Below are 60,193 nucleotides of genomic sequence, written 5' to 3'. Positions count from 1 at the left end.
TTCCCTGTGCCAATGCGCTTGGGCATGCTTGGCCCGGGCACTTGTCAGCTCTCATTAAGGTATTAATGGGTCTGTCTGGTGAGGTGGGGGACCTGAGAGCCTATACACATCCCTGCAGGACCAGCAGCCCATGGCTGGAGGCTGTACATCCCTGCCATGGCAGTGCAGGGCTGGAGGGTGGAGACACAGCCACCAGCTCTGAGCCCATGTCCCTCCATTTCACTGCAGTGAGTGGCCCCAGGCAAGGTTTATTGACAGCCTGTACAGTAAAAGCAGGGCAACCCTGATGATGGGGAGAAAGTGATGCATCTGACTCCACTGATATCAGAAGGCTAATTAATTACTTTATTATACTATATTATTCTATATTACATTTATCTAAACTGAATCTGCACAAAGCACTCAACTGCCCAGAATGTTGTGACTGTCAGCTGACAGTCTGACACACACACGGATTCAATGGATCAGTGAATCAAAACACTCACCCCAGAATCTAATTACCAATTCTCTTCAAGTAAACAATCTTCCACAATGCATTCCACTTGTGAACAACAAGAGGCGCAGCAATTGAGGTAAGATTTGTTTTTTCTCTCTCTGAGGTTCAGAGAATGTGAATCCCAGAAAATATCCGTGGGCAGTTGTGCCTTGCTTTTCTCTGTGAAGCAAAATGTGGCTACAAGCTTGGGGCTGGCAGTGGTGGCAGGGGGGCTGTAGGACATGTCCCACTCTTCCATGTGTGCTGCTCCTCATGGAGGCAGGTCCCTCAGAACTGGGAGCTACTGATGGTTTCAGGCAGAGCATGCATTATCCCCCCTGCCACCGTGACCTTTCTGCTCTGGTGGTGCCTGCAATGGCATGGCATGGCATGGCATGAGGCTGGAGCAGCCCCAGAGTCATTCCCCCACTGAGGAACCATCTAGGGAGGAGACCAGTGGGCATTGTGATGGTGGGACAGGGCCATCACCTGTAATTGTAGTCAGGGAAGCCAAAGTGCTTTCAGGGTGGATAGAGGAAGAGCGTGGGCTGCACTGGGTGGTCAGACAGGTCCAGTTTGCACTTATGGCTGATGATCACACTGACCCCACGCAGCAGCAGAGACCATTAGCCCTCCATGCTATGGGCACAGCATCCCAAAGGGCATGCGCTCACCACAGCCATGGCATCTCAATGGGCACAGGACCACTGCAGCCATGGGATCCTTGTGGGCATGACACCAGGAGCTTTTGGGCATCTCAATACAAGAAGATATAAATCTCTTAGAGAGCATCCAATGAGGGCTGTGAGGATGGTGGAGTGTCTAGATGTGAAGTCATACTTCACAGCTGAGGGCACTTGGTTTATTCAGACCTCACCAGGGGGGCTGCAGCTCCTCTTGAGAGGCAGGCACTGATCTCTGCTCCGGGAGCAGGGATAGAGCTCCAGAAGTGTTTGGACAACAAGCACACACAGGGTGGGATTGTTGGGCTGTCTGGGCAAGGCCAGAAGTAGGACTTGATGAATCTTGTGAGTTCTTTCCCACTCAGGATATTCCATGCTTCTATGAAAAGAGGTGACCAGGTGCCGAGGAATAGCTCTGGAGCCCTTGGAGGATCCCAAAAAGGGGAAGAGCTTTGGGCTGGGCAGACCTGGAGCAGCACTGTGGTTGCACTGGGGTCGGTTCTCACTCCTGATGCGAGGCAGGCAGGGGGATGCTTTGCGGGACGCTCTGCTCCTCTGTCCCCTCCCGTCACCCGGCTCACCCTGGAGGCCGTCCCGGGGTGCCACCACCGTGCTCCTGCTGCGCCTGATGTCCGCATCCCCCGCAGCCGCTCACTCCTCTGGCTCCCGGGGCCCTCGGCGGGGCAGCGAGCGAGGGGCCTGAGCGGGGCCGGGGCCTGCAGGAGCCGCCCCGCCCGCAGGGGGCGCTGCACGACCGGCTGGAGCCGGGCGGCCCGGCTGGGTTCGGCCGGGCTGGGCCGGGCCGGGTTCGGCTGGGCTGGGCTGGGCCGGGCCGGGTTCGGCTGGGCCGGAGCCGGGCGGCCCGGCTGGGTTCGGCCGGGCCGGGCTGGGCTGGGCCGGACCGGGTTCGGCTGGGCTGGGCTGGGTTGGGTTCGGCCGGGCTGGGCCGGGTTGGGTTCGGCCGGGCTGGGCCGGGCCGGGTTCGGCTGGGCTGGGTTCGGCTGGGCCGGGCTGGGCTGGCCAGAGTTCGAATAGATTTTTGCTTCTACTTATTAAAGCCCTGATGTCCTGGGTACTGCAAGGAAGCAACTGGAGATGTTTTATCTCTTCTGGAGGGAACTATCCTGGATGACCCCAAGACTCCTCCCAGTCACCTGGCGCTTTTGGATCTGTAATTTCGAGACCTGATATCCCGGGTAGCAGACTCAGACTACTCCAGGGAAGCTGCCTGAGATGTTTTGCTCTTTGGTAGAAGCTCTCTGTTCGAGGATCCAGCTGAGACTCCTCCCAAGCATCTCATAGAATCTTTTCACTAATTACCGATAAATCCTGACATCCTGAGTAGTAGTCCAAGACTCCCACAAGTAAACAACCTGAGATGACTTTTCTGGTTTTGAACAAAAGTGTATCTGCTGGAATCTCCCTGCAGCTCCTCCCAGGTATCTCCCAATCTTTTCATCTCTACTATAGGCATTTGATATCCCAGGCACCAGCCCCAGACTCCTCCAGGGAAGCTGCCCAAGATGATTTTTCTCTTTGTGGAAATTGCATCTTCTAGGTTCCACATTAGGCACCTGCCATGCATCTTCTGGAGTCTTTCTGTCTTTTATTTCAGCATCTGAAATCCTGTGAAAAACACCAATCCACTTATTTAAAAAGTTTAAAAGTTTAATAGTAATAAAATGGCTATAAAATAGTAATACAAATTAGAACAATAAGAATTTGGAATCAGAGCTAGGACAATAAAGCACAATAAAAGCAAAGAACACAAAAGTTCAGATGCTTTCCTTAAAAAAAGCATGGCTTGCTAACAAAGGAATAACTCTTAAAAGTAATAGCCTTTTGCATATTCATATATCTCATACACGATGCAGAAATTCTTTTCAAACAAAGGATGTTCTCTGGTTATTGTCAAGTTCTCCTCCTTAATCCTGTTGGCACCTCAAAGATGAAAAGGAGGTGGAAGAAAGTTTGTCTTTTCTGATAACAAGGCAATATTTCTTTTCTTAGAGCTTGTTGCTGTTATCTCTGTGCGAAGAATTTCTTGATTATCTCATCTCTTTTTTGAGCTAGTTAAAGAGTATCTTACGTAGCATAGTTTCTGTTTTAACATTATGTTATAACCTAAAACTGTATTTTAACACACTACATAAAAGAATTAGTACAGCATAATTTTCTAACATAACACATATAATATTAATTTTAATATTTGCGGAAAGCCAAGCATTTTTCACAATCCCAAATAGCAGCCCCAGATTTCTCCAGGGAAGGGATCCAAGACGATTCTTTTCTGTTCATGGGACCTACATCCTCAAGGACCCACCCCAGACTCCTCCCAGGCATCTCCTGAAGGCTTCACACAGCTGCTTCAGTCTCCTCAGAACCCAGGAGCAGCTCAAGGCTCCTCCAAGAAAAGCAGCCTGGGATCCACCTGAGATTCCTCCCACTCCTTGCAGTGCCCTGTGGTCATGGGTAGCAGCCCCAGACTCCTTCCAGGGAGACCTCCAAGATGATCTTTCTCTTCTGGAGGACTCTGCATCAGACAGATGCAAAATACAGCACCATGGATCATTGCAGAACTGTGGATTGCGCACAGGTCGAAGGCCCCAGAAATTAGTCTGGGAGCATTTCAAGGATCTTGGATAGTTTATGACTTCTTCTAAGACATCAAAGCCTCCTCTCCCATCAGAAGGGATGAACACTCTCAGGCTGTGGTGTGAATGTCCTGCTGTTTTTCCAGGGCTGGGGGGTTTTACTGGATAAAAAGCAATATCCCACCTCCCTTCCCTGGCTCAAATCCCACCTTGCACCCCTCCCCCCTGGGCTGTTCCAAAGGAAGGAGTTCACTAGATCCCCCTTTTCATCCTTTCTGCAGAAGGATGAAAATGGAATTCAGACATCACATTTGCCAGCCCCCTGGTGAGCCAGGACTGCTGATAGATGATAAAAAAGACCACTTACTTAAAGGACAAGATGCTTTCTTAAAGTTAAAAGAATACCTGTGCCAGTTAAAATATATTTTTCTTTAGATTTAATTACATAATTTTACTTTATCCCCTAAAATTATTTTCCACAATGGATGCTCAACTTGCAAGTGTTGCCCATAATTCTGTAAAGGCATTTTCCAGACTGAGAAATCCAAATATCTGGTGTGCATGCTGTGGCTTCAGCCAGCACAGTCCTTCTCCTCTGCTGCCCTCACAATGACACCATCACACAGCCACTGCCTGCAGGTCTCTCTTAATGATTCATCAGTCACTTTTCCTCTTTTCCCACCTGTCTCATTGCGGCCAGATTTCCTCTGCTGATTCTTATCTATAATTCAACTCATCTGCCTGTCCATTCTCCCATGTTCACGTATCCCCATTTTTGCTTGTATCTCTTGATTGCACGTCCATCTGTGTCAGGCTGATTTACAGGTACTTTAGGGTTGGATGAAAACATTGAATTGTGATGGCTTTTTTAAACATGGCATAGCTTTTGATACTTTTTGATTTCTCCTGATGCTGCGTCATGGTTTAGAAATGGTATTCTCCAAGGCAGTACTCCCACTAAAACCATGTGCCCCTCCCCTCTCCAACTGGAGGTACAAAAGGTAAAGATATGAGGTTGAGATAAGAACAATTCACTGGAAACAGCAAGGAGATAAGAAAACGAACTATAGCAGCAACACTGCTAATAACGAAATGTATAAGAAATTAAATTATTACTGGGGAAAATTCCCCACTAATAGATACAACAGATGTTTTCTCAACTGGAAGCAAGCCCTTCTCAGAAGACAGTGCCTTTCTCCTGCACCCAGCAATGACATGAGGTGGTATAAAATAACATCAGGGTCCTGGACATGTCTGCTCCTTGCTACTGCAAAAATGGCCCCTGTCCTGGCCAGAACCAGGGCACCTTGCATGCAGGTGAGCTTACAGGAAAGGCACTGGACAGAACTAAACCCCTCACGGGACCTTCCCAGGCTGCATTCTGTTGTGCTCTGGCAGGGGTCAGACAGAGGAGATGTCACCAGATATAGCTTAGTCCTTGTTGCCTGAGCAGGAAAACAAGTGGCTCCAGGCTGCCCAGAAGCTGCTTTGCCTCGGGGACTGTTGTGCCCCCCCATGTGGGACAGTGTCGGATTCCCCTGCGGAGGCAGAGATGGATCACACTCATTTGATGCAGAACAATTTAACTTCTCAGGCCTAAACTGACAAAGAAATTAAACAGTTTCCCCTTGTGCTCATTAAAGCCATGGATCCTGGAGCCCTTCCCGGAGGACAGCCTCACCTACCATCCGGGCTCTGGCTCTATGGAGAATTTCAGGCAAGAATGAGCTCACCACAGTTTCTGGAGCTCTTGGGGGTAAATCATACACCATGTAGAGGAAGAGGTGGTGTAACAATATTTTAACAACGTCTGCGGAGAGCTGATGGTGATAAAGCTGTTCCAGGATACCAAGGTGTCTCTGCAGACAGGTTAGAATAGAAAATCAGAGGCCCAGACTTCTGGATGATAGAATGGAGGCAGACAGGGTCAGGCCAGGGACAGGTGCCAGTCCCACCCCAAAGGGTGACTCTTTCTGCCACTCGTCAACTGGAGGGTCCCTCTGGTTGGCAGGTCGTGGTGGGCACATGGAGGGCACTGACCCACCAAAGGAGAGCAGTACTAAGGCTGTGACACATGGAAGCAGCCCTTCCTCTGGAGGTGCCAGCAGCAGAAGCTCTTGGGGCTGTGAACAGGTCAGGCCTCCTCATGTGTTGCACGCCAACAGCGTCCTCTCTTAGGACAGCACTCCCAGAAACTGCTGCTCTACCTGTGCTGCATGCAGAGTTATAGGGATGCAGTAGGACCTAGAGACCATGACAACCCTCAGAGGGCCCCTTCACTGACTCACAGGATAAAACAGTATCTCTCAGTCCTAAGGGCATCACCTTGCAGGTTACCAGAAGTCTGGCCCAAAGAGAAGGTTCCCACCTACTTTGTGTGAAAACTAATCCAGACCCAGAGCAATTCCCCACTCACCAGATTGCACAACTGGTGGGGTGCTGCTCAACTGAAAATCCCTGACACTGGACCCTTGGATCCTGAACCTTTCCTCACCAGAGGCTTTCCTGGCCAGCAAACACCTTTTCTCCAGCTTCTGTCTCCCCTGTAAGTTTTCCAGAAATGGAACAGTGTTTTCAAGCCATGGAAACCACCATGTTGCTGTAAGATCAGTCAGCATCAGGTTTTGATGGCTAAATCTTCAGCCTGTCTCATGCCTGAGGTCTGTGTAACAGCCTTCCATCAAGCTGTTTCCACACTGAAATCTACCCAAAATCATGACAAAATCAACACTGAAAATCAACCCTGAAAACGAATAGTTTCAAGCTTTGGTGACTGCCTAGAAACAAACACTTAAACAAATAAGCCAAAATCTCTTTTCTTGATCACCGGGATGGTGCTTCTTTATTTGCATTGCTTGCTTCTCGTAGGGTTGAAGGAATCATCATGTACAGCTGTGGAAAGATCAGGAGAAACAAAAAGCAGAATACTTCCAAAAGCAGCACATGCTGATGTTAGCCAGATGAGCAGCCCAGCAGAAGTTCCCTGCATGTCAAATGCAGCTTCTCAGTATACCCAGATAACAGAACAGGGAAGGATGGGGGTGGGGAATAAACAGTCTGGTCTCAGACTGGAAGAAATCCTCAAGCCATTAAGTGTTGCGGTTGGGAAGGTGAAGAACTGGGCAGGAATTGTAACACACCCAGACAAGAAGGGGAAGCCAGTCTGTCTCAGAGACGGGAGGCAAGAACCTCTGGGAGAGGTGCCTCTACCTGAGAGGCGCCAGAAAGGAGACTCAAAACCTGAACATGACTGCCAGCCTAGGAAGAGCCCAGGAAGTGTGGTAGTGATGGAAAGCCTGGCATTCCTCACCTTGGGTGTCATCACATTGCAGAAACATAACTATACATCTATAAAACTTCTCTTAACATACCTATAATGTTCACCCCTTAGTTGTGAGAGCCAACTATCTCATTACTCATCCATAACAGAACGGCCTGGGTATTCCAAACATTTGGGAGGGTGGGCTTGTTACTGTGGTAACACCTGACCTCCAATCAGAATGTAGGAAAGTGATCTCCACCCCTGGACAGCAAGGAAGGAGTTGACTGACAAGGCTCTAGGAGAGGCTAGAGGTATAAAAGGCAGAGCATCCATTCTGAAGATGAGCCACGTGGCTGGTAGTCATGGTGGAGCTCCCGCCACTGTAATTTTTCCTTATTTGCTCCTTTTGTTGTATTTTTTTACTAATCTTTAAAATTTTAGGAAGTGAGCTGTTGTTTCTCACAGTACAGGCAAGTAGGTATGCAGTAGTTTTTGTTGTTATCTACAGTAATCTGACAAGAGTAGGAAGATCTCATACCCAAAGGCCTCAAGACAGACTTGGTCTTTTCAGATCAGAGATTGGCCATTACACATCCAAAAGCTCTCCTCCTCCATTTTAACAAAGCACCCTAGCATCTCCACAAATGGAAGAATATTTTGAGTCATCATCCCTTCACAGTTCAGTCTCTCACAAGGGGCCTCCTGGTATCTGGGATGCAGGATGACAGAGGAACGTTCTGCTCAATCCTGGACTTGTCTGTACTCCCAAAGCCCTTTCAAACCACAGTGCTTTTGATTAGTCCCCAGACCACCTGATGCTGCCTCCCTCCCCACCAACGCTTACCCTGGGGCTCTGAGCATTATCTGCAGAGGAGAAACCCCCACTAGCAGTCCAGAAGGAGCCCCAAGCCTGTGGCCATCCCAGCACCCACCTGGGACACAGCAGGAAGCTGGGCATGCTTACAAGGTAGATTTTCCACCTCTGACAGCAATGCTAATTAGTTTCTGGAATGTCCCTTGTTCTTTGTATCTGAACTAGCCACCTTTGGAGTCCTGCTTGTGTCAAAAAGGCAGGGCAAGACAGAAGAGCAAGATGGAAGAGGTGGCACCAGCTCTCTGACCAAAGGGCAGGTGGCCCATCTCCAAGGCAGTTCAGCACATGTTACAGTGAACTTGGGGCAAAGGGACACTCTGGCTTCCAAGCAAACAGTCACATCCAGTGCTGGCACATTCTCTGGCACAACTTCCTTAGCAGGGATGGAACTGGAGGTGGCTATAGGCGAGCTTAGGCTCTCCTGGGGGCTTGGTGGGCAGGAGAGTGGTGCCCAGGGTGGGGTGGCAGTCCTGCATATCCATGTCCTTCCAGCAGGTAGAGGGCTGCCACTGGTTTGGGGGTGACCCCCAGGCAGGCGTATTTGTGCCTCAAGCTGATCAAGAGTAGGGCCAGCACGGGACCCAGTCCCTGCTGTGGGCCCTGGTACGTGGTCAGGGAATAGTCTCTGCAGGCTCCATGAGGAGAGCTGCCCCATGGCGCTGCCAGGGCTCTCCTGGCCCAGCCAGAGCTGCATCTGGGAGAATGCCCGTGGAGGGGATGCCCAGCCAGCTGGCATCCCCACAGGCATGGGATATGATCCCACATCAGGCAGGGATGTGACTGTGTCAGGATCGTCCTAATCAGAGACTCTGCGTCAGAGCCCCTGGCTCTGCTCCTGCTCAGCAGCACAGGGCCACAGAACTCGCACTGCTGAACCCAGGACCTGCTCCTGGGGCACTGGGGACTCGTCCAGCTCCAGGTGGGGAAGGAGGATGAGTTGGGCTGGGGTGAGACATGGCACAGAGCACCCTGGGTGTCCCAGGTCTGCCGTCCTTTTTTCCTGAGGGGCAGCATTTCCTGGTGGATGCTGGAGGCCAGGATTGTGCTGCAGAGATGGCATCACAGGTGTGAAGGAGACCTCAAACCTGCCAAAGGAAGGCTGGGGCTCGATCTTGACAGGAAATACGGGTGCTAATGTCTTGAAAACGACTTGATGGGTGAGGGTCTTTTAAAGAGAAATAGCGTTAATGTCTCTACATCAAGCTGCAAGTCTGTTGCAGAACTCAGACATTTGAACTTCCAAACTTTGGGGGAAAATGTCAATACATACTCAAGGAGGGATATGTGGTAGGCAGCTCAGGAAGGCTGTACCTTCTTAGTTCCTCAGCCAATGGGGAAGGGAAGAGGGTTACATGCGGCCAAGAGTTTAGAATAAAAGGAGGCAGCATCCTCCTAAACCAGGAAACTGCACAGGGTTATGTCCCAGTGGACTCTCTCCCTTTACTCGAATAAAGTTGCAGGACTCCTTTACGGACAATGGCTTTTCATAGAGTGGCTTATCTGCACAATCCTCAGCTGCCAGAGCACCTCCTTCTTTTCTCTTTCTGCCCCACACAGCTCCCTGCTCCACCTGTGTTCTGGGCCAGCTGGGGCTGCCTCCCTCTGCGCCAGCTCCCCACAGACACCTGCACTGGCTGCTGCTGCTGCTGCTCCTCCCTTTCGGGTTCTAAAACACTTTGGGTTCCAGTGGGAGCCCAGAGCTTCAGAGAAGCTGGCCTTTAACTTGTGACAAGTCTTGCCACAGCATACAAAGCATCTCAAGTCGACGCTAACTTTGGTGCCTAATGACAGTCCCCTGACGGTGGCCCTGGTAGCTCATCCTTTCCTCTCCCAAACTGCAGTGGTGCCAGCTTTCCTGTTCTTGGTTCAGTTATCCTTCTTTCAAAGATTCCCAGAGATTTTTTTCATTCGTCCGCTATGCACACAGTGATTCCTGGAGAGCTGCAGAAATGCAACAGCAGCAGCAGTAGTCTCCTCTGGGGTTTTTAGAGGGAACAGCCTCTCAGACAGCTGTTCTGAGCCTTCCTGCAGCCAGGTTTTACTCCTAAAAATGACACAACTGAAAAGCTCCAATGATCAGTGACCTAGCTGAGCAGTGATCAAAAAAAGCAACACTCTTTATCCCACTGAAGCCTAATAGTGATGTTTGTTGGAAAAATAGCATCCCAGTAAGTTCTCTTGTGCCAAACACAAAATTTCTGGTACTGAAAAAGAAGCTTCTGATAAACCAAATAAAAATGTAAACAAGCAATGAGAGCAGACACTGCTCTGCCTTCTTGGGGCAGGAATCCAGAATGTCCCTCTGCTCTGTAAAGGACATCCTTCTCACTAAAATGAAGAGCTCTGGAATGCACCACAAGGCAGTCAGTGCTCACCAGGCTCTGACAGCAGTTCAGCCTGGGCAGCTCAGCTCAAATGAGTGCTTGCACTACTTCAGTGCTCCCAAGAAGCATCTGGACCCCATTTGCCCCTCAGGAAATGTCTATAGATCCCAAATAGCATCCTTATTTCGGGGAAAAAAATATGTTGAGCTTCAGGCAATGGGAGGCAATGGGATACAGGCAATGGGAAGTTGTTAAGCCTCTGGGAAAACAACTTGCATTTTATTATCCAAAAGCACTCTAGAGTGCAAGCAGAGACAGGAGGCAAAGTGAATGTCGAGTTCCATAAACCCTGCTCCATCCTGAGGGAACTTCTGTGGTGCTATGTCCAGGCTGGCACTCCAGGTAAACACATAAAGAACATCACTGACACACAGAAGTAAATCAAGTGCAGGCAACCAGGATTGCTGGGGCTGGAAGTAAGGGATGCATGAGGGGAGGAGGAATTCGGTTTGTTCATTCTGGAGTATCAAAGGCGTTGAGGATCCTAGTTGCTACATTCAGAAGCATCCGCCTAATGAGAAGATGCCAAGGGGACAGTGCTGGGTCCTTAGAGGTGCATGGGAATAGGACAAGTGTTGATGGGCACACAATAGAACATAGGGAATTCCAGCTGGGTACACAAGAGAAAAAAACTACCATTAGATGGTTCAGGTGCTGGAACAGGGCCCAGAGAGTCTGTGGGATCTCCATCCCTGGAGAAACTAGAAGCTCGACTAGAGGAGAACCTGGGCAACCACTCCTAATGGAATCTGTTTGGAGTGGGAGGCTGCTCTGGAGACCTCTGAAGGTCCTTTGCCATCTACATTATTCTGTGATACACCGAGTAGCAGTGATAGCACAGATTTGGCAAGAAAACTTGCAATAGACACCAGTAAAACCAAGTGGGTGACCACAGCCCTGCCCACAGCTGATACCAGGTGAAACACCCCATAAGAAAGGGAGAGGAGGACAGAGGGTTGGTGTGCTAGAAGGCAACTGACAAACCCAGCCCACTCTCCAGATTTTTTATTGTACTCCATACCTTTGTGTGGGAGAAGAGGTTTATTTAGGTGTGCTTGGAAGATAACTTGTAGGAGTCTACTAAGTGCACAGAGCAGATGTCTTCACTCCAACTCACCCCGAGCAGTTCTGGCAAAGTGCAGACAGTCTGTCCATTGTCCCCAGGCTGCTGGGGGCAGGCTGTGGAGTCCCCTCACGGCCTCCTTCCACAGTCCATCCAGCTTTTCCAACTGCTGGGCCTTATCCGGCAGGATAAGGCACTTGGTGAGGCAATTGGAGAACAAAGGACAAGCAGGAAGTGTATTGCTGGAAGGTTCAAAGCAGTGGCAGCGAAAAACTGTCCAGCTTGCAGAGATTTTAGTGCACATAGGCACAGATTTGCTCATCTCTCTGCAACTCTGACAATCCACCAGGTAGGGTCTGTGTTTCCAAACAGCTTCTTCACAAAGTAAGTGGATTAGCTTGGAAGGGACCTCTGGAGGTCTTTGCTCCAAGCCCCGTTTCTCAAAGCAGGGCCTTCAGCTCTGACGCGACAGCACGGCTGGGTGCCATTCCCTGGCAGAACGCAGAGCTGTGGGCTCCCGCCCAGCGGACAGGCCGTGCCGCCAGGAGCTCCCGCACCCCGCAGGGACAGGGAGCCAGCTCCGCCCGGGCCGCGCTTCAGTCCGCACCCCGCAGGGACAAGGAGCCAGCTCCGCCCGGGCCGCGCTTCACTCCGCACCCCGCAGGGACAGGGAGCCAGCTCCGCCCGGGCCGCGCTTCACTCCGCACCCCGCAGGGACAAGGAGCCAGCTCCGCCCGGGCCGCGCTTCAGTCCGCACCCCGCAGGGACAGGGAGCCAGCTCCGCCCGGGCCGCGCTTCACTCCGCACCCCGCAGGGACAGGGAGCCAGCTCCGCCCGGGCCGCGCTTCACTCCGCACCCCGCAGGGACAGGGAGCCAGCTCCGCCCGTGCCGCGCTTCACTCCGCACCCCGCAGGGACAGGGAGCCAGCTCCGCCCGGGCCGCGCTTCACTCCGCACCCCGCAGGGACAGGGAGCCAGCTCCGCCCGGGCCGCGCTTCACTCCGCACCCCGCAGGGACAGGGAGCCAGCTCCGCCCGGGCCGCGCTTCACTCCGCACCCCGCAGGGACAGGGAGCCAGCTCCGCCCGAGCCGCGCTTCACTCCGCACCCCGCAGGGACAAGGAGCCAGCTCCGCCCGGGCCGCGCTTCACTCCGCACCCCGCAGGGACAAGGAGCCAGCTCCGCCCCGGCCGCGCTCCCCTCCCGCTCCCTCAGCAGCGCCGGCGGCTGCAGGAGCCTCCCGGCCCGCAGGGGGCGCTGCACGACGGCATCGAGCGGCTCCAGCGGCTCGGCCGGGCCCAGCTCGGGCAGTGGCTCATCGCCATTTCGTGGTCAGGAGGGAGCCTTGTCTCGGCGGGGAGGGAGTGCTGTCCCCTGGACAGACTGGCACAGGTGCCCGGGGGCTTTTCGCTTCTCCCGCAGCTCTGTGCACGACCGCGCGACAGCGGGCCTTGGAGCCACTTTGGCGGTGGAATCCCCGCTGTGGCAGGGCCGGGAATCTAGCTGTGGCTTCCATCCCTCCGTCTCTCCTCCCTGTGCCAGGCTGGCCAGTGAACTCCAGTTCCGAGAATCTCCATGTATGAGGTCACCTGGGGGATTTTTGCCCTGTGCAGAATGTGGCTGACTTGGTCCCGTCTGGAGGGACGCTCTGCCAGGAAGGAGTCACCACTTTCTGCCAGGACATGCCTGCAATGAAAGCGGAGCACTCTCTGCCAGAGCTTGTGGTTTGTGCCTCAGTCACCACCTTGGGTACCTGATAGGTTACATCATCGCAAACTGGAATGTGAGTGGAATCAAATCTGCTTACAGCTTCTCCTGTGTTCCTGCAACAGAACTCAGAAAGCCTATGTCCCTGCATAACCCTGAAGTACATCTTTGCAGGTGGAGGTGCATGGCAATGCTTGAGGGATTCTTCCTGTGTTTTAATTTGTGCTTTCCAAGAAAAACGGCCAGTTCTGCTTTGACCATGATGTGAATCCAAAAGAAATTGATGAAAATCTGCCCTTTTCCTTTCCTGGAGAACCTCTGGCCACAGGGCACAGGAAAGGTGACTATCAGCCTCAAGAATACATCATGAGGTAACTGTGCATGTGGTGTGGCCAAAAGGTTAGAGGCAGTCTGAAGCTTGAGAGCCTGTGAAGCTGTTCTGGCGCTCCAAAATGACTGACATGGACACAAGGATGAATTAAAGCAAAGTTGTAGGTGCTATGAGTATCCAAAACCAAAAACATGTAGCCTCCTGACCAGCGCTGCTCCTTCTTCAGGGATGCTCCAGGGACAGCTTTCTGGAAGAGCAGCTGGATTTGCTAATTAACTTTGTGGTTTTCTAGACCAGATCCACTGCCCAGTCTGCTGGGCTCCCTGGGCTCCTGCTGCTCACAAAACTTTGGTGCTTCTGCAGAGTCACCATTCTTGATGGCTGTACTGGACCAGGCATAGGCATGTTTTGTCTCAATCATTCTGATTTACAACAGGAAAGATCTGACTGTAGGAGAGAGTCCCATGGAGGTTGGGCAGTGCATTCTTAGCCAGTTTCCTGCTCCCCCCTGGGTTTCATGCTCAGTTCCCTCCTCCAACGCACTTCCTGCAGGAGGGCTCAAATGGCTGGCTGTGCATGCATGAACAAAACAGCACAAAGAGTCAAGTTTACAAAAAGCCTTCTACCAGGTTAACTAGAAAATAAAGTGTATTGGGCCTACTCATTCTCTTTCCCTCCTTTTCTTTTTCACTTTCTTTGTCTCACAACCCCAGCTCTGGACCACCCATGCAGCAAGACCAAGATGGGATCTACATACTGATAATAATCTTTGTTCTCTTTCTCCCTCTTCTGTGTTTATTCCTCTCCTGGGCAAAGCACACTTACCATATTCCACCCCATACTCTGCACTGGACTTTGTTGTGCAAGTGGGAAGTTTATGGAAACGTGTTGTGTGACTTGTTAGGCAGCACCCTGTGGGAGTGTGTTATAAGAATTTATAGGCTTGTTGGCCAACACCTTTTGAGTCTAAGCAGTGGGCTGGTTGCCAGAGTTACAGTGACTGTACAATGAAACATAGAAGCTCCTGACATGTGACCAGTGGCTTTGTTCAACCTGGTGAGAATTTGTGCTGAACATCATTCCCCTGACCAGTGGGTCACGACAACAGCAGCACAGGCCCAGGCTACCATCTTTGGCCAGGGGACAAGGAAGTTCCCAAGTCCCAGTTGCCTTTGCAGAATCCCTTGTGTCAGCAGCATGCCATGTCTCCAGGACTCACTCCATGAATTGCTGCTCTGTGTAACTACCTTCTTTGTTCAATGTTGTACTACTGACAACCTTTAACAACCTGGGACACAGCTGGCCTCATCCTGCTGCTGGCTGACATCTGCAGAGGCTCTGTGGTGTAACTGTTCCTGAGGCTGGCCCTCCATAGAAATTGCTGTAATTCTTGCCTTATGTCTAGGCTGTTTACAAATGACAGCCAGGACAGCAATTTCATTGAACTAAGCCAGGAGGAGCCCAGACTCAGTTGCACCAGACTCAGCTCCAGTGGGAAGGAGAAATTCACTGGGCCCCAAGGCCATCTGACATTGGCTGCTTCCTTTACCAAAACCAGGGAAACTGGCTTTACTGGGAGATGTGGGGAGTTCAAGGAGGAATCATCAAGCTTTTAAGCTTGACCTGCACTCATACCCCTTTGCTGAGCCATGCAGTGATGTGGGCATGGTGTGGAGGCTGCAGGCCAAGGGGCACAGGCTGCAGCCCTGCCAGCCCCCATGGGGTGCTGGGGTGGAGCTGGCTGTGTGCAGGGCCCTGCTCTGCCACCTGGGAGTAACAACACACACGAGTGTGGCTTGTTCACCTGACTTTGCAGTAAATGATTCACCCAGTGCCGTACACACTTCCGCTGCAGGCACCCAAACCTTCCCAGCATTTGTCACAGGCAGAGCTCAGTCACATCTGTTGCACACCATGGGAAGGAAATCGGAAGCATGTGGGAATTTTTTCTCTTGTCAAACTGCTTTGGTCCCTTCATCTCATTTCCAAAGAGATGATAATACCAGCCCACAGTTTTCCTTGGACATTGAAAGAAAAGTTACTGGGCTTTCCAGAAATGCCTCAACCCCATGAACTTTCCTCTCCCCAGCGTGCTAGCCCCCAGCTCCTGCCAAGCCCCCACGCATGCTGGGAAGGGGGTCCCTGCTCTGAGTTGCTGCTCCTCCTGCTCTTGGTAAGCCCAGCTCCTGCTGATTCATCACGTACGTGACCTTCACCTGGAGTGCACTGATATGCACCAGTCAGGTACTACTCCTTGCAGAGCTGCTTCCTCCTGGGTAGTTCCCATAATTTAAAGGGACATGTTCACCAGGGCAGTAAAACCAGGTGCACTGATCACAATGGCATGGGGAAATGCCTAGGGACTAAGGGAAAACAGAAAAGGGTAGGAATTTCCTCCTGCCATCAGTAGGAGGAAAGTACCATCCTCTCATAAGGAACCTCTGTGCCTTGTGGTAGTTTTGGGGTGGTTTTCTTTGTGTTCCTTAAGTCTTGGAGAAAATACTCTCCTTGTATTTTCCTATAGGACAAGGCTAGTTATTTCCTGCTGGAAGGAAGGTGCAACTCCTTGCTGAGGGTGGAGGTTTTCTAGTCCCAGGCTCAGTCAGGGTCACCCAGACAAGGCTGCCCAGGGCCTTCAGAATGCTCTATGACTCTTGGAAAAAACCTTGAGGAGGCTGCAGCTGTGGCTGAGGACCCAGAGCAGGAGATGGCTCCTGTGAGCTGCAGGACCCACAGATGTGCAGAGCCTGACCACCTCCATTGTCCCTACAGCCCAGCCTCATACTGAAAATAGCTGATGGAGCCAGCTCTGCTTCTGCAGTGAGAATCTGGCAAGAGAGAAGAACAGTCTCCCCCTGTAGTCCCTTCCCCCTATAAAATTAGACAATATATCCTAGAGGGATGTCTCTTTCCTTGAAGAAATCTGGGCAGATGCTACATGATGACAACCAGCACAGCCTTCACAGAGGCTGGGGCCAGGCACACGGGCTGTCTTTGCCCAGGGTGGCCTGTGCACCCATGGGCACCAGTGCCACCCGAGCCTGAACCGGTGCTCTCCCTAGAGCCAGGACTGCTGGGTGCAGGTGAGTTAAGCCCACCACCCTGGCCTCTGGCCCCACAGGGCAGCCAGGGAGCAGGCAAATGCCACAAAAGCAGCAAAAGTGCCTTACTCCCACCACATCCCAGTGTTGCCATCTCCATCAGGCTGATGGAAAGCCTGAGTAGCCTGATGCAGCAGGCTGGGGCACCTCTGGCTGCTGTGTGATGAGGGTCCCAAGTAACACAAGTGGGAGAGGGTAGCACTCGTGTGGTGTCTTGGTGCCACAAGGGGATGGGATCCAGATGGGACCAAGATGTCACATGGGACCACAGCTTGACCCAGGCTCTCCTAGGCAGACAGGTGGTGGCTGTGTTGGCTGCCAGCCTGGGGTGTGCCCACCAACCAGCATGGTGTGGAGGGACATGGGGATGCATGCCAGAGTCCCCAGGAGCCCTCAAGGGTCTCCCTGGGTCTGCAAAATACTTGAACTGATAATCTCAAGTCAGGCGTGGAATAACTCCTTTGCTCATTCCAACTTGAATTTTGTCTTCCAACCTTCACAAGACATTTTTTCTCATGAAGTTGTTTCCCTGTCCTGCCTTTCATGTTCAGAGCCATGGATGCCCTGGATGCTCTATTGCTCCCTTCCACAAAGCTGTAAGTTCCAGCTTAGATCAGTAAAAAGCAGACAGGCTTGTATCCAGTGCTGCAGCAATTCCTTTTCCAGAAGGCAGAGCTGTGTATCTCCTCCAAGGGTGCCTGTCCCCAGGTGACACGAGCAGGCCAGCAGCGTGCATGATACACACACAATGGGGAGCCAGTGCTGCTGCTGGCTGGGGTGAAGGGCAAGGCTGGACATGGGTACATCTGGGGGTGTGTCAGCACTGAGATACGGATGAGGCTCCAGGTCTGGCAGCCACTCACACAGTCTGTTCATCCAGCCCCTGCCTGCAGGATGTCTCTATAGGAGGCATCACCCCAATGCCCATGCTGGCCTGAGGAGTGCAAAAGGAGAAGAAATTAGTCCAGCCATGACTCAGCGTTCAGGGCAGATGAAGCCTGATGCCTCCTCTTCTTCTGCCCAAGTAAGCCTAGCTCCAGTCCTGACCAGCTCAGCAGCCTTTACCAGCCTCACTCCAGCATGGGATCTTTCTTGGACTGGGGAGCCCCAAATGGAACATAGCGTGCAGAAGAAGGGGGGAAAGAATTGCTTCACCAGCCCATTTCTGCACTCTTGCTGACCCAGGCTGGGAGCCACTCCCTGCATGGACCATGACTGCTGGCATCTTCACCAGAGCTCAGTTCTCCCCCACTGCAGGCTCAGCCCTGAGTCCTTGGGAGCTTAGCCGCACGCTGGCCTTGTCTACAGCCTTGAGCCACGTCAGTGGGGCTGGGTGCAGGCTTGGCAGTGCTGCCTGTTGAGCTGGGCAGCCCAGGGCTCAGCCCCATGTCCTCACTGGGGCTCTGCCCAGCCAGACACCAGCCTTGTGCCAGCAGCTGGCAGCAGGGCAGTAGCTGCATGATTATACGTGGGGAGGTCTGCTGCAGGGCCAGCCCTGTAAGCCACTCGTTGCTTGGGCGTTGAAGGCCAGAGCATTAGGCGTCCCTCCTTATCCCCTGTTATCTTCCAGACAAACCCAAACTGGGTTTTCTGTCTCTCACACAGTCATTTACTTGTCAGCCAAGGCTGTCCTGTGCTGCCCCATGGATCCCTCCCTGTGGGGCCCCACAGGGCTGACAGCACAGCCCAGGCACAGGGCAGCCCCGGGGTGCTGGACATGAGGGGTCACAAAGCATGCACAGGGCAGCCCCGGGGGCACTGGGACAGGAACACAGCACAGTGTGGCAGAGCCCATGGCAGGAGGACTCTGTGGATCCCTACGGGTGGAAAGCTGGTTCTCCCACATCTGGGGTACTCCCGAGCAGAGCCCTTCTCCAGCCTTGGCATGCCAGTTCTGCCAGCCCTCATCCAGCTTCATGAACACAGCTCCCAGGACATGTGACATGTGGGGTGATGTCATGGGTGGCACACAGCAGCCCTATCATAGCCATGGGGTGGACTCTGCTCTTTCTGCAGTGCATTGCTGTCAGGGAAATCCTGATAAGGTGAGATAAGCCCACACTGCCAAGCACCATCTATCAGGCCCCAGTGTCTCCCAGTTAGGGTTAGGGCACATGGGGATCCACAGACCACCTCCCGTGCCCCCCCCCCAGAACCCCAGCAGGGCAGAGCATCAGCCTGGACACTGACATGACTCCAGACTAGCCATGGAAGAAAAAAACACACCAGAGGAACCTTCCCTTCCCTTCCCTTCCCTTCCCTTCCCTTCCCTTCCCTTCCCTTCCCTTCCCTTCCCTTCCCTTCCCTTCCCTTCCCTTCCCTTCCCTTCCCTTCCCTTCCCTTCCCTTCCCACTGAGAGGTGCATCTGGACTGCAGTGGGCCAATTCTCCAGAGCGGGGCCAGCATCCTTTTGGGATGCAGCAGGATTCCCAGGCACACTAGCCACCCTAAACAACACTTCCCTGGGGCACTGGGCTCTGGGATAGGTGGAGGGATAAGCTCTGCCCCACAGTCCAGCTACCCTCCCAAGGTATTTCCAGGGTAGAGAGATCCTGATTCACAGGGGGATATCGTACCAGCATAAATTGTGCCACCAGCTGGAAAGCAGCTCCGCAGGGATCCTTGGGATCCTGCTGGGCACCAGCTGAGCAGAAGGCAGGGATGTGTCCTCATGGCACCAGGCAAAGGCAGGCAGGGAGCACCAGTGGGGAGGCTGTGCTGCTCCAGCTGGGATAACCTGGGCGAGGCACAGCCATGCTGGGGTGAGTCCAGCAAAGTGCTGTGATGGTGGTGGAGCGACTGGAGCACCTGCACTGTGTGGAGTGGCTGCAGGAGCAGGGTCTGCTGAGGCTGGAGCAGAGGAATTTTCAGGGATCCTGCTAATACACAGGCAGGGAGGGTGCAAGGAGATGAGAGTTCGTCTCTTCCCAGTGATGTCCGGTACTGGAAGAAAATGCAATAAGCACAAACTAGGACATGGCAGGTTCCTTTGAATATCAAGAAACACCTTTGTACTGTGAGAGTCACACTTCAGTACAGGTCACAGGAGGAGTTGCCCTGGGGGCTGTGGTGGCTCCGTCTCAGGGATCCTCAGCTCCCAAACAGGCGTGATCCTGGGCCACGGGCAGCTTCTGCAGGGGCTGGACAGTGCTCTGTGTCCTGACTGCACACAGTGGACACTTGAGCAGGGACATGGCTATAGCCTGTGCAGGGCACACACATGGTTGGGCAGGCACGGCACATGGGCATACACTCACACACGAGTGTACACGTGTGCTCAAGGTGAGCGTGCAGGCACCTGTGCACATCTGCACACACACCTGCATCCAGGGTCGTGCACGTGAGAGCACACCCGTGAGTGCCCAGGGAGAGAGCGCGTGCGGCGGGTGCGTGTAGCAGGGGGTGCCCGGGATGGGGGCTGCGCCGGGCGGGGGCGGTGCCCGGGGTGAGGAGCCGGGGTCGAGAGCCCCGGCTGCGTCCCGCCGCTCTGCCCGGGGCGGGGCGGGGCCTGCGCGGCGCGGGCCAATCAGCGCCGTGCTCGCCGTCGGGCCCGGGGTTAAAGCCGGGTGAGGTGGGGGGGGCGGAGTGGCGCGCGGGATGTGGGCGCGCGCGGTTGTGGCCTGTGCGGCGCTGTGCGCATGCGCGCGCGCTTGGCCCGGCGGGTCCGTGTGCGCGCGGGAGGCGGCGGGCGCGGGCGGCGCGCGGTACGTGGCGTTCCTGAGCGCCGGCTCCGCGCTGGTCGAGAGCGTCTGGGCTGCCCCCGGCCGCCTCCGCGCCTGCTGGGCCCGCCGCGATCCGCGCCTCGCCCGCGCCTTCCGTGCCGCCTGCGCGCAACGCCCGCCTGCCGCGCCCGGGGCTGCGCTGCGCGGGGCCCTGTCCGCGCTGTGGCGGCGTCGTGCCGCCTGCACCGACCCCGTGCCGCCGGGACCGCAACGCCGCCGCCGCCGGGGCTGGACGCTGCCAGGAACGCTGTGGTGCGGCGCGGGGAACTCGGCGGGGAACTGGAGCGAGCTGGGTACGGAGCGGCGGGAGGCGGCGGGAGCACCCGGTCTCCCTCCGGCTCATCGGCGCCTCCGCAGGGCTCTTCCGCGGCCCCGACCGGTGCTGTCGGGAGCATGACCAGTGCTGGGCGCAGATCACGGCGCTGCAGTTCAATTACGGCATCCGCAACTATCGCCTGCACACCGTGTCCCACTGCGATTGCGACACCAGGTGAGCCCAGGGCGTGAGGAAACGGGGAGCTTGGGGGCCCGCCTTCCTCACCGGTCCCCTGCCCGCAGGTTCCGGCAGTGCCTGCTGGCCATCAACGACACCGTTTCCAACATCATCGGCGTCACGTTCTTCAACCTGTTGGAGGTGCCGTGCTTTGTGCTGGAAGAGAGCGAGGAGTGCATCCAGTGGCACTGGTGGGGCGGGTGAGTTCCCGGGGGTGCCCCGGCCCTCAGCGTTTCCTGCCCGGCTGTCTCCTCGGGCACTGACTCGGTTGGTGCGCAGGACCTCACAACACGTGGTGTCCCCAGATGTGAGCGTTATGGAGTAGTGCCTCTGGCCAGGATGGTGCAGCAGAATCAGTACCACCCCAGTCTACCAGCAGAGGAGAGGGGCAGCCCCACTGTGCAGCCCCCGGGCAAGGCAAGGTATTTCTCTAGAACAGGGCGTAAGCGGTTTCGACAGGAACTGAGGGCAAAGTCTGGGCGCCGCCAGGCACGGAGACCTAAGACAGCCCAGCAGCCACAGGGCCCAGGTACCCCTGCATTGGCCGGGGACAAGGCTGAGCTCACAACCAGGCACCCAGCAGTGCGGTGGGGGCTAGAGCCTGGCCGTGCAACAGCATCCACAGTGTCAGGACAGAATTTGCTTGGACCAGAGCAAGGAGCTGGAATCTCAGCACGTCCTCGGTGTGGCAGCCTTGGACCCAGCCCAGCCACAGCGCAGCGTGGAGCCACCCCCGTACCAGCTGTGAAGGGGCGCAGGCAGCAGGGTGAGCTGGTGCTGTGGGCAGCATGTGCACACCGCAGCTGGGGTGGCCCAAGGCCTCAGGCTGGTGGGGTCATGTGCTGGGGGTGCCCATTACCTCCCCACTGTCCTCAGGCCCGGGCAGGGGGTGCAGGTGCAGCAAGCACCTGCGTAAGTGTGAGCACCAGATTGCACCCCATGAGGTGAGGTACCAGCTGCACAACGTGGACAGCCGGACACTCTTCCACTGCAACTGCACACGCAGGTGCGAGTCCAGGAGGAAAAGGCCACTGTGTGCATACAGTTGGGGATCAGAGGAGGTGGGATGCTTGCCCTGGCCAGCACCTGGTGACATGTGCCCTCCTGTGCCTGCAGGCTGGCACGGTGCCTCCACAGGGCAAGGGACTGCAGCGCCATGGACGTGGCTGTCCTGGCTGACCGCATCACCATGGACTGCTTTGTGCTAGAACTGCCTGCTGCCTGCAGCCCAGGCAGGGCGTCACAGCACAGGTACGTGGGGAAGAGGCCAGGGCCTGGGTGGGGCAGGAAACCAGTAGTGCAAGCATTGGCCCCTGCTATGCTGTGCCACAACCAGGCTGCAGGGCAGGGGCAGTGGCTGTTGGTGCTGCAGGGTTAGAGCGATGCTCACAGCTTTGCTTTTCCAGCAGCTGTACCACGATGACCAGGGCTGTGCTTGTACCGGCACAGCAGCTCAAAAAGATTCTAAGACGCTGGGGCCCTCTGCGTGTGAGCTCCAAGGCCAAGCATCTACAGTGGAAGACACATGCCAGGGGAGGTACCCTCTGTGAGCAGTGCCAGCATCTGGTTGTAGAGCAGACACCAGCTTAGCCCCACACAGTACTTTGATAACACCCAAGCAGCACTGCCTTGGGGAGGAAGATGTGCTGTGCAGCAGCTGAGAGCTGCTTGGGGTCTGGTCCTCAAGTCAAAGGATGGCACTGAGCATGGCTGTTGGCATGACAGCATGGAGCTGGGGACCACATCCAGAGCAGGCAGAGGGACTGACAAGCCTCTAAAGGAGTATCATCCATGAGTATCAAAAGCAAGGGGAAAGAAATAGGAGGGCTCAGGAAAGAGGAAACTCATTGTCCTTCCCTGGTGTGCTCTGGGGCAGGGAGGATGGCAGGGCACCCCACCCCTAGATTGGTGACCCTTCAACTGGGGGGCCTGAGCAGTGAGGTGTAATCCTGACCCTCTTGCAGGGTAGGAGGGTTGAGGTCAGTACCTGAATGCAGCAGAAAAAATAAAGGGTGGGTGGTCAGAGCATGGTATATGGTACAAGAGTTGAGCCTGCTGTCCCCTCTTGACACTGTGGCCCCCACCCCAGGGGTGATCCTGCCCCCAGCAGTGAGCACAGTGCAGCTGGGGTGGGCAGGATCATTTATTTTGTCACTTGCGCTATGTTCAGGCTGAGGCACAGTAGTAGAGCAGGGAAGGAGGGAGCAAGCTTTGATCTCCGATCTCCAGGCTACCTTGTGGTGGTCCTTGCTCTGTGCCTGTCACCATTCCTGCCAGAGCCCTGCCCTGGCCTTTTGTGCCACCTCAGGTGTGAGGCCAGCACTCCTCCCATGGGACAAGAGTCCTGCACTTGGAAGTTCATGAGAGGTTCCCCAAACCGCATTAGACCAACTTTGCCCACCCTCCCCTGTGTGGTCACCTCACAGCCCAGGGCAGGAGCTTGGGCTGTGGGGGGGCAGCAAGGGGGGGCCTCTACCTGCCAGGCACACAACAGGGGTGAGGAGTCACTGCAATAAATAAGGGAGGGAGTGTCTCAGCAGGGAAGTGGCAGAGGAAAGCACACAGCAAGCGCGCTATGGGGAGGAGGAAGGGAGCCACTGCATCAGCGGCCCATGGCACAGCTATGTCTGTCCAGTTCCTGGGGGCTCTGCCCCTCCTTTGGGGAGGGGCCACAGCCTGGGGGGCTGGTGGTGCTCATTCTCCGGCAGGGATAATGGCCCTGCTCTGCACTCTCCTGCCGCCGGCCCAGGGCCTGCTCAATCATCTCCAGGCGCAGTGCAGGCAGCAGGCCCAGGCTCCGGGGGTCAGCCCTGCTCAGGGAGCCGTCAGCAGAGACACGCCGCAGGCCACTTTGCTCCTGCACAGTCTGGTAGAATGAGCTGCTGTCTGGGCTCTCAGCTGCCTGTCCCAGCTCCTTGCTTTTAACTTCATGGTGCCCCAGCTCTTCATGGGGCAGATGGATGGTGGGGATATTCCTGGGGAGGCTGCAACGGCTCTGGGGTGAGGGACTGCGGCTTGTACCCCTGTCCCGGCTTGATGGCCGCAGGATGAGGCCCTGGAACTTGGCCAGGCTGGGGCTTCGGCTCCGGTGACATTTCATCTTGCCCGGGCTGGGACTACGGGATTTGGGAGCCAGGAGGACAAGTGTACTGTCATCCTCTTCTGAGCTGCTGCCTGAGCTGTCTGTAGAGCTGCTGCCCTCCTCTGACCTGGGTAGGGAAATCTGCACCCCTGCATCAGCACTGCTAGGTGACCCTCACATGGCACTGTTGGGTACCACACCAGCTGGCCTCCCCCATCCAGAGACACCCCCCTCCGCCATATCCATCCCCCCTCACCTCTTGGCTCTGCTCACCTGGAAGGGCTCAGTCACACCAGCGATGCTACTGGAGGTGTTGCTGTAGTATCCAAGGATGTACTCTCCATTCCCCTTGGGCAGTGCTTCCTCAGAGAACATCACCTGCAGCCCAGAGACACCTGATGGCCACCAGGATTGGCACAGGGGTGCCCCCCCCGCTACCTCCAACCCCAGCCAAAAGCACAAATCTGTGCTGCCAATACCATGAGCCTGCCCCATACTTAGCAAAAAGCAATAACGAGGTGCCTGCCTCCCCCATCCAGGGGCACAAAGGGGCGATTATCCCTCTAGTGTGGGGCAGAAGTGCCAGCAAGACAGCAGGGCTGGCCCCAGCTCACCTGTGCACACAGCTGCTTCTCCAGGCAGCGCTCCCCATCATCACTCCTGGCCCAGACGTAGGACACGTAGTCTTTAGGGTGCCGAAACCCCACCTGTGCACAGTACATGGGACAATACAAGTGAGTGGGACAATGTGAGCCCCACTCAGCACAGTCACTCTTCAGTCTCCTGTTGCTCAGCTGGCTCTGCTCACAGAGGGTAACCCAAAGCTGCCTTACACCCCCCTGCAGGTGTGCCCTGGGGTGCTGTGGGGCCCACAGAGCAGGGGAAGGAGGAACTGCTGGACCAGAGCCTCCTGAAGCAGGACCACATCATGATGTCAGGGGAAGGGAGGGCACAGCTCCATGCCCTCACCATGTTCACCGGTGGGGGGTAACTCAGAAGGGACCCCACAGTGCTGTGCAGTGCTCCCCACTCCCTCCAGCCCCAGCAGCCCCCAAGCCCCTACCCGGTAGAGTCCTATCCAGTCCCAGGAGCTCCGGTGGAAGCCAACAGCCATCTTGTACCTGACAACTGCTTGCTCAGGCCTGCTCCACTCATCAGCCACATAAATCTCAACCAGGGGCTTGTCCACCTTGGAAGCAAACTGCCAGAGAAAGGGCATGGCAAACAGCTGCCTCTGCTGCCCAGGGACCCCATGCACATACCCACAGCAGCCCCCAGTAAGAGGCAAGGTAGCTGAGCTCGCCACACCTGAGTAAGCTCCCCACACAGGCTGCGCATTCCACCCCTGCAGCTCCTGCCTGTGTTCCCAGCAGCCCTGGACAGTGCTCACCTGCACGGCAAAGATGGCAGCTACTGGCTTGTGGTCGCTGACGGTGTATTCCATGTGACTGCAGTAGCACAGCTGGCTCACTGACAGCACACCCTGGCTGGGCCGGTGCCCACCTGTGCCCAACCCCTTGCTGGGGGGTTTTATCTTCCACAGGATGCGGTCAGTCCAGGCAGGTTTTCGCTTCTTGGCACTGCAGGGCACAGAAGAGCATCTCTTGCCTGGCAGGGGCAGTGGGCTCTGATACAAACTGCCTCCCCCTGGCACTATGGCACATGTGGGCAGAGGATGTGGCTCATCCTGGCACTCAGCACAACTGCTGGGACAGACCTGTGCTGGCAGCAGCACTGCCGTCACATCACAGTCCAGCCTGTGCCCACCCCAGCACGGCTGCTCTCCCCACCCATCCACACCAGCACCTACACTGGCTCTGAGCCCCAGAGCTCCTGCATCTCTCAGCCCCACCTCATGCCCAGCTCTGCTCTCCTACCTGCTGTCATACTTGTTGGTGCCCACATCAAACTTGAAAGTGGGTGGGAAGTTCAGGGGTCCCTCCTGGAAGCCTCTGAGAACAGGCCACGTGCTTTTGGCAATGTTCAACTGTGGGGAAGAGAGCACATCAAGGAGCACAGCAACCCCCATAGCCAGACCCCTCCACAAATCCTGCCATAATCTCCCCACCCTCACACACTGTGAAATCCCAGTCCCATTCCTGCCAGCTCCCACAACTCTCAGCGTTTGTCTATGCCAGCAGCTAGCCTGTAGACTCAATGCCTCAGCTCTCCTTCACACATTCATGAGGGAAGAGTGCCCAGCTCCATCCAGACTGACCTGGGTTTCTGCTGTCCCTTCCTCCCCCAGAGACATGAGAGCCAGGGCTCTTTGTGTCCTACGGGTTGCAAGAGGACACGCCCTGACCAACAGCCACATGGGCAGTTTTGGGGAGAGTCGATCACTGCTAGGGTTCCAGTGTAGGCTGGCAGCACACTCATCCCTCACCTGATCCTTCTCCCAGAGCTGGCTCAGGACATTGCTGTCAATGGCATACTTCACAAAACAGATGTCCAGGCTCTCAATGCGGAAATTGAGGTCCCCAAACCAGAACACGAGGCTGTGGATGGCAGCAAGGGCAACGGGCTGAAAGGGCTGAGGCTACCAGAGCCAGGGACAGCAGGGGTAAGATGTCCCCAGCCTGGGGGCAGCCTTACCCCACAGCACAGGTGCTCTTGGGAACACTGGCACAAGTCACTGCTCAGCCAGCAGCCTGGCCAGCTGCCAGGATTCTGTAGGTAGCCAAATGGGCCAGACTTCCCCAAACTGAAACCAAGGGTGGAAGTTTCCACATGAGGCACCCGTTGGATTCAGATCACAAAGCCAGGACACAGGGACAGAGCTAGGCCCTCTGACTGGTCCCAAACCCCAAGAGTGCTAGTAAGGCAGGAATTGTACCAGCCCTGAATGTGGTGAGACCAAGACCCCTCTATAAACATCTACCCCACCATGCTGAGTCCATGCTAGGCCAGCTCTGCAGGCAAGACCTAATCTCCAAGCTGTGCTGGGATGCAGGGGAGACCCCACACCCTACATGGAGGTGGTCAAGGACTGGGACTGCCACTAGAGCCCAGACTGGGAAGCAAAGTGGTGGGGTACGCACTCATGGTCCAGGATGCCGTTGGCCACGGGCCCCTCAAACTGCTGCATGTGCAGTATGGTGGCGAAGTCCTCCTTGCGCTGCTCCGCCTTTTCCAGGTGTGCTGGCAGGTGGCAGTTCAGGAAGCAGACCATGTGGCCGAAGATGGAGAGACGAACACTCACCCCACCCTTGTTGCCCTGCACCGAGAGGATCCCATGACTCCTTGGGAACCCAGCCCCTTGCAATCTCCCCCCAGGGCCATACTCACCCAGTATCCCCCCAGCCCTGTCCTGGTGCAGTCTGTCTGGATGTCCTGAAGGAAGGGCAGGTGGTAGTACTTGGCAAACACCAGCAGGATCACACCTTGCATCCTCACTGTGCTGACCTGGAATTGGAGCAAGGGCTGGAATAGGATGATAGAGAGCCTGGGGACAAGGGGACAACTCCCTTCACTCCAGGCCATGAGGCAGTACCTCCACCCTTTGTGTGCCCCTCCATCCTACAGGTGACTAACAGCACATTTGGTTCAGAGATCTGTGCATACCCTCCTGAGCACTGACAGCCGAACCTGAACCTCAGTGATGCTGGGCTTACATATGTTCTTAGGCAAATGCCTTGGGGAGCTGAGCCTGCCCTGAGTCTTGCAGGCTGTTGCCAGCAGCACCAGCCAGTTCCCACATTTACCTCCTCACCCTGGTTCAATGCAGGGGGCAACATAAAGCCACCCCAAAACACCAGAGGGGAAGCATAAGCACAGGAAAGGCAGCTGGGTGGCACAAGCCAAACAACTTGCTGGGTAAGATGCAGCAGCAGTCCCTGCGGCCTGGATGGCTGCAGGCTGTCCCTCCAGCCAGCTCTCCCCCTGCACCTCCCTCCCAGCTTTCTATTCCTGTGTCCCACCTGCCTGGCAGGCAGAGAGAACACCAGCAGCCAACTCCTTCAGGACTCCTTACCAGGATGAAGTGGAAGGGGCTTAGTACATCCATGAAGAGTTCACTCCACTGATCTGTGAAGAGGGCATCCTTCAAGCGTTTGTTTATCTTTGAGTTTACCTCCTGCAGCCTGAGAGGAAATGTACAGGTCCTTCAGCCACACCAGGAAACCATCTGTGTCCCAGTTAGTGAGAACTTTGGAGAGGTGCCAAAGCACAATGCTGGGCAGCAGGACAGGGTGGGAAGGGCAGTTCAAGGGAAGACACTGATTTTGGAGCGCAAACCAGCCATGTCCTTGCTCCAGTGATTCTGGGCCACGTGGTGGCAGGAGGCACAAGTGGCCCTGAATCCAGGAGGCTTTGGTCCTTTCTAAAGCAGAAGCAGTTAAGCTGCACAGGGTTGAGCAGAAGCCTAAAGCCCATCTCGGTGTGCAGGAGGGGCTTATGGGGCCTTTCAGTCTCTACAGAGAAGTCATGTCCCAACAGCACAAGGTGTCCAGATGTATTTGAGCTGCATAGCTCAGAGCAGCAGCAACCAGAAAGCTAATAGTGCTCCTCCTAGCTGAGCAATTAATGAAGAGAAGGAAAAATGTCCACAGAGAACAGCACAATCAGGAAATGTCTTGCCTAAAAAAATCGAGCGCTTAGAGCACAAAGACACAAGTCAGAGGAAGGACACAGCTAGGCAGAGATGCCAGGAAGTGAGCAGTAGCAGGACACCCTGCCCTGGCCAGAACATGGTCCCAACAGGTCCCTAAGTATCAGCTACACCCCTCACCCCATCCATCCAACTCAGGTTGACCTCTGCCACCCACACAGAGCCATTCCACTGGCCTGTAAGGCTGAGGGGACTGAGAGGCTGGCTCCAACACAATGAGCTGGCTCCAACATAGCTCCAGCAGTGTCAGCCTTTACATCACTCTGCCCCTGCAGCTGGGAGCTCGGGGGCAGTCCTGGAGGCAGATCCAGCTTTAAGACCTCATACCTACAGGCAGGGGCTGCTTCCTGCACCCTGTGCAAAGACAGCACATCCCTGGCCGTAGCAGGAATTCATACACCGCTGCAGTCCTCAAGGGACAGCCACCCTCACCTCACCAGCCTCAGCACAGTGCTGTGGTACTGCCCTGTCAGCAGATCTGTGTACCAGGGGCATGGAGCCAATCCAGCCTCAGGAGAACAGATCTATGCCCTTGATGCCTGCATACCACATGCAAAAGCACAGAGGAGGAGAATGCTCCCAGAGGACTTGGCGAGGTGAGTCAAATGCCTTGACAGACCTGACCCAAGGACTGCCACAACTCACAGCAAGAGCAGGGCTAACTTGGTCCAGCATAGCCAACCTCAGGCTTGATGAGTATTCAAGTCTAATCAGTACTCAAGGGTTTCAGTTCCTCTCAGCACTCCCATTTTACCCGGAGCTGATTCTCCATCATTTTTTCTGACAGGCTATCATTTGTGATGCACACCCCTCCCTGCTCCCCATGCCCCAAGGGAGGCTGGGGCTGCAGCTCTTCCATTCCTTGTCCCCCAGGGCTTTGGGGGTTCCTTGAAAAGGGAATTCGCCAGAGGGGGAAGGGGAAGGAAAAGGAGGAGCTGCACCTCATCTTCTTACCCAATGGCGATCATGTCCACATCGTTTGTCTCGCCCGTGTTGAGGTGCAGCAGGGATGTCACATCATTTGGGGGCATGGCTGTACCTACGTTCCAGGTGACCACTGTGATGCTTGGGAGGACAAAGGAAGAACAGGCTAACATGAAGGCTCGGACGGGTTCCTTGTAACCCTGTTCAGCTCCCAGATCCACCAAAGAAGCTTTTTGCTGGCAACAGAAGTAGCCAGGGCTGAAGTTTAGTCATGGCATATATACAAGGTCCTTAATTCCTGTATGAGAGAGGCAGATCCTTCCCTCCAAGATCTCCCAAGATCTGCACCTGAAAATCTAGAAACCAACACAAAGAGCCCTCGTCTTCATCACCACTAGCGGACACAGACAGACTGATAGACAGAGTGTCTCTGGAAAAGCCCCCCTTCCCCAGGAAGGCTCAGGCTCCTGGGGAAAGGACCCGGATCTTAGTTCCCAGCCCCTGCCAGCCACAAAGGCCAGAGCAGCGCATGTGACAGCAGTGCTGCAACCCCGCAGCGGTGTCCTTCACCAACGCAAAGCGACACCCGTCACAACACATTAATGCCCTTGCGCAACCGGCAAAGGGCCCGCAGGCTCTTTTGGTAGTGACAGGAGCCTCAGTCACTGGGGAGACGATTCAATAGGGAAGGCCAGCAGCGCCACGCTAGCCCCGGTGCTCGGGGACAGCGGGGGCAGGTAGCACTCACTCCACAGTCGGTGTCTCTGTCACGACATCCCGCAAGAACAGTGCGCGCCAGACACGCTACCCGCCGGGAGCCTGCCTGCAGCCCCGCACCCCATCCTGCTGAATCCGCCACAGCGGGCAGAAGGGGCCCAGCGGGTGCTGCTCCCACGGCACTGCGAGCCCCGGCCCCGCGAGCGCCCCGCGGCCCCACTCACCGGAACGCGCCGTCCTCGGGGGCTCGTCCCGGGCAGTCCGGCAGCAGATCGCAGACGTCGCTGGGGCCGAGACGACCGAGGGGCCGGGCGAGGACGGGCAGCTCTCCTGGCTCCGCTCGGGGGCTCAGGCCCGCCCACCCGCCAGCAAGGAACTCGCTGGAGACGGCCTTGGGCAGCGTGGGGGCGCGGGGCACGGCGGGGCCCGCCCAGGCCGCGATGTGGTCGCTGGACTCCGCCTTGGGCAGCATCTCCCGCCGCTCCGGCGGGGCTGGCGCGGGGAAGGTGACCCGGCCGGGGGCTGCCGGGGACGGGGGGCCGCCCGGGCCGGGGGACAGCAGGGCCGGCAGCGGGAGACCCTCAGGCGGGGTATGGGCCTGAGGCCGCTCCTCGGTTCCTGCGCGCCGCGGGCAGCCGTTCCCGAAGCCGTGCCCGTCCGGTCGGGAGCTCCTACGGCCGCCCGGGACGCCGCCGCCGAGGAAAGGCGCCGCCGAAACCCCAGCGTCGGGCGGGAGCCGAACCGCGCTCCCGGGGCCGCGCGGGGGGCCGGGTCGAGACCCCGCGCCGGAGGCCGAGCCCCGGTCGGCGCTGCCGCGCCGGGCCGGGTCCATCGGCAAGAGGAGACCGGAGCGGCCCCGGCCCCGGCCTCGACCCGGCCCCGCGCACCTTTCGGCCCCGCCCCGTGACGTAGCCGCACCGTGACGTCACGCTCGCCACCTGCGCGGCGCTTCAAAGGCGCAGGAGCGGCCCCGCCCCTCGCGCACCTGCCGCCCCGCCCTGCTCACGTGACGGCCCGTGCCTCACCCCGTGCGCCGCTCGAAAGCCTTTCCTGCGTGTGCCCGCCCTGCACACCCGTGCCTGCGTGTGCGCACCTGTTCTTGTGCACAACACCTGCCCCTGCACACCTGTCCCTGCGTGTGCACACCTGTTCTTGTGCACAACACCTGCCCCTGCATACCCGTCCCTGCGTGTGCACACCTGGTCTTGTGCACAACACCTGCCCCTGCACACCTGTCCCTGCATGTGCACACCTGTTCTTGTGCACAACACCTGCCCCTGCATACCCGTCCCTGCGTGTGCACACCTGGTCTTGTGCACAACACCTGCCCCCGCACACCTGTCCCTGCATGTGCACACCTGTTCTTGTGCACAACACCTGCCCCTACATACCCGTCCCTGCGTGTGCACACCTGGTCTTGTGCATGAACACCTGTCCTTGCACACCTGTCCTTGCAAGTGCACATCTGTCCTTGCTCATGCACATCTGCCCCTGCAAATGAATGCCTGCCCTGGTGCATTACTGTGTATATGACTGTTCACCACTGAAGCTGTTCTGTCAGCTTGTGCCAGATGTATTTGTGGTCTGCTGCAGAGTGTTTGCATTGTTGGTGAGCACACACACCCTTGGGCAGTTGTGTGTGAGCGTGAGTGTGTTTGTGTGTGTTGTTGTGTCCGGCCATGTGTGTATTTACACATGGGCTGTGTGTGCTGCATGTGCATCTCTGTGTGTGTACTAGTCTGTGTGCGCAGCTGTGTGTGTAGCTGGGGATGTGTGTGCCTGTTTGTGCAGCTGTGTGTATGTGCCTTTGCGTGTAGGTGCTGCTGTACCTGTGTGTGGCAGTGCCCATGTGCTCCAGTGAAGAAGCACTTTGTACAGGCAGGTCAGAACACCTGCCCTTGGGGTGCACACATACACAGGAGTCTGGGTGACAGGTTTATCCTCATCCTGTGCCTGCTACAGTGTCTGGGGAAGGCTGGAGCTTGAGGAGGAGAAAGACCCAGGTGAATTAAGGAGTGAGGCAGAGGAGGATACTGGCCAGAGAGTATAAGATCCTTGGATTGCCATGGGATTCAGTCAGGAGCCAAAGGAACTGTGGGAAGTCCCTGCCATTGTGGAGGGGCACTTGCAAATAATTTGTGATCAGTAGTGGCAACTGGGAAAGGACTGAGGAGAGTCGATATCACTGCTCTGCACTGGACACAGCACTCCAGGGGTGGCCTCATAGGAGCCTCTGTGACCTCCTGTGGCCTGCTGACAGCACGCCCAATGCAGCTCAGGATGTCATTCACCTGCTTTGCCCCGAGGACATGGTGAGCTCATGGTCAGTGAGGGTCAGGGTGTGCAGGGTTGTGGGGGTGGGGTGTGTGTGTGTGTTGGTGTGTGCTGTTGGTATGTATGTGTTGCTGTGTGGTGCTGTCGTTGGTATGTGTTGTTTCTGTGTCGGTCAGTGCAATGCTGTGTTCTGTGTATATGAGCAGTTGTTTGTGTTGCTCTGTGTGTTGGTGCTGTTGGCGTGTATTGCTCTGTGTGTTGGTGTTGTTGGTCTCTGTGTGTTGATCTGTGCTCTGCTGGTGTGTGTTGCTGTGTGTGTGTGGTGCCATTGGTCTGTGTGGTGCCAGCCTGTGCAGATGGTGTGTGTGTTGGTGTCGTTGGTCTCCATGTGTCAGTCTGTGCTGCTGTGTGTGTGGTGCTGTTGGTGGTGCTGTTGGTCTCTGTATGTCGGTCTGTGCACGGTCGCTGTGTGTTGCTGTCTTTGTGATGCTGTTGGTCTGTGTGGTGCCCATCTGTGCACGGTTGGTGTGGTGGGTTTCAGGGCTGGCTAAATGCCAGGACACTTATTAGAATATCCTTATTAATTTCCTGCTGTGACATAGGATTAGGAGGAAGGCAAAGCAGACTTAAACTTGAAAAGGGTATAATGAAAAGTTTATAATAGTAACTAAAAGAAAGAATAATAGGAATTATAATAAAATTTTTAGAACACTTCTCCCCCCATAACCTTTTCTTTCTCTCTAACAATGTACAGAAACAATTCAGTCAGTTTATTACTTTTAGAATAGTCTTTCTTCAGTTTACTTAGGGAGAGAAGTCTCACATTAATATATGAAGACTGGTCTATAAAAAACAGTTCTCTCCTGCCTTTGAATTTCTATGAATAGTAGCCACCAGGAAAATCTGCAATTGTGGAGTCCTTCTCATTTTTTACAGCTTCTCCCACAGCTGTGTTTATGGGTCATGTCAACTTATGGGGTACTGTTTTAAAGATGACCTGCTTAAGAGCAAAAGTTCTCTTCATCTGTCATTGAAATCATAATTTCTGGGATAGAGGTCTTCTTTTCTCCCTGGGGGCACAGGGTCTTCATCACTCTTCTCTCTCTCTGTATAAACTTCTTATGGGATCTCAGCTAGTTTAACATCTGCTTACTTTAGCACAGAGGCCTTTGCTAGATATCTACCATTTGAACGATTCATCTCCTCGGACTTTTAAATGCATTACAGGGAAAAAGAGCCTGATGTATCAATTATATTTTTCTCCATATCTTTATAAGAGTATTTTCAGCCTAAAACTAAAGGCATCTCTTTATCCCTCCCATCTGGGACTTGACTTCTTCACTGACCTCAGTGACTTCATGCTATTCTGCTACATGTTTGCACTCTGTCCTTTTCTCTCACTCGAGGGAGGATTGAAGCACTGAAAGAGTTAATATCTCACCCGGGGCTTGCAGACGGTTACATGGCTCTGGCCAGGCTCTGTAGCTTGCAGCGGGAGCTGCGGCTGGGCTGGGGGGGAACGCAGTTAGGATCTGGGCAGCCAGGCCAGGACACAGCAGCAGCACACCGGAGGCTGATGGCTTCTCCTCCCCCTGCCCACTGGCTGCAGGTGAACCTCAATGGCAGCAGAATCTCGGCCGAGCCAGCCCGGCCCCGGCTGCTCCTGGCGCCCAGCGGAGCTTTCGGCCTGGGCTGGTGGCAGGGCAGGGCTTGGTAGCAGCAAGATGTCAGCAGCCGCGGCCCGGCCTCGGCCCCGCGGCCTTCCCTCTCCCTGCCCGGCAGCGATGGGGCCCGGCGGGCGCCCTGGGAAGGGGCTCAGGCCCACGGCAGGGACTGCCTGCCCGGCCTGCCTGACACGGGCCCGGCCCGGCCTGCCTGACACGGGCCCGGCCCGGTCTGCCTGACACGGGCCCGGCCCAGCCTGACACGGGCCTGGCCCAGCCTGACAAGGGCCCAGCCTGGCCTGCCTGACATGGGCCCGGCCTGGCCTGCCTGACACGGGCCTGGCCCAGCCTGACAAGGGCCCAGCCTGGCCTGCCTGACACGGGCCTGGCCCGGCCAGCCTGACACGGGTCCGGCCCAGCCTGACACGGGCCCGGCCCGGCCTCCTCACCTGCTCTCAGGCCAGAAGGGAAACAGACCCTCCTGGGCTTTTTTGTCTTTAACAGGTATTTTCACAGAGGCGTGTACAGTTTCCTTAGTAGTTTAACAAATTGTCAGTTTTCAAACCTAATTACTGATTGATCTTTTTGTCAGACACAGGGGAAACTGCTAACAGCCTCTTTTAGAAAGTTGCTTCCATGACTGCCTCCAATATAAAACTATGACAGTTGGTCTGTGTGTTGCTGTGTGTGTCGCTGTCTGTGTATCACTATGTGTTGCTGTGTGTGGTGCTGTGTGTGTGTGTGTTGCTGTGTGTTGCCCTGGGTGTGTGTGTTGCTGTGTATTGCTCTGTGTGTGTGTCGCTGTGTGTCGCTGTCTGTATGTTGCTGTGTGTGTGTCGCTGTGTGTCGCTGTGTGTCGCTGTGTGTGTGTCGCTGTCTGTGTGTCGCTGGTGTCGCTGTCGGTCTGTGCACGTTGAGCGCTCGCGGCTCTTACGCGGCATTCACACGGTGCGCACGCGTGACTGTTTGCGTTCGTGTGCGCGCGTGTTTTGCGCGCATGCACGGCGCCGTGCGCGTGCCCGTGGCGCGCCGGACGTGGCAGCGGCGGGAGCGATGCGGGCGGTGCTGCCGGGGCCGGGGCCGGGGCTGTGGCTGCTGCTGGCGGCGGCGCTGGCGGCGGGCAGCGGCTCGGAGCGCCCCCGGCTCCGCGAGACGGTGCTGCAGGACCTGGCCCGCGGCAAGGTGGAGGTGAGCGCGGGTGGGGGCCGCGGGACTCGCCGGGGCCGAGCCGGTGCCCGCCGGGTGCCTGACGAGGTGTCCTCTCCCGCAGACCTGCGGCGGGTGACGGCTGAATCGCCTCAGGGAGGTACGTACTGGGGCCGGGCCGGGCCGTGGCGGGGAGTCGGGGCTTCCCGACGCTGAGCCGGGCCCGACTGGCCATTCTCCGCAGGTGAAGGCGTTCGTCACCCAGGACATCCCGTTCTAGTACCTGCCGGGAGCTGCTGCCGCGCTGGGGTCCGGATGGGATGGGATGGGATGGGATGGGATGCAAGGGAATGAAGTATGGGAGGGGATGGGCTGAGGGACAGGATGGGGTTTTGTGAGGAATGAAGGGGACAGTGTTTGGGGAGGAGTGGAGAATGGGTAGGTGGGAATGTGATAAAGGATAGGATGGTATTACATGGGAAAGAGGATGGGATGATGGACAGAACAGATGGGATGGAAGGCAATAGGATATGAGAGAAGATGGGTTGGGATGGATGATGGTACAGGATAGACGGGAATGGGATGTGATGGACGACAGAAGGGGATGTGATGAAGGATGGGACAAGGATTGCATGGGCCTGATCAGTGCTGCCCATTCCTTGACACATTGCCCAGCCATAACCTGGAGATGAAACACCTGCCTGGTGCTGACCCTGAGCTTGTGCTCCTCAGCCTCCGGTATGAGGAGCTAGAGGTGAGTGGGCTGTGCAGCACCTGCTGCCACAGGGCCTGGGGTGCTCGGTGCCCCACAGGTGCCAGGCTACAGCCCCTGTCTGGGTGCAGAGAATTCCCCTGAGCGACATGACCCGGGAAGAGATCAACCAGCTGGTGCAGGAGTTGGGCTTCTACCGCAAGGAGACGCCTGATGCCCCTGTGCCAGAGGAGTTCCAGTTTGCCCCTGCCAAGTCTCTGCCAATACTGCTGCCCCCCCATGCACCCACTGCTGATGGCAAGACCCCACCCAAACATGACAAGGAAGAACACCCAGACCTCTAGCAAGGAATGGCACCCTTAGGACAGGGTCCTGCAGCCAGTCCCCAGTGCAGGGAATGAGGGCGTTATGGCAGCTGGACACGGTGTCACAGGGTGGCAAAGGTTCCCCCCCACTCTTGCTTGTGTGCTGGTTGATGCCCTCCTGTCCTTGGAGCTCATTATCCTTGGCGGAGGAGGAGCAGCATTTCTTACAGTCTCTTGCTGTGCCCAGACGTTTAGCTGCTCCCAGCACTGGGCAGCACTATCCTGCCTGCATGGGACAGGATGAAACCCTCAGCAGAAAGCGCCAGGTGCTAAGGGTAGATGTGCTGAGTCCCAAAGGTGGGAGAGCTGTCCCAAGAAGGGGGCTTTACCCCCCAGCAGGCTTTATGTCATATCCAGCTCCTAGTAAAGCTTTTATTTGCAGTCATCTGCATTGTATCATCTTTTCAGAGGGAGCTGGGTGGTATGCATCCCAAACTGCTCTGTTCCAAGGACAGCTGGGTGCCCCAGAGCTTCTCACAGAGGCAGAAGATGGCACAATCATAATCACTGCTGGTGGGCCACCTACCAACCTACAGACCAACTGTGCTGTTCCTGTGTCACCCCTCCACAGCATGATAGAGGGGTGAGGGTGGTGGGCACCATGGCATGGGATGAGCTGTTCTCACAGGGTGCAGGGGGATGGGCACGAGCCCATGAGTGAGTCCTGCAGTGTTGAACCAAAGCCCCATGGCTGCCCTGGCCCAGTTGGAGACATCTGGCCCTCAGCTAGGGAAGGAAGTGGGGCACAGCTGCACTTGACCATAGTCTTACTGGCCATGTGGGAGTTTTTCCCTGTGCCAAGCCTGGGGCAATAGGGGGCAGTGAACCCTGGTCAGGGTGGCTCAGCTATGGACATCATCAATGAGGTGAGGAGCAGTACATGCCCCAATGTCCCTCTGGGCTGGGTAAGCAGTTGAGTTGCAGGTAGAGGGGCCTGCAGCAGCTGGGCTGCCAGCGTTCCCCAAGCACTGTGGTGTGCAGTATGCCACTGGCAGAAGGACCTGAACCAGAGGCATTGCCCTAGATAAACCTTTATTATCTGGCTGGTGTTGGTACACGTGTCAGCGCAGGTGTAGAGATGTGACAAAAGGGCGAGCAGCGCTGAGCACATGGGTGGCCTGAGCTGGAGAGGAGAGTGGGGGCGGTTGTCCCAGCTTGCACCGTTCACCTTGCACTCCCCTGGGACCCCTTGCAGCTACCCCCTCCCCAGCCCACAGGTGCCCCTAATGTGGAAGTGCCTCAGGTGCACGTGGAGGTGGGAAGCAGGGAGTTGGCACGGTTGTGGAGCTGTCCCCAGAGAGGTGACACCAAGCAGGGCCTGCAGTGGGCAGAGAGGCTTCCTTGCAGGGGACCAAGGTGCTGCCTGCTGGATATACCATGGCCCTGGTTGAACTGCACAGCCCTGCTCAGCCACAGACCCATGGGGTGGCCCGAGTCTGAGGGCACAGCTGTGCCCGTGCCACCCTAGGGACATAGGGATGGTGCCTGCAGAGCAAATAATTCCTGGAGAACAAATAACTTAAAAGGCTGGAGTATGGGGGGCAAGCCAATGTGGGAGCATCCCCAGCAGTGCCCACCTGGCTCTGCCCACAGGGTCAGCCCACAGCTGGCCAAGGCAGAAGCAGCTCTGCCAAGGCAGAGGTGTGGGGGTGCCCTGGTGGAAGAGTTCTCCTGTCCCCAGTGCCAGACCCATGGCCCCCCAGACCCTCCCAGGCAAGCAGCTCCCTTGCCCACAGGCAGCTCTGGGGTGAGGGCAGCAGTGGGGTGGAAAGGGCAGGCTCTAGCACTCCTTCTGCCGCATGCGCAACTCGTGGCGACGCAGGTGGTTATAGAGGGACTGCACGTAGGTGAAGACGCACTTGGCGTCAGGCTTCTTCCCCATGATCATCATGTCTTCAACCTCCACCAGCGGCACGCAGTCCACCAGCGTCCTGCAGAGATGAAGCCTTCAGCACGGCCTCAAGCAGGCTGCCACGTGTGGGGCTGGGATGGGCACCCCACACTGCCCAGGGCCTGCTGGTGTGGGCACTGCTGCCCTCAGACCTGCTGAGCTCCTTTCGCACCCCCCCACCCCACCCTGGTACCACAGTCCTGCTCCTGACACTAGGAAAAGCATGTGCTATCTGCCCTGGGAGGTGCCTGCCCCAGGGCAGGGGTGGCCCAATTGTCTGCACCCCTGGCTCCCCAGATGCTCTCCATCCCACTTCTTGGTGCTGGCAATCATCCCCTGCTAAAGCTGTGCCCACCCTCCTCCTCTTGCTCCTCCAGCTGATGCTGATGTCCTCTAGAGAGAGCCCAGTCTGGCTGCAGGTGTCTGCTGTGCCCTTGCCTCAAACCCTACCAAGTGATTCAGGGAAAGCAGAGGGTGGTCTTGGTTATGTGCTGCCCCTTACTCCTGCCTCACGTCCTGGCCCTGCTGTTTTGCCTTCCCCTAAGCCCTGCCAACCTGGCTCCCTGCCCTGCCCTGGACTGGAACCCCGGGGCTACCTGCACCGAGCCCAGCACACCCTGCTGCTGGAGTGGGCGCTGCCCTGCCTCAGCTCACTCAGCCCTGGCCTATCTCCTCCTCTCCCTGCCCCACCACAGTGCAGGGGTCCATGCAGGACCTGGCTCCAGGAGCTACCAGTCTTGTGGCACCCTGGAAGATCAGTTGTGGTTGTGTCCCCATCCCCATAGAAACTTTGGGGCTCTGCCCCTGCCCTTTTGGTGGGGGGGCCTACTCTGTCTTGCCACCCATCCAGTTCCCTGGGTTATGTCTCTGCCCAGGTTGGGGCTCCTTGGGCACTTGAAGGGACTGACAGCACAATTAGGAGTCCTGATGATAACCAGGAAGGGCTGGATCCAGGATCCCCCTCCAACCATGGAGGGGATCTGGCAACCTTTTGTCCGCTCCTTTCTACAGGGAGAGAAGGGGTGGGGGGCACAGAAGCAACCCCACCACTTCTGCCAACCCTCCTGGCCCTGCCCAGGCCCCACACCCCTACCAGGCACTGTTTCCCCTTCAGGCTGCTGCTGCTGCTGGAGCAAGGGCTGCATTGGCACTGGGGGCTGTGCTGACATAAACTGGCAGCACCTGCTGCTGCCATGGCCAGTTCAGCCTGGGCCACTCAAGTTTCTGCCCCCAAGGCTCTGGGTGCACAAGGATGTCCCAAGGCAGGGATCTGCCCCCAAAGACAGGGTACACAAGGAGGATCTGAACCCTAAGCTTGCCACCCACAACACCCTCAACCCCCAAGCCCTGAACCTCCCCTCTCCCCTCCTGCAGTAGCCCCACCGCACATGTTGGCCCCCTAGAAGAGTCCCACCCCAAGGAGTGACCCCAGCCAGTGCCAGCCCTGGGGAGCACCAGGGCCCAGGAGAGCCCCCCACCCTGAGTCCCATGGCCCCAGCCATTGCATTAGGTCTCTGCTGCCTGCTCAGTGGGCTCCAAACCCACAGCCTGGCTGGCACCAGCCCCACCTCATGATTTGGCCACTGTGAGAGTGGGAGGGAAAATGCTCGGGGCCTTTGGAAAGCCTTTGCCACTGCCAGCCTGGCTCGGGGTAGTGGTGGAGCAATGGCAGTGCACAGAGAGTGACTCTGCCCTTATAAAGCCATTGTTTGGGCCCTGGTGTGCCAGCACTGTGCAGAGTCAGGGGAGTCAGAGCTCTAGCGCCAGCCAGGATGCCTTGAGACAGGCACAAACACTGCAGGACCTGAGCCTTGAGTCACACTTTCCAGACTCCTGCTTCTGCCCATATATGAGCAGGCAGCCTCTTGGAGCTGGGCATGCACCCTGAGGCAGGGGAATGAGGCAGCAAGTGGAAGCAGTGATGCTGCAGCATCCTGAGGGGCCGCCCACCCAGCACCATTCAGAACACCTTGGGTGGCATCCCCAGCAGCTGACCCCTGGGTCAGGCTCAGCCATGGGGGCACGGCTCTGTTCTAACTACTGCCCTCCCCACAGCTGGAGAGCAAACAGCACTCCAGGGTGAAACAGTCCCCCCTGCCCAAACCCCCACAGGTGCTATTCCAGAAGGCTGAAGCCCAGCCAGCTGTCCCTGCCAACCTCCTGCTGGGCCCTGTCTGGCACCGCTAGGACTTGCCCCTCACCCATCAGAATCCCCCAGCCTCATCCACAGCCGAGGCAGTCAGTTCCCTGCCGAGCCCTGGTGGTGGTGGGCACATGGGCAGGTACTTGGAGGGGAAGGTTCTCACCATCAGTCCTGGGGGGGGCTGACAATGGGCTACGACTTTTTGGTTTTTACCAGCCCCTTCTGGACCAGGCAGCGATAGAATTCCTGAATGTATGTGTACACACACTTCCAATCTGGCTCGCGCATCCGGACCATGTCCTCCACGTCCAGCAACTGTGGACAGTCCGCGTGCTTCCTGGGTGCGGGGAGAGAGAGGGGCAAGCCAGTGACCGCAGCCCAGTCAGGGAGGGGAGGAAGAGAAAACAAGAGACACAGATCAGTGCAGTTCCCATCCCACTGGCAGCTGCTCCGCTCTGGCATGCTCTGGGGATGCACGATGCAGGGGCAGGAGGGCTCCAGGCACCCCATGCCAAGGCCATTCAGTGATATTGGGGGGGGCACAAGCAAGGGGGAAAGGGGCAGGTGAGTTGCGTGGAGAGGCGTGAAATCCAGAGGGAAAGACAGACGGAAGAGGAGGAGGAGTAGGAGGACGAGTGAGGTGTTCTGGCGCGCCAGGTGCTCGGGGTGCGGGTTCCAGAGTGGAGCGGCGCTCTATACAGCTCCTGTATAGAACCGCTGGGAGGATGGCGGAGGGCAAGCCCAGCCCTCCTGCCCAGCTCCACTTGGAACCGCGCGGCACAGCCCTGGTGCAAGGAAGCTCAGGAAAGGACGCTCACAAGAGCTGGAGGAGGAGGAAGGACGAGAGGCCACCTGGCTTCCAGGCCGGAGAGATCGATGGCTCTCTCAAGTCCGCGCACCAGTTTCCCAATTAAGGCAAGAAATCCATTAACAGGAGCGCCAAGAGCCAGGCCCACAGCCCCCTTCTCGCTCCACCACAGCACCACGGCATCCTGGGAGCTTGTGGGAATCCCCATCTCACCCTGCCACCCTGGACATCAGCAGGATGGAACCCCCCACCCCCAGCCCTGCCCCCTGGCAGGGTGCTGGAGAAGAGTGGGTGGATGGGAGAGAGACAGAAGGAAGGAGAGAGGGGCTGGCTGCCAGCCCTCCAGCTAGGTGCACTCCCATCTCTCAGCACCCAGGAAAACCAGAAGCAAAAAGGGAAAGGAAGAAAACTGGAGAAGGTGCAATGGTGTTTGAGGCCCTATAACTGTGAAAGGAGGAACCTGGCATAGGCCAACCCTGCTCCCCCCACAGGCTGCAGTCCCACACCTGGTCCCCCAGGATGGAAAGTATTGCTGGAAGCCAGGTGGGCTCATGGGGCTGCTGCTCTGCCTTTGGGTGCTCTGCCCCACATTCAGGAAACCAGACCCCTATACCCACCCTTGCCACACTAGACTGGGCTGCACTGGCCTCCTGTGACTCTGCCCATACCAGCTTCTGTTTGCCCCCACAGCACCTAACCTTGTTGCATTGCATGGGGGGAGTGACACCTACAGGCACCCACCTCCAGCACCATCAACTCCATGTGTCTCCCCTCGCCCCAGCAGCGAGCAGCAGAGCCACCCCAAGCTGCTCCAAGCCATCCCAAGTCCATATGATGGCAAGAGAGGTACGTACTCTGCAGAAGAGAAGGCCACCTCGAAGTTTTGGCGGCGGTTCTGGGGCGTCAGCTTACTGTAGTCAAATGCATCAGGGAAGAAATTGTGGACCAAGGCACAGAAGGCCATGCCATCACTCCAGCTGGATGAGAAGTTCTGGATGTCCACGTGCTGAGAGAGCAACAAAGTTACCAAGGGACAGAGTGACTGGCCGTGGGACAGAAAGAGGAGGTGGCACCCACCTCATAGCCCCTGGTCTTGGCTCTGCACCAGTCCAGCAACATCTGCTTGATACTGTTGGCGTTAGGCACGCCAAAGCTGGAGGAGCGCTGCACAGCGGTCTGTGATGCTGCAGGGTTTGAACTGCGGCAGGAGACATGGGGTGTTATCCACAGCTGCAGGGTGTTGTTATTTGTGCAGCAGTTACTGCCCTGGCCAGCCTGCCCCAGGCCCAGCCTCACCTCCCACCCTCCTTCTGCAGCTTCTCCATCATGGCCTTGCGTGCCTGAGAGGCTGATGTCTTGGGCAGGCTCTGAGCCTTCATCAGTTCCTTCTTCTTCTCCGCCTGACGCCGCTCCAGCGCTGCCAGGCTGCTCTGCCGAGAAGCACTCTCATCTTCACGGTCAAAAATGCTGGGAGAGAGACAGGCAATGCTAATGAGGCTCTGGGCAACCCAGAGGAGGGCAAACAGTGGTCTCAGCCCATGGCCAGCCCTGGAACTCTGGAGACCTCCATGTCTTTGGGATAGAAGAGAGGTGGCTTAAGGTCCTCAGCTGGCAGACCTATCTCTGTGCCCAAGGAAGGACCCACGAGAACCTCTGAACACAGTGGATGTACCTCAAGGACCAGGAGGCTTTGGAGTCCCATTTGCGTGAGGACACTGCAAGCTGGGCAGAGGATTTGTGCAAGCAGATAAGTGACAGGGACCATGTGGGGCTGTCCCCACAGGCACCTCTGCTCACCTGCCTGTCTTTTTGGATGAGGAGCTGTAGGATGATTTAGTTTGAACGAAAGTGCTGTTGCCATCTGCAGAGAGAAAGGAAGGAAAGAGGCCCTGGGCAGGAGCTGAGGGCAGCTATGCCAGGAAGGCAGGACTCTGCCTGCACCAGGGCACTGACGGCTCAGCAGCAGCGATGCCCCAGGGTTACACCCTGAGGATGCTACGGGGAAAGGGCAGGAAAAACTCTTACTGTCTGATCTCTTCACATAACTTGACTCCATGGTTGTAGTACGGGAGGTCTTGCTGCCATCACCTGCAGGGAAAAAGCAACGGGAACTGCTGGGCTGGGAAGAGCAGCACCCACAGACACTTGGTGCTGCCAAGCATTCACATCCACTCACTGCAATGGGGAGAAGTCCCAGGTGGTAGAGCCATGGGCATAGCAGGCAGAGGGAGGACAGAGGGCATGTGCCATGTGCCCCCCAGGCAGAGAACAAAGAGGCAAGCGCAAAGCAACAGGGAGCTGGGGCATCCCTCAGCCCCTGCAGCCACTCAGCCTGAGCCATCCAGGGACTGGGAGAGCAGGGATATAGGAGACAAGACACAGGCCAAAGGTGCAGATGAGGCCCTGCCATCCTGACAGGGTTGGGGATTCAGAGTAATGTCACCAGAGCAAAACCCTAATTATCCCCAGGCAGACTCTGGGCAAGCCAGAGACAGCTCTGGAATACTGTCCTGTTCCCAGGACAGTCTAGCCAGACTCGGGACAGGCAGCGAACGGCAAAGGAGCTGTGGTGGCGGAGCACTGGGAAGGATTCTGCAAGGCCCCCAAGGGCTGGCACACCCCCCTCCTGGCCCAGCCCATACTGGACTGGATAAGACGCTCAGTCTTGGTGACGGTGCTGCGTGCCGAGCCATCGGCTGACTGAGTGCTCTGCGTGGTGGTGGTCTCTGTGGCATGGCCAGCCCTTCCTGTCACAGATTGGCTCCTAGCCTCCTGCAGCCGCTGGTCCCGCTCCTTCTCCCGCTGGTCTGCAAACATGAGTGGGAGATGGCATCAGCAGGGAAGTGGGGTGGTGCGCATGGTTCCTGCTGCACCAGGAGTCCTGCAGCTGCTGCTGGCCACAACTGGTTTGTGGGAAGGATGATGTCCTTGGCGTCACAAAGCCAAGGGGCCAACAGAGGAACCAGCACACACTGGTTCCTACTGCTTCCCCGCAGCTGGACAGCCACACTTGAGCACCCTATATTTGCCACCACCACCATTCTGATTCCAGCAGGGATCACCATCCCCGAGTACCTCGCTTGCGCTGGCGCAGCTCCCGCATGGCATTTCGAATCAGCCGTCGTTCCTCAAAGTCTGTTGTCTGATCCAGCTGCAGGAGGGGGAAGTCATCATTAGTCTTCTGCCATCAGCTTGAGGTCCCTTTACCTTCTTGCAGGAGCCCAAACCAGAGGAAGAAGTACCATCTTATCCAGAATATCCTCATCCTCAATCTTGCTCAGCTCCTCGACATTCAGCTTGCTCCTTCTCTCCGCCTCCCTCACTTGCACCTTCTCTATGCCGTTGGGCAGCTCTGGTTCTCGCCTTGGTGCCTGCTGCTGCTCCACCACCTCTGGCTCCATCTGCAAGAACATCACAATGCAGCTGAGCCCCCTGCCAGCTTGGCCACACCCCCACCTCTTCTCAGGGTCCAGGCCCTCATCACCCTGACACCTGCCCAGTGCTACAGGCAGTGAGAACCCTAGAGAGGATGTGCCTAAGTGCTCTCAGCTGGTGGGTGCTGCAAGCATCTGCAGCGCCCAAGGCAGGCAGGGGAACATGGCAATCTGCAGCACCCCATGCCCCAGGAAGACCCAGCAGTCTCTCTCTTCCTTCCAGTCTGGCTGCCATAATATCTCCAAATCCTCTCTGCTCCCTGGTAGGAGGTGGCTGGGTCCCCCAGCGAGCAGGAGTTGCCCACAGCTCTGGGCTGGGCAGTGGCTGTTACCCAGCCGTGGGCAAGGTGTCAGCGTGCCAGTGCACACCATTAGCAGCACAGGGATTTTCACGGAATTAAGGGACTTAGTGTAGAGAAGAGCTTGTGCAGCAGGTCAAGAGCCTTCCTCTGCATCCCTGCCAGGATCTAGGCCAGTTCGGCCCCTGCTCGAGCACAGCCAAGTCCCTTTCAGCACAACCCCCCAGCAATGCATAGCAGGCAGTGGGCCAGGCCCAGAATAGGGCACAGGGCACCAGAGATGACAGACTGCGGCCAGAGCAGCCATGCACACACCTGGTCCCATCCTGCATCCTGTGACCTGGTAAACCGATCCGTGGCAAAGCCATCAGCCGGAGTTAACACTGGCCACATGCACCCATGCCACCACCTGTGCCTGGTGCTGTGGTGGAGGCAAGACTGCTGCCTGGGGCCTCCCACCTGGCACACTGGGAATGCGAAACAGGTGGGTGCACAGCCCCACCACAGTGAGCCCAAGGAGTGGCAGATCCCCACGGTGCCGCGTCCCCGTGCACCACTGCCACAGTCACGCCTTGTGCCAGGGCTACAAATACCCCCAGGAGCCCTGGGGGCTGGTGACCCCCTCCCTTCCCCCTCTCATGGGGCAGGGCTGCCCACACTCACGCTGCTGTTGCTTCGGGAGAGATGCACGGTTGATTGCTGGCGTGTACTGGAGAAAGTGGGTGGATGGGCCACAGGGACACTGGGCTCCTCAGTGCCCTCAAAGTGAGCGCAAGGGTCCTGTGCTTCCAGAAAGAGGGTGCTGATGTCCTCCCTGGGGGGCACCTGCAGCCCTGGTGCCAGCAGATCGAGGCGGCGGCCCAGGCGCCCCAGCTCTGCCCGTAACTCCAGGTGCTCCTGTTCCAATGTCTGCAGTGCCTGTGCCAGCGCCTGCACTCGCTGCAGAGCCCGCTCCAGCTGCCCCTCTGCTGCCCCCCGGAACGCCACCAGCTCCTGCCGCAGCTCTGCCAGCTCTGTCACCCCAGCCTGCGCCAGTCCCTCCAAGCTGAGCCCCGGCATGATGGCGGTGCAGGCGCTGCGGCGAGCCCCGCTCAGCTGTCCTGCTGCCCTTTATAGGGGCCCAGGCACCCTCCCGGCTGGAGGCCGGCCCGCTCCCTGCCTGTAGGCTATTCTGGGCCCAGCAGCCGGGGGTCCCGTGCAGGGGTGCTGAGCCAGGCGCCACACTTGGCAGCACATCCGGCTGTGGGACCAGGTGGCTCAGCAAGGGGAGCCCTGCAAGAGGCCCCCCCACCCCTGGAGGCTTCCAGGGCCAGATACCAGTCTAGGGGCTGGTGGGGACCAGCCCTGACCACGGCAGCGCTGGGTGAATGAAAAAGCCAACCACTGCTATGTTCTTCTGCCCAAGAGCCTTCCCACTCTGGGCCAGCATCACCCACAGCACAACATCTCCAGCCCCAGGCTGGCATTGGTGCAAGGGCCTTGGTCACAGCACGGATTTTAGGTCTTCATACCCCTGTGCTCCCCAATGCCTGGCCCAGGGGGAGCGGGTCCCTGCACAGGTACAGGCAGCACCCCACCAACGAGAAGACATGCCACTGTGGCTACTGCCCCCAGGTCCCTACAGCCTGCTGGTCCTCCAACCAATCCCTACATGGCAGGGCTGCCAGCACCACTGCCTCATCCTCCTCCTCCTCACTGCCCACCGGGAGCATACCTGGAAGCTGCATCTCCTGCCATGGCAGCCAATGGGTCTCAGGTCCCCCACCTCACCAGACAGACCCATTAATACCTTAATGAGAGCTGACAAGTGCCCGGGCCAAGCATGCCCAAGCGCATTGGCACAGGGAAGTCACCCCAGCGCAGCCAGCTGCCCACAGGCAGGACCTGCTGGCAGGTGTGGGCAGCACCTGTGGGCACTGCCTGCCTCATGCTGGCAAGGGCTGGGCTGAGGATGGGGTGAAGCCAGTGGTACCACAGCCACTGGCAGTGACACAGGCCACCCACAGGGCTGTTCCTGCAGAGGCAGCCAGGCGTGCGCAGGGCCATGAGTGAAACAGAGCCACGTTTGACATCCTGGCTCCTGCCAAGGCGGCACACAGACGCCTTGCATTACCCTAGATGGGCAGGAGCAGATTAAAGCACTTGAAGGGCTGTCTCCTGTGTGCACCCAGCCCCAGGATGGCCACAGCCTCACAGCCTGCCCTCCCTGCAAAGACACTGCAGAAGGGTTGTTTTTTCAGGTTTTTTTTCCTTCAGTTGCACCCAAGAATCCCTCCCCGGCAGGCTGGGGCTTTGGGCACTCTCCACTCAGGACGGCATAGCAGAAACATGAAAGACCCCAACCCACAGCTCCAGAGTGCTTTAGAGACCTTTGAGGAGTAGCCCCCCTCCAAGGCAGGCTCCCCAGACACACGGCCAAGGCCCATCCCCACGAGGAAAAACAGAGGGGTGGTTGGCAATGGGTTTTTCCTTGAGCTGCTGCCACCCTTGAAGGAGTTTAAAACAAAGCGAGACCCACAAAAGATTCCTTGTCCCCCTCTGCACACCTCCCCAGGTGTGAGTACGTGGTGGCACAGTCCAGAGTGCAGGGGGCTCATTCAGGGCTGTGCAACCACACACAAAGTGCAGGGTCTCTTGATAAAAAAAACCCTATTAAAACAAAAGCACCAACCAAAACCAGACAGAGCCTCTGCAGCACACCGCCTACACTAACTCCTTGGTCCCTGGTCCCCATGCCCGGGAGCTGCCACATAATGGCCAGGTGGAGCACAGCCCCACAGACCCCCTGGGCACTCACCTTGGTGACATTGCTGCTGACACTGCTGATGTTGCAGATGCTGCTGACGCTGCTGGGGATGGTGGTGATACGGATGGGGGCATTCCGCAGATCCAGAGTCACCTCTGCAAGGGGAGCAAGAGGCATGTGGGGTCTGAACCAGCCCACAGGCTCAGCCCCACAGCTGGGGAGTGGCTCTGGCTGGGCTATCTGCCTGCCTCGCACATCTTGCCCTAGTAGTGAGCACTGAGCTCTGGTATAGGGAAAGGGCTTTGGGGGCGAGCAAGAGATGGGGCACTTGAGACCCCTCACTGCCCTGGCTTATCATCCTCCCCAAAGAAGGGCACTTTCTGCAGTGTCTCAGCTGGAGTCAAGACCCCCCCGATGAGAGGGATGGCCACAGGAGCATCCTGAGCCAGTCACATCTGCAGGCAAGCAGGGTTGGAGCAGGGCTGGAGCAGACACGGTGCAGCCGTGGGATGGGGCAGAGCAGGATGGCGTGGGCTCCCCTGAACCAGCAGGTCAGTGGGGAGAGGATGGGGCAGGGCTGCGAGGGCAGGGCAGGGATTGGAGAATGACCCCAAACACGGTAAGACGGTAGGGCTGGGGACAGGCTGCAGGGCCAGATGGTCTCCCCAAACTGAGATGCTCCAAGCACGATAAGAGTGCATGCCAAAGGATGAGGGCTACCAGGCATGCTTTGTTCTTCTGGCAGCACTCAAATGCCCCTGCTGCCACCCTGCCACCGATCAGCACCCACCTGGCCTGGCTCAGCCTGGCGGCCCCACCTGCCCATTTGTGCCCACCAAATGTCAGTGCCCAACGGCCCACTGGCATCCACCTACTCCACTGCCCAGCTGTGCACACTGTCGTATTAGGAGCACAGTCTTGTAGTGCTTACAGCCCAGTAGATATCCATTCCCCTGCGGTGCCCACCTTCCCGAGAGATCCACATCTTTTTCAGTCCCACCTCCCTGCGTGACACCCATGCCGATCACCCCTACAGCGTCAAGCCTTATGACAGATGCCATCTGCCCACTGGACCTGTCCTGCACGCCCCGTACCCCACCAGTGCCCACCTGCCCGCTGGCTGCCGGGGGTGGCGGTGATGCGGGGCGCCAGGGGCTGCACGCGCCCGTCCTTGATCTCGATGGTGAAGAAGGTCTTCATGGCGTCGAGGCGGGAGCCGGCGGGGCGCGGGGCCGGGCGCTGCTCTGCGCCGCCGCTGCCCCGCGCGTTTTGAGCGGGCGCCGGCGGGGCCGTGCGGGGCCCCCGCTGCCATTGGGCGGCCCCGGCCCCGGCCCCGGCCCGCCCCCCCGCGCCGCCCGCCCCCGCCGGCCCGAACCGCTGCGCGCGCTCCCGCACCGAGCCGGCGGCGGGGGAGGGCGGGGGTCCCGCGGGGCGCGGCGCTGCGGGGATGGGCGGGGGTCACCGCACTGCGGCCGCCGGCGCGCGTCCCCCCGGCCGGGCCTCGCACCGTGCACGCAGCGCCCCGCGGTGCCCCCTGCGATACAGCTGCCCCCCATCCTGGCGCGCCCCCTGCGATGCATGCTGGCCCCGCCCCGGGATGCCACACTGCGCATGCAGCCCCCCCGAGGTTGCCCACACGACGCACAATGCCCCCGGAGTGCCTGACCGTGCATGCAATCCCTCACGTGCTCACGGGAGGTACTGCTGTTCCCCCGAGATCCCATCATAAGCCAGCATTTCCCAGGGTGGCTGCAGCCCCTCAAAGCCTCTGCTCCCTCCCCCCACTGCACATGGATAGGAGGGAGGGATTCTGGGCAGGAAGCAAAAGGGGCAGGTAGGCAGCCAGCAGCATCCTGCGGCATCCTGGCACTGCGGAGCTCCACACCTGCCCAGGCTCCAGCAGGGACATCCCACCACTGCAAAGCAGAGAATGGAGGCAGCCATCACTAGGATCTTACCCGTGGGGCCAGCCAGAGAGGAGGGCACCAGCTCCCACCGGTGAGTGTTCGGGCGAGCCGGGGTCCCCATGACCTCCTGGGTGGGCACTGATGCTTGGAAAGAGACAGGCCAGGGAAGGAATGACACAAAGGAGGCAGAGGATGAGCACAGCACAGGTGCTACTGGCATCGCCCCACCGCAGCACAGCACCCCTGCAGTCTCCCTCCCCATCACTCCATACTCCCCAGAGCTTATGCCAAAATCCACCAGCACTTGTGGGCTGCCTTGCACCCCGGGCATGGGCTCTGTCCTGCAATGCAAAACCACACTGCAGAGGGGAGGCTCTGTGCCCAGCAATGCAGTGGGGGTCCCTCAGATCTGTGTTGAAAGGTTGGGATCACCCCTGTCCTCACCAGGCCCTGGCATATCGTTGCCTCTGGAGAGACTTTGAAGGGGCTAGGTGGGTCAGCCTTCAAGGGTGCAGGCAGAGCTCTCTGCCTTTGGACTGGAGTCATTGATGCCCATGGAGGGAGGGGGCTCAGCTTCTCCTCAGAATCCAGGTTTGAGCCCCCTGTGAGGCAAGGGACGGGGGGGCAGATCTTGCACACTTGCCCCTATCCCGGGGCTGTGCCATCTGCAACCTATCACCCCTAGTATCTTCCCAGGGCTTCTTCCTTCCCAGGAGCCAGCAGCCTCCAGGGGCTCCTCAGAAGGATAGCAACCTCTGCCTGTCAGGGCAGCACCCCTGACCCTGGAAGCAGAGAGCTGCTTTTTGGTTTTTTCCCCATTTCCTCTTGGCACAGCCATGGGGATGGTTTTCCCAGTGGTAGGAAGAGGGCAACTGCTGCCACTGGAATCCCTCAGGGCTGTGGGGAGGCCCTGCAGGGTGCTGGGCCCAAGGTGGGGGTGGTCAGAGCCAGCCGTGCACAGCTCCCAGCCTTATTGGGACAAAGAATGCAAAAGGCCAGGGTTTGCTACTGGCACCGATTCCCTTTCATGGCCCTGCAGTAACCCGGCCAGAGTGAGAGCCCCAGTAAACAGCCCGCCTGGCACCCAGTTCCCTGGCTGGGGTGGGCATTGCCACCACTTGGCTAGGCAGCAATTGGCCCCCAGCTAGGGGTGGCCTTTGGCCTGGCCGTGTCCTGCACTCACATTCCTGGCCGTGGGCTGGAGTCATTTCCCCAGGGCTGCCTGGGATGTACATGCTGCAGGACAGGGGAGCGGGGGGCCTTGGGGTGGCACTGCCCAGCTGGCAGGGGGCCACAGCTCTCATGTCACCCCCCTCAAGGCTACACTTACCCACTGATGGCCTCTCATGTTTCCCACCTGGCCCCAGCACCTGGCAGTGTACCCCAACATGAAGCTGTGGGAGCAGAGGGGCAGAGCACTCAGCTGGGGGTTACATGCAGTCCACCCATCAAGTTGGCTTCACCCCACAGAGTGCCAGCCCTGGGCAAGGAGGGCAGTGGCAGCTGCCACCAGTTTTGTACCTGGCTGCCAGCACTGGGCTGGCCCGGGATGAATTGCTCCCCTCTGGGGCTTTGTGCCACACTGGGCTCTGGGGCGCTGGCAGGGCTGCCCAGGTTCCCTTCCTTCCAGGCTGCCTGGGGCTGATCCTGCTGCAGGTCCTCACCATCATCCTCAGGCTCTGGACTGGGCTCTGGGGCTGGCTGCAGTTCCAGGAGCACGAGGTTCCCCGACACCACAGCTGCGAGTGAGAAGAGACTCTGCTCAGGTAGCCTGCAGCTGCCTGCAATGCATCCTGCAGCCCCTGCAGGCACCCGGCTGCCCTGCCCACCACTGTGAGATAGTATGCCCTCCATCGTCCTGCATGGCCCCAGGCATGCAACCCAGACAGGATTTTGCCATGGACATTTGTGAGGACTCACCCTGAGCACCAGGTTTCTGGGGGTCTCCTGCTTGCTGGCTGCACAGCTCCTGCATCCCGGCTGGGACATGCTCCTGCTCCACCACATCCTCTTGCTTGCGGGCCTGGGGGGAGTAGAACCAGCCCTGCTCCAGTCTCCCACCGGGCCACCATGGCCCATTCCAGCCAGGGATGCATAGATTGTGGACTCTTCCCATGCTATCCAGGTCGCTGCCTGGATGCTGCTGGGAACTGACAAGCCAGTCCCTGCACAGGGGTCACAACAAGAGGCTCGCAGGGGGACAAGTGTCCCCACACCCTGCTACATCCTGTGGGCAGGGAGAGAGACAGTGTCTAGTGAAGGGGGACCCCAAACCTGCCCCATGCCTCCAGCCCAGGCACTCCAGGGCTCTGTGATGCAGAGAACATCCAGTTTTACAATACCCTGTCCCTCTCCATAGCACCTGCAGCTTTGCTTTGCAAATGATGAAATATTCCAAACATAGGACTACACACAGGTGACAGATCTGTCTCTGACATAAGTCTGAGCAGGGCTGGGGTGTCCTGGTGTCAGCTGGAGAACAAGGTGCCAGTCCTGGCTGTGCCAGTGCCTCTAGCAGCACCATGACTCTAGGGCAGGGGGAGATGAAGAGGGGCCTGTACCCTGAGGGGGCACAGGAGAGCCAGGCCCCAAACCCAGGGATGGAAATGGCCACATACAAATCAGCCAGATCAAGTGGAACAGCCCTCTCAGCTGCTCAGTGATGTCCCAGCCCAGCCAGGGCTTGGGGGCAGCATGGCAGCACATCCAGATGAGGAGGCAGACAGTGCTGAAAGGTGGCACAAGGCTACATGCCTTTGGCAGTCTCCTGCTACAACCCTGGGACAGGCGGAGGAAGAAGCAGGGCTGGACAGAGGCAGAGGGGAGAACCCACACCTTCTTACCTGGCTGTGGCTACACCCACTGCTTCTCCTCTTCCCACCCTTGCAGGGCAACCCCACAGGGTTGGATGCAGAGATCTCCTACCACCACAGAGTCTCTGCAGTGTCATCCCTGCTGCACTGAAAACCCCAGTTTGTGCTCATTCCTTGCAGCTCTGCCCACCAGTTTATCCCTCCCCCATCCAGAAAGCTCCCAGCAGCTTCAGTCCAGAATGAGCCCTGGCCCCTCGAAGGCTAGGAGGAACAGCCATCATGAGAAGGGGACAGGGAATCGAGGTTTCTACCCATGCAGGAAAACACCTGCAGGAGAGATGAATAGCAGTTGCTTCCAAAGAGCCCCATCCCCAGGAACTGGAGCAGAGATGGGGGCACCACATGTACCAGGGGCTCCCAGATCCCCACCGGGTAGCATCCTTGGGAGAAGCCCAAGGGGCACCCTGGCCTGAAGACCTAGCCCCAGCTCGCCACTGCTGCGGCCATGCTGGCACAGCCCAGCCATGTTTTCCCTGTCCCCAAAGACCCCAGCCCCACCTGTCTCAATCCCTTTGGTCAGGCAACCACAGCTGCCCAGGGCTTTGTGCTCCAGACAGGCTGGCACAGGAATCCCAGTAAAAGGTGAAATCTTGAACAGTCCCACCCCCTGCAGTGCTCTACACACTCACCACTGAGCCTTTGGGCTGCTGGGCAGGGGCCTGCTTCACAGCCTCCCCATACCCACTCTCCTCTGGCCTGGCCAGTGGTGGCTCTGCATCGTCCTGCTGGCTGCTCTCCCCGCTCTTGTATGCGCCTGGAGGCTTGGTGCTGTCCTCACCACAGCTTTTTTCACTCCCAGTAAAGGCTGGTGTTTCAGCATTGTCCCTCTGGAAAATTTTCATTTCCCCAGGCACAGTGGGGGGCTTGGCGCCATCCCTTCGGCTGCTCTGCACATTCCCAGCCAGGGCTGCAGCTGGGTGGGAGCAAAGATGGTGTTCAGGAAGGAGCTGCCCACATCTCACACCTTCCAGGGCTTCCCCCCCAGGAACATGGGAATGGTGCCTCACCTTCAATCTCCTCAGCCCGCAGCTTACGGATGGCAGCTCGGATCAGCTTGCGTTCCTCATACTCACCCGCTGCCCGCAGCTGCGAGGGAAGGACCCAGAAAAGCCCCGGCACAGGGTGACCCATGGTCAGCCCCAGCACAAGTTCCATCCCAGCAAACAGTCTGCCCCAGCACACGGTCGCTCACCAGTTTTGTCAGTTCCTCCACGCTGGTGATGGCTTCGAGCTGCTCAGACAAGGCAGCCAGGGCTGCCTGCTGCTCCTCTTCCAGGCGCCGGGACCTGAGCAGGGTGAGAGGAGTGGCCATCTGGGAGCTGTCACGGGTGCTTGCGAGCAAAGTCCCCTTGTGGGCAGCTGGCAGATCCAGGCAACAGGCCCCACCATGCACCAGGCTGCTCTGTGCCGCGCTGCTCCCACCCTCATGTTCACTCAAATCTGTCCCAGCCATAGCGGGGCCAGGTACCGCAGCTCCCATCTCCCAGGGCAGAGGCACGGAATGACCCCAGCCCACAACAGGACTCACTGTGGCCAATTCTCCTTGTTGTCCTGTCGGTGGCTGCTACGTTCTGGGCGGAAGCGCTTGGACGCCAACGTCTCCTCGTCTCGCTCCAACTCCTGCCGCTGCAGCTCCCGGATCGCCGAGCGGATGCGGCGCCGCTCAGCCAGGTCCAGTGTGGCCTCCAGCTGGGTGCACAGGGCAGGGCTCAGCACTGGCTCTGTCTGCTGAGTCCCCATCTCAGCCCTGGTGCCGCCCTCTCCCATACTGCCATGAGTTGCCCACGCTCTGGACAAAGGCGCTGTCTGTGTGTGGCACCCACATGCCCGGTGCACGCTGCCCGGCACTGCCAGGCCCTGCAGGAAGTGGGCACGGCCCCCCCGGGACAGGATGCTGGAACCAGCCATGGTGAAGAGGGGCTGTCACGGTGGCACCGAGGCCTCCGGGCATGTAAAGGTAAAAGAGACAAGCATGGGAAATGAACACCCACCAGTGGTCCCACTGCCTGCTAGGGCTGGTGCCCTGCAGCTCTGTCCCTCCCTGTAGCACCAGCTCTGGTATGAGTCCTCCTACCCATGCCAGTCCCTCCAGCAGCAAAGGGACAGGAGCGCCCATTCTCTTCTCATCCCCTGTTCCCCAGGAGGTGCTGGTTGGAAGGACCCCAGCATCCCACCAAGGAGTCATCTTGTCCACCTTGCAGCCCTCCCCATCCTCATTCACTGCTAGCACATAGCAGGTGGCTCTTGGAACCAAATCCATGAGTGGGATCTGTTCTAAATGCAAGTCCAACCCTTTATGTGTGGGAAGCACAGCCACAACTCACCCACAAATGCCCCTCATGAACATCTCACAGGCACTCCAGGTGCTCCTCAGCTCACCAAAGGCCAGCACCTGGCATGGGCATGCAGAGCTGCTCCCCCTCTACCAGATCAGGTCAGCCCCACTACCAGCTCCAATTTTTCCAGAGTGCTATGAACACACCTCCTGATGTTCAAGGGGCAGAAGGCAGCCAGATATGCAGTGAGAGGCCAGTCAGGGCAGGCATGGCCCCACTACCCTTACACTGTCCTGCTGTAGGACATCAACACCACCCTGACATCAGGAACCCGGGAGGTGATTTCCCATGGAGCTCATTAAAATAAACCAAATGACCAACACCAGCTGCTGTCAGCATCAAGCTCCTCATGCTGGGAGAAGCCGTGGCTATGCCACAGGACAAGTGCATCAGTCCCTTCCCTTCCTATCCCATGGGCCACTGACAGGCCACCCGTGCAGGCTCTCTGGGTTCCGCTGCAGCAGGGATCAGGGTTAGTCCCTTAACTGGACCTGAACTGAGCCACACTGGGGGCCCCACACCACTACCTGTATGCAGACTTCTCTGCAGAGAAGCTTCTCTCCAGAGAAGCTATTGCCCTTTGCCCTCTCTGCTTGGAGTTTGGTGATACGGCAGGGTATTCCCCATCTTAGTGAAGCCAGCAAGCACAGAGCAGGCACGGAGATGTCATGTGCCATCCCAGCAGCAGCCAAAACTGTTGTACTCCAACCCTTGCCAGCCACAAAGCCCAATAGGGAGCATTATCCTTCCCCAACTGGGAAGATACTGGTGGCCAGGACTACCAAGCCCTAGGGCAAACCAACTCTAAAAACACACATAACCTCTGGGGGAGCTGCCTGGAGCCAGGGTGCTCTTTCCTTCCCACCCCAGCAGCCCCCACCACACTGGCAGGCAGCACCATCCCTTCCAGCAACCTGGCTAGACCTGAGGCCTGCAGCCCACTCTGGGCTTTTATCCAGAGCAGGCACCTCTGCCACCACAAGGCCAGGGAAGCAGCTGGGAAGAGCAGGAGCCACGGCACTGCCAGAGCACTGGAGAGTGTTGGAGAGAAAACCAGCGCCTCATCCTCATGGGCCTCTCATTTCCCATCTGCCCTAGATGGCTGCTGGCATCCCAAGGATGCCACTACAGTGGTGACAACTACCACCAGGACAAAGGCATGGCCCAGCAGCAATGGCGGCCAGCCAGGAAGCCTGGCTCCCTGCAAACAGGGCAGCATAGATGGGCTGGGAAGTGGTGGAATTTGGTTCAGCTCAAAATGAGGGGCTGAAGGCAGAGCTTTGTGGTAAGGACAAGCTCTCCCTGCAGCCATCCAAAGGCTTTGAGAACAGGAAAACAGTGCTCAGCTGCATATTGGGTGGCCAAGGCCTTGGCAGTTCCCTAAATAAGGTGCTGGCAGTGAGTGGCTTGGCCCCAGCAGCTGGGTCGGGGCAGCTGGTTGGGGGAGAGAGGAGAAGGGGCATGTACACAGCAGCTGCAAAAGTCATGAGTGCCAGAAAAGGAAAGGAGGACACAGTGCGACACCAGCCCTGCAGACACTGGTGCAGGAAACATGCTGGCACCAGTGTGTGCTGAGTGACACCCACTTGCCAGCTATGGGGTCTGCCCTACGCAGGAGGCTCCAGATGAGACATGACATGCACTCAGGTCCTGGAAGGCTTCTCCCCACAGGAGAAATGGCAGGGCAGGAGAAAATGCCTTATTCCAAGCCCACGTCAGCAGGGAGCTAGAATGAGGCAAATGAGCAGCTTTGGAAGCGCCGTAGCCAGTAGCAAGGGAAAGCATGACGGAAACCACAACAGCTGCGAAGGACCAAGGGGCCCAACCCTGCCGGCACAGGAAGACTCAGGGATCGGCACATGCCGGGGCCCCATGGGCCCTGCCCAGCCGGCAGCAAATTAATGGTTCCAAGCAAACACCCTCCTCGGCACACAGAGTGCCTTTGTGAAAGGGCACTGGCACAGCACCCATAGGCTGCTTCTCCACTGGTGCCCAACACAGCAGTGCTCAGAGCCCTGGTGCAGTGGGCAGCTCCCCCAGGAGGGCTGCAATTAGCCTGGCATCCATCCGGCTCTTTAGAGTGCTGCAGTACACAGCAATTTGGAGGCTGGAGCCTGGCCACAGGGAAACTGCTTTGGGACATCCGATGAGCCTGGCACATTGAGCACCTCCTGTGGCCTGAAGCTTCACTGTCACCTTTAGAAAGAGCCATGGGGAGCATGGCTGCCCGCCGGGCAGAGGAAAGCAGGAAGGACACTGGATGACAGGGATACGGCAGGGATGCAGTGCTTCTCAGAGCCATTGAAGATTTACCAAAGGCTACTGGGTATAAGAAGAAGGGGATCTCATGGCAGCAACTTTCCTAGCTCAAGCCTGCCTTGCCTCTGTCTCCAAAGGTATTTATATCCTCCTTAGTCAACCAGACTAAGAGTTGGAGAGGCTGGGAGAGGGAAGCATTCCCCAGCCCAAAGCTGGCAGACCTCAGCCTGGAGGTCAGTACAGCTGTGAGCACTCAAACAATCTCTTGCTTCTGGACATCCACCTAAGGGCCACCCTGCAGTAGCACTCACCCCATCCCCCACTACTCCCTCCTCCAGCTTCTCCAAGACCTTGGTCACTTTTATGCTGCACCATTGGTTCATCACAACCGGCCTCCCTGGGACCGGGATACCAGTGGGCAGCTGGGGAGGGAATCATGCGGATGCCTATGGCAGGAGTTGCAGGGCAGGGGCTTCCTGGCAGCTCCCAGCCCAGCCAGCACAGGAGTGAGGGGGCTGCAGGGACCTCCTCAAGTCCCCCAGCCTCCTTCTTTCAGTTTCCCTGGGGACATTAGATGTTGCTGCCTAGGTGTCACTTGAGACAAATGAGGAGAAGCAAGGCAGAGTGGAGAGCCGGGGAGAGCAAAGAAGACGGGAGGAAGCTGTGGGAGAGGCAGTTTTCCCTTATATGGACTAATCCTCTTCCAGCTGAGTGGAGCCAAAAACCTAACCAGAAGAAAAATAATTCCTTCCCTGCCTCACGCCAGCTCAGATGAGGCTTTCCCCAGCTTGTGCCACACAGCACAGGGAAATGTGGGTCACAAGCCCAGTGCTCTGGGAAGGCGAAGCCTCAGCATGTCAAAGAAAAAGCATTCATAGAAGCAGTGCTTGCTGCAGGATGAGATCCACCTCCCTGGTCTGGCCAGACACCAGGAACCCACTGTTCCTGAGGCTCCATCTCAGATCAGAGACCTTGGCTGGGACATGGCAGAGCTGGAGCACTGGCAAGATGGGAAGACACCCTGACCATCCATCCCCATGCCTCTGGATAGATGGTCCATTGGCCCCAGCATCACCCCACGAGAAGCAAGTGGGGTCCTCAGATCGAACCACGGGCAGGTCTGCGTGTCGTCACTCCGAGCTGGCTGAGGGCTGCAGGACAGAAGGCTCAGCCGGGGGCAGCCCTCGTTCGGACCCACTGCACAGCCCTCACTTCCCGCCGGCTTCCCGACTCTTTCCTGTTCCAGCAGAGCTGCCTTCCTGGCTGACTCAGCTTCCTGCTGTGACTATTCCCCATCGCTGGCCCGGGCCACCCCGGCTCAACCCCCGGGGCAGCCAGCACAGCCCTAGCCCCGGGCCGGGGGTCCCCAGGGTTGCTCAAAGCCGGGCACTTGTCGGGGCTTCCCGGGACACCAGACCCGGCTGAGTATCCCGAGTCCCGTCTTCGGGACACGGAGGCCCTCGTCCTCCAGAGCCCACCGGCCGCGGCAGCGCACGACTGCAGCTCTCGCTCCTGGGGCAGCGCTCCGGCCGGTATGCAAAGCCATTTAGGCAGAGCCCGGGAAGTGCGCCTGGCACAGCGCCCGCTCCCCGGCAGCGCGGGAGCCCGCAAGGAGACAGCGGGGAGCAGGGAACTGCGCCAGCATCGGGGAACGATTCCCCGGGATCCGCCGGCCGAGAAGATAGAGCCGGGACAGGCGGTTACGGCCAGGTTGCGAGCAAAGAGCCAAAAGCGGCCAGAGCAGCGGGGCCAGAGTCTTCGGAATCACCAGAGCTAGTGCTGGAGCTCCCCCCAGCCCAGAGCGCGACCCAGGCCAGTGCGGGTCCCTCCAGGTGCTGCCGCCTGGGACCAGCGATGGGTCTCCAGCGCAACATCCGCTCCCAGACATGGCTCCAGAGTCCCCCGGCCGAGCAACAGACCCGAGGCCCGCCCGGTCTCATTCTGCCCGCGCCTGAGACAGCGGCCCCCGGCCCGGGGGGCGGTTCTAGGAACCTCCAGGCACGATCTACCCCCGGAACCGCCGCGGGCGCGCACCGTATCCCGAGACCCAGAGCAGTCTGGGGACTCACCAGCTTCCGCAGCGCTCCCTCGTCCATCCCGAGGAGACTCTCCTGAGACATCCTGCCCGTTGGGCCCGGGCTGCTGCGGCCGGGACCCGGTGGCGGCCGAGACAACAAAGCGCGGCCGGGGCGGCGCGGCCCTGCGCTGGGTTCCACTGCGCTCCCGCCCCGCCCCGCTCCCCCCCTTTCCCGACTCCGCTCCGCTCCCGTCCGTGCTCCCAATAGCGCCGCGGGGCCACCGCTTCCCACCGCCCCGCCTTGCCCCGCCGCCGCCAGCCCGGCCCGGCGCCGCCCCGCCGGACCTACATACAGGACCTACCGGGTCCTGTATCCGGGACCTACCGGGACCTGTATCCCGGTGCCCAGCCCCGTTCTGGCACCGTGTAACAGCAGCCGTGCCGTACCGTGCTGCGCCGCACTCCCGTCCCGGACCCCACGCCGGTGCCGGTGTGGCAGAACTCGGGCCTGGCCATCTTGGGGTAGCGCCCCAGGGTGTATCGCTGCCCGCAGAGTGTCCGAGCCCAGCCGGGCCGCGGGGACTCCCCACCCGCAGGAGCTGCTGCGCCCCTCGGCTTGCGGGATGCGGGGCAGAGAGCCACCAGCACCTCCTGCCCAGAGGCCCTCCCCACTGGGCCCGGGGGATCACACGTGGGATGCCCCTGCATGATCTGGGGAGCTGTTTGAGCTGCTCCCTGACACCGCTGCAGGATTAATGCTCAGGGCACCCCGAAAAACTTGTGAAGGCTCCCTGAGGATATGTTGTGCCCCTCACATGGTCCTATTGCTTGCTCCAACTCAGAAGCTGCTTGTGGTGTTCTTGTCCCTACATCCTGTTCCAGGTCCTAGAAGGCAGTGCCAGGACAGCCAAGCCCTGGTGTCTCACTGTCGAGAGGTTCCCCTGGAGACCCCAAGGTCCTTATCTGCAGTTGAAGTGCAGCCCTGCTCTGTAGAGGACAAACTTGTTGGGGCTCAATCTTGTTTCTGGGCAAAGGCCAGAAGTATTCCCTGGAGAGGACTAAGTACCTGAGATAACCCAGAGGTGTTGTGGGCTCTGCAAAGCAGGCAGTGGCCGTCTGCCTCTAGCTCCTAGGTGAGGGGGAGAGGTGCTGCTCCCTGCCTTGTCCAGCAACCCAGAGACTCAGGGGCTTCTCCAGAGAAGGTCATAGAGATTAAGTTCACTGCTTTTCTGGGAGTTCCCAGCAAACTGGGAAGATGGATGGGGTGGAGCAGGACCACAGCATCATCTGACACAGGGA

General features: G+C 57.9%; 4 protein-coding genes across 6 annotated transcripts; 2 read left to right on the top strand and 2 right to left on the bottom strand.

The window, feature by feature from the left end:
- The first annotated feature begins 20,070 nt into the window (after positions 1–20,070).
- PLA2G3 (phospholipase A2 group III) lies at positions 20,071–22,167 on the top strand. Of its 2 annotated transcripts, XM_054288744.1 has the most exons (4): positions 20,071–20,488; positions 20,553–20,685; positions 20,754–20,888; positions 20,994–22,167. In XM_054288744.1, the coding sequence occupies exons 1-4, from the start codon at positions 20,071–20,073 to the stop codon at positions 21,634–21,636; spliced, it is 1,329 nt and encodes a 442-aa protein (XP_054144719.1). In that variant the 3' UTR covers positions 21,637–22,167. The 2 variants fall into 2 exon arrangements, 1 of the variants encoding a protein (XP_054144719.1); XR_008483850.1 differs by having other exon boundaries at positions 20,403–20,888; positions 21,805–22,167.
- Positions 22,168–22,813: 646 nt separating this feature from the next.
- On the bottom strand, positions 22,814–30,852 carry INPP5J (inositol polyphosphate-5-phosphatase J). 2 transcript variants are annotated; one of them, XM_054288742.1, is made up of 12 exons: positions 30,245–30,852; positions 29,334–29,444; positions 27,744–27,852; positions 27,059–27,175; positions 26,812–26,987; positions 26,157–26,268; positions 25,648–25,757; positions 25,161–25,350; positions 24,834–24,971; positions 24,385–24,477; positions 24,044–24,148; positions 22,814–23,911 (listed from the first exon to the last, which is right to left on the bottom strand). In XM_054288742.1, the coding sequence occupies exons 1-12, from the start codon at positions 30,850–30,852 to the stop codon at positions 23,291–23,293; spliced, it is 2,490 nt and encodes an 829-aa protein (XP_054144717.1). In that variant the 3' UTR covers positions 22,814–23,290. The 2 variants fall into 2 exon arrangements, with proteins under 2 accessions (XP_054144717.1, XP_054144718.1); XM_054288743.1 differs by having other exon boundaries at positions 23,537–23,804.
- Positions 30,853–34,955: 4,103 nt separating this feature from the next.
- Positions 34,956–36,566, top strand: SELENOM (selenoprotein M). The gene is given in 6 exon segments (XM_054288861.1): positions 34,956–35,001; positions 35,004–35,146; positions 35,229–35,264; positions 35,349–35,383; positions 35,780–35,858; positions 35,948–36,566. Coding segments are annotated over 6 exon segments (552 nt in total). The 3' UTR covers positions 36,161–36,566.
- Positions 36,567–37,539: 973 nt separating this feature from the next.
- Positions 37,540–59,124, bottom strand: SMTN (smoothelin). Its single transcript, XM_054288631.1, has 22 exons — positions 58,947–59,124; positions 53,811–53,971; positions 53,475–53,568; positions 53,290–53,368; positions 52,912–53,195; positions 51,330–51,432; positions 50,931–51,148; positions 50,740–50,803; positions 49,461–49,553; positions 48,612–48,941; positions 47,554–47,657; positions 45,420–45,536; positions 44,266–44,424; positions 44,099–44,174; positions 43,666–43,830; positions 43,049–43,111; positions 42,821–42,884; positions 42,320–42,490; positions 42,101–42,221; positions 41,878–42,029; positions 40,379–40,552; positions 37,540–38,112 (listed from the first exon to the last, which is right to left on the bottom strand). The coding sequence occupies exons 1-21, from the start codon at positions 58,995–58,997 to the stop codon at positions 40,408–40,410; spliced, it is 2,814 nt and encodes a 937-aa protein (XP_054144606.1). The 5' UTR covers positions 58,998–59,124; the 3' UTR covers positions 37,540–38,112; positions 40,379–40,407.
- Positions 59,125–60,193: the final 1,069 nt, after the last annotated feature.

The sequence above is a fragment of the Melozone crissalis genome, unplaced genomic scaffold (assembly GCF_028551555.1).
Source record: "Melozone crissalis strain CALT ecotype California unplaced genomic scaffold, PUWL_Pcris_2 ptg000063l_1, whole genome shotgun sequence".
Classification (NCBI taxonomy): domain Eukaryota; kingdom Metazoa; phylum Chordata; class Aves; order Passeriformes; family Passerellidae; genus Melozone; species Melozone crissalis.
Note: the sequence above shows the minus strand (reverse complement) of the source record. Positions and strands in the feature narration are given on the sequence as shown.

Bases quoted from the DNA above. Each gene is read 5' to 3' on its own strand.
- PLA2G3 (XM_054288744.1), top strand. From the start codon at position 20,071: ATGTGGGCGCGCGCGGTTGTGGCCTGTGCGGCGCTGTGCGCATGCGCG. The intron at 20,686-20,753 runs GTGAGCCCAGGG...CCCTGCCCGCAG, and splicing joins CACTGCGATTGCGACACCAG to GTTCCGGCAGTGCCTGCTGG. The intron at 20,889-20,993 runs GTGAGTTCCCGG...TGGTGTCCCCAG, and splicing joins CAGTGGCACTGGTGGGGCGG to ATGTGAGCGTTATGGAGTAG.
- INPP5J (XM_054288742.1), bottom strand. From the start codon at position 30,852: ATGGACCCGGCCCGGCGCGGCAGCGCCGACCGGGGCTCGGCCTCCGGC. The intron at 26,988-27,058 runs GTGAGTATGGCC...CTCTCGGTGCAG, and splicing joins CAGGGCTGGGGGGATACTGG to GGCAACAAGGGTGGGGTGAG. The intron at 24,972-25,160 runs GTGAGCACTGTC...TTTCTCTGGCAG, and splicing joins CTGCCATCTTTGCCGTGCAG to TTTGCTTCCAAGGTGGACAA.
- SMTN (XM_054288631.1), bottom strand. From the start codon at position 58,997: ATGTCTCAGGAGAGTCTCCTCGGGATGGACGAGGGAGCGCTGCGGAAG. The intron at 53,972-58,946 runs GTGAGTCCCCAG...CTGTGCACCCAG, and splicing joins AGGGAGCGCTGCGGAAGCTG to CTGGAGGCCACACTGGACCT. The intron at 53,196-53,289 runs GTGAGGCACCAT...GCTCCCACCCAG, and splicing joins GCGGGCTGAGGAGATTGAAG to CTGCAGCCCTGGCTGGGAAT.